The 54,498-nt window shown below is 45.7% G+C and overlaps 3 protein-coding genes across 5 annotated transcripts; 1 reads left to right on the top strand and 2 right to left on the bottom strand.

Moving 5' to 3' along the window:
* Window positions 1-7,787: 7,787 nt before the first annotated feature.
* abhd5a (abhydrolase domain containing 5a) lies at window positions 7,788-13,819 on the bottom strand. The gene is made up of 8 exons (XM_034529233.1): window positions 13,711-13,819; window positions 13,393-13,473; window positions 12,602-12,687; window positions 12,005-12,380; window positions 10,019-10,173; window positions 9,532-9,643; window positions 9,252-9,438; window positions 7,788-8,641 (listed from the first exon to the last, which is right to left on the bottom strand). Exons 1-8 carry the CDS (start codon window positions 13,743-13,745, stop codon window positions 8,552-8,554), a joined length of 1,122 nt encoding a protein of 373 aa, XP_034385124.1. The 5' UTR covers window positions 13,746-13,819; the 3' UTR covers window positions 7,788-8,551.
* A 124-nt stretch (window positions 13,820-13,943) lies between these two features.
* Window positions 13,944-29,114, top strand: ano10a (anoctamin 10a). Of its 3 annotated transcripts, XM_034529108.1 has the most exons (16): window positions 13,977-14,014; window positions 14,646-14,669; window positions 15,213-15,351; window positions 15,783-15,989; window positions 16,879-17,013; window positions 18,692-18,811; window positions 18,935-19,119; window positions 19,273-19,657; window positions 20,542-20,597; window positions 20,669-20,743; window positions 20,887-21,075; window positions 21,179-21,370; window positions 21,460-21,588; window positions 24,781-24,897; window positions 26,414-26,430; window positions 28,283-29,114. In XM_034529108.1, exons 3-16 carry the CDS (start codon window positions 15,234-15,236, stop codon window positions 28,377-28,379), a joined length of 2,022 nt encoding a protein of 673 aa, XP_034384999.1. In that variant the 5' UTR covers window positions 13,977-14,014; window positions 14,646-14,669; window positions 15,213-15,233; the 3' UTR covers window positions 28,380-29,114. The 3 variants fall into 3 exon arrangements, with proteins under 3 accessions (XP_034384998.1, XP_034384999.1, XP_034384997.1); XM_034529107.1 differs by lacking the exon at window positions 26,414-26,430 and having other exon boundaries at window positions 13,944-14,014; window positions 15,216-15,351; XM_034529106.1 differs by lacking the exon at window positions 26,414-26,430.
* Window positions 29,115-29,360: 246 nt separating this feature from the next.
* Window positions 29,361-50,866, bottom strand: snrka (SNF related kinase a). Its single transcript, XM_034528759.1, has 8 exons — window positions 50,492-50,866; window positions 49,358-50,053; window positions 40,340-40,481; window positions 35,135-35,347; window positions 34,195-34,329; window positions 32,764-32,965; window positions 32,586-32,692; window positions 29,361-32,290 (listed from the first exon to the last, which is right to left on the bottom strand). Exons 2-8 carry the CDS (start codon window positions 50,016-50,018, stop codon window positions 31,144-31,146), a joined length of 2,607 nt encoding a protein of 868 aa, XP_034384650.1. The 5' UTR covers window positions 50,019-50,053; window positions 50,492-50,866; the 3' UTR covers window positions 29,361-31,143.
* Between the last annotated feature and the right edge of the window lie 3,632 nt (window positions 50,867-54,498).

Here is a 54,498-nt window from a genome sequence, read left to right as displayed (position 1 = left end):
TGTGGAGGGGTGAGGGTGGATGTGGAGGGATGGGGTGGATGTGGAGGGGTGAGGATGGATGTGGAGGGTTGGGGGTGAGGGTGGATGTGGAGGGGTGAGGGTGAGGGTGGATGTGGAGGGGTGAGGATGGATGTGGAGGGTTGGGGTGGATGTGGAGGGGTGAGGGTGAGGGTGGAGGGGTGAGGATGGATGTGGAGGGGTGAGGATGGATGTGGAGTGGTGAGGATGGATGTGGAGGTGTGGGGATGGATGTGGAGGGTTGGGGGTGAGGGTGGATGTGGAGTGGTGAGGGTGGATGTGGAGGGGTGAGGGTGGATGTGGAGGGGTGAGGATGGATGTGGAGGGTTGGGGGTGAGGGTGGATGTGGAGTGGTGAGGGTGGATGTGGAGGGGTGAGGGTGGATGTGGAGGGATGGGGGTGGATGTGGAGGGGTGAGGATGGATGTGGAGGGGTGAGGGTGGATGTGGAGGGATGGGGTGGATGTGGAGGGGTGAGGATGGATGTGGAGGGTTGGGGGTGAGGGTGGATGTGGAGGGGTGAGGGTGAGGGTGGATGTGGAGGGGTGAGGATGGATGTGGAGGGTTGGGGGTGGATGTGGAGGGGTGAGGGTGAGGGTGGAGGGGTGAGGATGGATGTGGAGGGGTGAGGATGGATGTGGAGGGGTGAGGATGGATGTGGAGTGGTGAGGATGGATGTGGAGGTGTGGGGGTGGATGTGGAGTGGTGAGGGTGGATGTGGAGTGGTGAGGGTGGATGTGGAGTGGTGAGGGTGAGGGTGGAGGGGTGAGGATGGATGTGGAGTGGTGAGGATGGATGTGGAGGGGTGAGGATGGATGTGGAGTGGTGAGGGTGAGGGTGGATGTGGAGGGGTGAGGATGGATGTGGAGGGTTGGGGGTGAGGGTGGAGGGGTGAGGATGGATGTGGAGGGTTGGGGGTGGATGTGGAGTGGTGAGGTTGGATGTGGAGGGGTGAGGATGGATGTGGAGGGGTGAGGGTGGATGTGGAGTGGTGAGGGTGGATGCGGAGTGGTGGGGGTGGATGTGGAGGGGTGAGGATGGATGTGGAGGGGTGGGGGTGGATGTGGAGTGGTGAGGGTGGATGTGGAGTGGTGAGGATGGATGTGGAGGGTTGGGGGTGGATGTGGAGTGGTGAGGATGGATGTGGAGGGTTGGGGGTGGATGTGGAGTGGTGAGGGTGGATGTGGAGGGGTGAGGGTGGATGTGGAGTGGTGAGGGTGAGGGTGGAGGGGTGAGGATGGATGTGGAGGGTTGGGGGTGGATGTGGAGGGTTGGGGGTGGATGGCAGAGAGGAAAAGATAAGACAGGGAAAAGGAGATGGAGACAGAAAGCGAGTGGGTTAAAAATACATCTCTGTTTCAGAAGCTTCCAATGCCTCTCTGCATACTTGGCTGTTTGTGCTGTGTGCTTTGAGGCGTCTGTCGTGCTTTTCAAACTGTAAAATCCAAGATGGCCTCTGGATGATTCAGTCTCCTTTTCATGCTGCAGAAGACCACAGCTGTGTTGATATGTATGTTGGAGATACAGGAAAAGAACCATCCAGAAACTCTTCACACTGAAAGAAAGAGTCTTTGAGGATATACCTTAGATTGTTTTGTCATTGCTGTTTTGTGGCAGTATGTTACCCCTTAGTGTCACTTTTTAACAAACTGGTGTCTGACCACAAAACTATTTTGCTAGGTTAAGTAAAAGATAGTAGTTTGGGTTAAAATAAGTATTTATCACAATCAGCCAGCAATCTCCAATTCTGAAAGGTGAAGCCAATGCAGAAGTGTGTTAAAGCTTCATTCTCTATACTGACCAGCAGGGGGCGACTCCTTTAATTGATATAGAAGTCTATGCTTCATGTGTTAAAGCTGCGTTCTCTCTACTGACCACCAGGGGGCGACTCCTCTGGTTGTATAGAAGTCTATGCTTCATGTGTTAAAGCTGCGTTCTCTCTACTGACCACCAGGGGGCGACTCCTCTGGTTCTATAGAAGTCTATGCTTCATGTGTTAAAGCTGCATTCTCTCTACTGACCACCAAGGAGCTGGTATATGACTTATGTCTATCCAAATTATGGGAGGTAATTTGAATAAATAAAGCAGGATTTTGATTTGGTCAAATTGTGTACATGACAGATCTGCAGGGGATCAAGACCAAAGATGACAAATTCAGAATGAGAAATGAATCAATCCAAAACTAATGCATATACCTGTGTGTATATATATATATAGGCACGCTGCGGGCGGTTGATAAAGATAATTTGCACATATACCTATAAATATACCTATATATATATATATATATATAGGTATATTTATAGGTATATATGGAAATTATCTTTATCAACCTTCTTAAGCACCACGTGTATTGTTGCATACCGGGCTGGGAAGCGATGCTGTGTGACAGTCAGGCAGCGACAGCACACACCATACACATCCGTGTGTGTGTGTGTGTGTGTGTGTGTGTGTGTGTGTGTGTGTGTGTGTGTGTGTGTGTGTGTGTGCGTGTGCCAGTGATTCATTCAGCCAACCCATTAATCTGGTTGACAGTTCTCTGTGCAGTCGGTGGAGATGAATTATGAATTTCAATGAGACTGACCAGGCCCTGATGCTCTCCTCGTCCCCGGCACCGTTAAAGGCTTCCGGAACGGCAAGATTGTGTTCTGGAGGAAGCAAAGAAAGATAAACTTTAAACTACGAAGTCAAGAATACGAGAGAGACAAAGCAACAGATTGAACAAATCTTAATTCAGTCAATGAGAAATAGGAAAACAAATGTTACAATGATATTTTTGTCTGCTCTCATCTGAATTTCCCCCTTCAAGGGGCCAGTGTGTCAGATTCTGAGGATATACTGACATCCATGGAATGAAATTATCATGTTTACACGAGCGTGTCGGTAGCCCGTCATAGACAGAAGGTCCTCGTCCTAGAGTCCGCCATGTTTCTACAGTAGCCCTTAAGGGACAAACCAAACAATGGCTCAAAACCACCGCCCTCTGGACTTCGTTGCTCCTCTAGGAGGCGAGGCGAAGGTCCTGAAAGACTTGCTGATTCACGCGACCACAGCGTTGGAAAGATGCCATCGCAGAGCACTTTAAAGTACTAAGAAGTATTAGTTTGTGTTTAGTTTCACAGGAGCAACCCAAATGTTTCAGATCAGCCTTAATAGACAATAACACTGTGCGACAAATCTGTGACACCTGTTTGGCCAAAGAAAGGATGAATGCAGCTTTAAAGTTGTATCCAAGAATTTAATTATATTACTTTTGTTTTATTTTTTTTAAAATACAATTTCGCTCAGTATTTTCTTGGGCAATGTGTTTGCCTTCTGCATATGCTCCTCTGTATATTAGTGCTCAGTGCCACTTTCTTGTCAGGACTCATATTGCAAACCCACGTTACCAAGGGATTTTACAAACAATAACAAAATGTCATCTTTATTCCTCTTTATTAAAACAATATGATGTGATGATTTTTGTGTTCCCCTGCCCCGTCCTGCTTGTAAAAGCAAATACACACACACACACACACACACACACACACACACACACACATACACACACACACACGCACACACACACACACACATACACACAGATAAAAGCACACACGCTGAAACTACTTCATCTTCTTATTTAAATTTCGCTCAAGCCTTCGGTTCCCTGGGGGCATTCCAGCAGTGGGTGGGTATTATTTCTCTTTTTCCTCACCCTCTGATATTGTGTCATGCACAGGAGCACCTCAGGGTGCTGATGATTCAGAGATCAGAGCAGGGGTGGGATGAGACGGGGAAGGGGACAGCTAAAGATTCTGGTTTAACAAGCGTTTTAATGGCCTTTTATTCCTGAGTGTTTGATGCTTTGACGCTTCACAGCCAGCAGCAGCACCTCCAGGGCGACCTGCCTCCCCCCCCCCCAAGTTTGCTGTGTCACCATGGCTGACAAAATAGTGTCAGAGGCCCATTAACGTGTGGCAGTGCCACTGATCTCACTCTGCCTGAGGTCACGATGGACTCCACCCTTGATGGTGAGAAGAACCACGTTTCCCAGGAGGCAGCTGTCTCCTTCCTGGCAGCGGGATGTGGAGGGTAAACGGGGCTCCTGTCTACTGTGAGGTGCCTGGTACATCTTCTTCATTTGTAGGACTGTAGATTCCAATTATAATGTGCACACAGCCCCAGATGTGTGTGTGTGTGTGTGTGTGTGTGTGTGTGTGTGTGTGTGTGTGTGTGTGTGTGTGTGTGTGTGTGTGTGAGCTCAACATTGAGCATGAACTGAGAGTGGCTTTTCTGCTGTTGCCCTTCAAAACAAAAGCTCAACATTGAGAATGAACTGAGAGTGGCTTTTCTGCTGTTGCCCTTCAAAACAAAAGCTCAACATTGAGAATGAACTGAGAGTGGCTTTTCTGCTGTTGCCCTTCAAAACAAAAGATCAGCATTGAGCATGAACTGAGAGTGGCTTTTCAGCTGTTGCCCTTCAAAACAAAAGCTCAACATTGAGAATGAACTGAGAGTGGCTTTTCAGCTGTTGCCCTTCAAAACAAAAGATCAACATTGAGCATGAATTGAGAGTGGCCGTATCAATCGTGCAACCCCGTTTTAAAAAGATTTGTAGTGGAAAGTCTGCTCATTGCAGCCATTAAAAAGTGATGGCTCATATCTGCATTCATTTTGTTTTGTTTTGCAGCAGGTGCGCATTATTGTTGTTTTGAAAAGATGTGCAGTGTAAAACTCTTTATTGACAAATATTTGAACTAGTTTTGTTTATTTTTTCACGGGTTGCACTCTATTGTTATTATCTTTAAGATATCTAGTGCAAAACAGCCACAATAAGCAATTTATTTGCGAAATATTAGTGATTTTTTCCACATACAGACCTTAATTTGCATTGTTCTACCAAATTGATTGCACATTTTCTTTGTTTTTCTCTGATGGAGCGATCTGGTTTACTTGAAAGTGATTGCAATTTTATTTATTCTATTAATTGAAAAAGAAGATTGAGGAGTCACAAAAAATTATTTCAATAAAAAGCCGTGCACATTTATTTCATTCCTTCAACCACCGCAGAACCAAAAACCTGTGATTTCTGTCAGTATCTCAATATGTACAGTGCAGATTGTGAACTTTTGGTAAATATGGATATGAACATTACCGACAACTTCTTCTCTGTACGTTATAGGCACCTAACATATGCTAAGTGGTCTGAATGTTTTGTGCCGACAGAAGCCATTGTTTACCTTAAAGTTATGATGGACAACTTTTCACTGGTTATTAGACGGCGCCAATGTTCAACTGATGCCTCTCCCTGGGAAGGGAAGGAGATGGTTTATAGTTATTCTTAACGCTTGTCATCTTGTCACTGGGTCCAGTGGTTCGTCAGCAACTCCTTCAGCTCAGACTCCGGCGGACCCCCCCTCCCCCCCAGAATCCACAGACCCAGATCCGGCTTCACTCAGAGCTGAGGTGGAGAGCGGCACCAGCTCCTCCGGGCCCCCGCTAAGGGAGAACCAGAACCAGAACCAGGACTGAGCGGAACAGACTGTCAGGAAAAGCAACTCCTGGAGAACAAATGGATTATTCTTTTCATGCTTCAACACTATTCCGTGGCAGAGGCCCTCTGAAGCATTCCCCACATATGCCTCCTCCTTTATCGATCACCCTGGACGCGAATGATCATTGATCAGGTTGAAGATGGCCATGTTGAATAATTCAGGCAGCGAGCAGAGCAGAGTGCCTCTTAGTGAGCGGCGGCTCATACATCAGCATTTATGAATCTAGACTCCCAGCAACAAAGCCAGACAAAGTCACAGTCTAAATGGTAATGCAGTTTTCTGTGTGTGTGTGTGTGTGTGTGTGTGTGTGTGTGTGTGTGTTTGTGTGTTTTGTGCGCTTGGTAAGTCACAGAAGGTCTGGCCTGCCTGAGGGCGGTACTCACAGTGTGAAAGATACGGGGGTGGCACTGCCGCACAGCCCGAGAGGATACGCTGTCTGAGGTCTGAGATGGAGGGAGGATGGTGAGATATATATATATATATATATATATATATATACATGCAGCTGGAGAAAGAGAGAGAGAGGGGAAGGAAGGGAGGAGATAAGCGCCTTAGAGGGTGGAAAGATAACGGCAGATAGGGAAAAGCAGCACGGCAGCCGAGAGCGAGCGAGACAGACACAGGAAGAGAGAGAGGAGCGATACAGAGGAGGCGAGAGGCGGAATTTAATAAATTAGATCAGGCGCCTCGCCGGTTTCCTAGCAACCCATACGAGACGAGCCTGGTCTGGCCGGGTCTGTGCTCCAGAGTAAAGGTCTCTCTCCTCCTCCTCTTCCTCCTCCTCTTCCTCCTCCACTCACTCAGCACTTGGCATAAGTGTCCAGTCGTTGTTAATGACAAATATATTTAAAGAGAGATTCATGTTCAGAAGTAAAAGGGAGTCAATACTTTGGTGTTTTCAAAAGTAAAAATACCATGAGTGTTAATTATGAGTACTTTATATACTTTGATCTCCAACAACCACTTTGCCTTTCTTTTTTTGTGCATTAATTTGCACTGCAATGTAATTTTCCTTAACTATGACCCGTGACTACTTTGCGTTAAAAAACTAAAGTACGGTTTTGGCTCAAAACCACGAAGTTAGATAAAAAACATCACGTCCGTTGGCATTATTTTCATCCCGAGGGAACGCAAAACCAATAGATTCCATATTTGACCAATTTGACTATTTCGTGACCTGCCGTGACACCGCGGCTGCAATAGAGGTGACGATTAATCAGATGGGGACATAATATCGTTGATGAACAATGATATGTCTTACACATGTCACACACTGCACAACAATGAGGTGCTTTGGACACCTGAATTGAAGTATTTGTCAGTCTTTGTGTGCCCAATACCCTCGTGTGGCAGAGCCGATAGGTGTAATGCCACAGTTTGGCCACTATGACCTTACGGTCGATGTCCGTGTTAATGTTGCCTTTGGATCCGAGGGATGGAAACGGAACTGTGTGCATCCTCGTATCCTCAGTCCCTTTACTTGTGTCCTTCCTTCCTCCCTTTTGGTGATTATCAATGTGGAAAACAAACCTCATGTTACTTTCGGACGGTTCTCTTTCGCTCCTAATGAGATAAAAACAATAAACGAGAGGAGGCTGTGACGCAATCTCCACATCTCCTCGTTGACCAATGAGCGCTCTCTAGTGGCCGTGAGGGGAAAGTACAAACGCTCGGGGCTCATCTCGCAGAACAAGAAATGATGATGGATAAAATATGGATTCAATGAGACCTTCCTTCTTCACATTTACATTTAGCAATAGGGACTTTTTTTCTCTCGATATATATAATTTGTGCAATTTTATTTGTACGATTGTTTCCGCAACTAATTCTAGAGTCACAGACATATTTCCCCGTGACAGCTGATGACATGCTGTGCTGACATGATGTCACAGCAGATCCCTTCGGCCTCTAAAGAGGCTGAGCACACTTTAAAAGCTTTAATAATTTGTTCATGACATTTGAAACTTTGCAGTTATGATTGTTGCACTTTTATTAAATTAGGTGACTTGAGAAGTGGGGAAAACCAATGCAGCAGAGGTCAAGAATCCTGAATATCCTGAAAATGACTGCGTCTTACATTTCCCATAATGTAGTTGTAGTTGTGTTAAAGGAGCCCAGTCTAGTACTTAGGCTCCTGAGGTGTTTGTCCCTGATCTGGCTGACGCGCTCTTGTTCAACCTCCACCTGCGCGTCCCTTTCGCTTCGCTGACATCACCCACGGACACATTTGATTATGTATAAATATAATGTGTTTATTGTGTGGTCAGTAGAGAGAATGCAGCTTTAAGACATGAAGCCTAGGCTTCTATACAACCAAAGGAGTCACCCCCTGGTGGACAGTAGAGAGAATGCAGTAGGAGAATGGGTAGGATGGCCTGCTTTGGCCACCCATAGGCGCTGTCATTGGTACATCTTCATTTATAAGGCAATCCTTGGTCTACTCCCAAACTACCTGTGTGTCCTCATCATGAAGAACAGTGTGCGACAATATAGTTCTGATACTTCCTGATGCTCACTGTCCCAAAAACAAGAGAGGAAGATGGGAAAAAAGAAAAAAGGGCTTTTGTGTACTCTGCACCCTCATCCTGGAATATGTTGCAGAATACTTTAAAAATCAAAGAACTGATTCCACTTACTGGTTTTAAATATAAAATGAAAGAAATGGAGGCAGGTTCCCAAAAATGTCACTGTTTCTTAAATTAACTCGGTTATGTCTCTTAACTTTTAGTTTCTTTCAACTTGTCTTGTTCTGTGTTTTCTTTGGTTTGTAACTATGTGTTTATTATGCTGCTGCCTGTCTTGGCCAGGTCACCCTCGAAAAAGAGATTTTTAATCTCAATGGGATTCACCTGGTTAAATAAAGGTTTAAATAAAAAAAACAAAAAAAGAATATTCCTGCTTTGAGGAAATGGAATCATGCATTTCCTGCTGAAGGGAATTCTGTTTTTGGCGCTCCTCTTTTCTCCAGTGTTCAGAAACCGAGGCTCGTCTCCGCTTCAGTCCAATTTGTCACACGCTTTCAGGACTCTGTGGTTGAAGTCCTCCGGCTGGTCAGCGTACACGTAGTGTCCGGCTCCTCGGATCGTCTAATTAAAAGACGGGAGGAAATAGACAAGCCATCAGGAACAGGACGTCAATAATAGAACCTTCAGTAATAACTCCACTATGATTTCAACATGTCTCAACCTACGGGGTCAGATCAGTCTCAATAATTGCAAATGCACACAGAGAGACTCACAAATGCAAAACACAAAGATTCACAAATGTGCACAGAACAATTCACAAATATGTTCGATTTACAAATGCACACAGAAGGATTTACGAATAAATTAGACTCGCAAATGCACGCAGAACGATTCACAAATACCTTTCGAATGCACACATAAATAAATTAGGATTTATATAAATATAAAAGATTTTCTAGCATTTCTATGTGTATTCTTCTATTTGTTTGTGGATTTGTATGTATTCACACAAATCAAAATGAGGGCGATATCTGATTGGCTACAGATGGGAGTCTCATAAACCCCCCCCCCCCCCCCCCACACACACACACACACACACGTGGAGCAATCCACAAACAAATGCAGTGCGATCGACAAATAAATACATACAAATACATAAATATGCTGAATAAAAAACAAAAAACAAAGTAAAAGGGCATGAATTCAATGCCCCCCTTCCCTCTGAACTTACGATGCTCTCCACATGAGAGTGTGGCCTCATCTCCTTGAGGGTGCTGCCTGAGTTGCTGTCGATGCTGGATCGGGATCCGTAGATAATGGTGATGGGGATATTGGGCTGAAGCTGGTCCATCCTCTGCATCATCGGCCTCACAGCCCAGCCGTAGTTAACGGTCATATTATTAAAGGCCGTCTCTCCACTGTGACAAAAGAAGAAGAAAAACACGTTGAACCTCATGAACACATTGCTTTCATCACAGCTATGAAGAAAAGCAGCCGCGGTGAGGACCGACCTGGGGCTTTGCACGTTCAGGTGGTAGATGTACTGAGTCACTGTGTTGTCATCGAACATGGAGGAGAACTTCTTCTTGAAGTCGGGCCTCAGAGTCTGGACCAAGGTGGGCCCTGCAGGAACAAAATATTAGGAACAAAATATGTAAGAAATACTCAAAGTTGCTCAAAGTGACAATAATTTTAGCAAGCTATATTAACAAAGCCCTCTTTTGGCTTTTGCCTCAATTCAACCGTATGATCCCATTATTATTCATTCATCTCATGCATTCGTACTGCATATATTTTCATATTTCCTCTCTGTATGCTACAGATGCTCTGCTACTCTCTGATAAACCCTGCACTCATATTCTTCTACTTTTCATATTTATTAGGCAGCTCCATTATGCTCTACTCTCGCTTGTCGATGCCAACTTTTGTTCCCAGTTTCCAGTTTGTTCTGCAGCCACTGCAGATCATTAAGGGTTCTGTCTAATCTCACAGATTTACCAATTGGTCCAACCAGCCTCAGGCCAGCAAGCGGGTTGAAGGGACTGAACATGGACCCGAGGGCTTTGATCCACACCGGGATGGGGCGGTCTGCCTCCGCTGTGTCCGGGTTCTCGGGGAAACCCCAGGGCTCCACCAGCACGATGTGCTTCACTCTGTCGGCCGGAGACAAAGACATTAAAAAACACACTTTCACCTGCTGTTTGGGTTCATTTCATCTTTTGTGTTTACAGAGCCACATATACATATCCTAAGATGACTGACTGCCATAAAATTACATTTTAGTGTTATTTTCCACTCTCAAGGAGTAAGGACGCCGTAGCGAAGTTGCCATGCTCCTAAATCTGAGCAATTACTTTGGTGAATACAATGCTATCAAAACCAAAAGCTATGAAAATAAGTTGGAATAAACCAGAAATATAATTAATTAATGAGCAGTTATGCACATTCTCACCATCCATCTCACATGCACTGGCTGCAAAGGAACATTATGGACACACCAGGCGGCAACAAGAGTGAACTAGCAAAAGTGCCTTAAACTTGCATTTTGTCTATTGGTCATCAGGGGGCGACTCCTCTGGTTGTATAGAAGTCTATGCTTCATGTGTTAAAGCTGCATTCTCTCTACTGACCACCAGGGGGCGACTCTTGTATAGAAGTCTATGCTTCATGTGTTAAAGCTGCATTCTCTCTACTGACCACCAGGGGGCGACTCTTGTATAGAAGTCTATGCTTCATGAGTTAAAGCTGCATTCTCTCTACTGACCACCAGGGGGTGAGTTTCTTGATTTATTCTCTCAGTAAACATTGTAAACATGAGTTTATAGTCTCAATTTCTAGTTTCAAGTCTTCTTCAATACAGCGTGATGTTCATTTAGTAAATTATGCTCATTTAGAGTCAAACAGACCATAAAGCAGGGGATGCTTTAGGGGTGTTTTTAGTCCATGAAAGTTCATCGTCAACAGTTTTGGTCGCCTAAAAATGTATTTTTCAGGGTTGTACTTTCGTTTCACTTCTGGTTGCAAGGAGACAACATGGCAACGGCCAAAGTGATGAACACGAGGCTTCAAAACCACAAACCGATGGCGACGTCACTACGTCCACTTCTTTTATACAGTCTATGGGACACACTGCCCATTCATCGGAAACAATCCAAAATCCATGGCAACTGCACCACATGATCTAACAATACACACAGTACATATTATCTGTGGGCCCTCAGTTTGTTGCTGTTTGCCTAGAGGACAACCTGGTAGCTTACACTGTATTTCGGCTGTAATAGGGACACACGGCATGTACCCGGTTGAACGTAAACTATTTGGAACACTGAGGTAACAGTAAGGAAGGAGCATTACTGATGAAGGAGGCGATAAGAGATTGAGGACATTTTATCAGACGTCCCTAGAGAGCCAGGGCACCTGCTGGAAGCTGAGAGCTGGAGATGCAAAGTCTGATTCTTTGTTCTTCAAGTCACGATTATAAAAGGAGGATTCGGCTTTATCGTGTCTTTGGTCAAACCAATCTCCTCTCAAGGTGCACTCGCCCACTTATCGTCTTCTTTAATCCGGTCGAGCCTGCTATTAGCAACACCTTTTATTTTGTCACATGCTCTGTGCATGTTCATACTTTCTATTATATTCATTGTGTCTCCATCACAACGTCCATGCATCTAACAATTCATTTCAGGAGCAACAATTCAAATAGTCCTATACACTGTCATCATCCTCTCACCTGTAAGATGAATCTAAGAAAACAGCCTAGCTCCAAGTTCCTGTGGAGATTCTGATGATGCCTCAAAATATTACAAAAACCTGCCGTCCTCCACCACTCAGTGTTGGTCATGAATGTTTCAAAGTGAATCACAAAGGTGCTTTGCCCTCGATATATAACTCTTATCACACCAAATGCGCCTCATATCAACCAAAGATCCCTTTTCAATGAGAAACAACTAAACCCAACGTTACACTATGAGAATCTGCACCCACCTGCCAGGGTATTTGATAGAGTATGACACAGCCAGGAATCCTCCCAGGTTGTGGCCCAGCAGTATCATGGACTCCAGACCCACTTTGGCCCTCCACTGCTCTATAGACTCCACAAACTGGTCCTCTGCCTCTCGGGCGTCCGCGGAGAACCGGGGCCTGCTGCTCCGTCCGAAGCCAAGCAGGTCCACGGCGAAGACGGGCCAATGCTGGGAGAGAGCGTCCAGGTTCTGAGCCCAAAGGCCCACGCCACCTCCGAACCCGTGGAGCAGGACCAAGGGCGTTTTGCCTTTGACGCGGTCGCCGCTGAAGGTCAGGGTCCACAGCTGATTGCCGTTGGAGATGGGGACATGCTGTTTGGAGAAAGGTCTTTCTACACCTGAAAACAAAGCAAAGGGAAAGAGAGAGAGAGATGTAGAGCTCAAATGGGACGCCAAAAGGTTCTGCTAGGTGTGCCACGCCCTCGTCTTCACCGAAACAATTCTCGCGGTATGTGTAAAAACAGTCGACCGTAAATTAAGCTCTATCGTGCAATCATTACTCCTTCAATGCGTTGACGGGCACATGTGGAAACTAAAAGCCAGAGAAGCTGATCCTTACACCGCAGCATCATGTCCTCTGCAGTCTGCAGCTGGATCTGAGAGGTGGGACACCATGACGGCAGCCAGTTGGGGATCCACCACCACCTACACGGGCAGAGACACACTCAACTTCAATCATCAGACTGGTGACCATGCTTAAAGGATTCAGACCCAAGCCGAGATATAGAACATCATAAGATAAAAGTTCAAAAGTGTATTAATAAGAGCATCCACGAGGACTGAATGTCAGCATTTATTGTGCTTAAGAGCGATCTGCTCTGGTCCGCTGTGTCGGATCATCTCAGCATCAGCTGCTCGGGGGGGGGGGGGGGGGGGGGGGGGGGGGGGGGGGGGGGGGGGGGGGGGGAACATACCTAATTTCATAGGCAGGCTCAATTGACGCAGTGTGGTTTACATTAGAGAAGCTGATTGTTATCTATTTCACGAAGTCAAAGAAAACACAAGCTACAGAGTGTAGAAACCCCTCTGAGACAACGTCGGGGGTGTCAAAATAAAGTCACAATTAAAGAAAATAGCAGCTACATTACAATTGTAGCTATTATATTGTAATGTTTTGCCAATTGCCGTAAAGTTCATAAGACTAATTACGTGATAAACCAGCTTGTTCATTACAACATTGTAAGAGTGGAAACACAGCCATGGCTTTAGACATATGTTTACATGGAATAAAACTTTGTGTCTGGTATATTTAACAAGAAGAAGAAAAAAAAAACACAAAGCTGCATCCTAAGCAGTGACGTCAGAGCCCCCCCCCCCCCCCCCCCCCCCCCCCCCCCCCCACACACTCACTTGATTGTGCTGTCCACGTAGCCCCACGCGCTGCTCACCAGACCCTGGGCTCCCACGACGGACAGCATCCTGTGGACCACCCTGAGGAGGAAGGGAAGCAGACAGACGTGACGTCACTCAAAAGGGGTACACGTGTGACGTCACTGGTGCCTCCGAGTCAAACCTGTCCGCTGGGACAAGCTCCGCGTGCGTTTACCTGCTGCGTGACAACAGGTGTTCCACAGACTCGCTTACGACGTATCAAAGAGGACTTATTGATTATTGATCATCATATTTATTGGCTGACTTATTGATGTATATGTGTGTGTAAACACTCACCCGCTGCTCGTTGCTGTCGCCGCTTGCTCGGCCATACTGTAACTCTCAGGAGTCACACGGCGCCTTGTGACGTAGCCTCGAAATGAGTCGACCCGCTTGCTTCGTAGGTCGAGACAGCTCCGCCGGGCGGTGCTTCCACAGCTCAATTCCACGAGGTTCACGGCGCGCCCGTCTCCGCCCGTCGCGGCGCTTCTTTTCTCGCGCTGTAACACAAAGCGAGCGCACCCCTCGTCAGCGCGTGAGGCGGCGGAAGTGTTTCCTCAACATTTCCTAAACGCTGCTGCTCCGCGCAGGAGAGGAGTTGGTGAGTTGGAGCTAAACGCGAACACACACATAAAGTCAGTGTTTAGTGTGCGCTGACAGCGCGTTCAAAACCAGTAATGAGAGGGAACCTTTGTGGAGAACCACTGTGGAGAAAGAACCGGTGTAGAGAAATAACTACTGTGGAGAACCATTGTAGAGAACGATTGTGGAGAACCATTGTAGAGAAATAACTACTGTGGGGAACCACTGTAGAGAAATAACCACTGTGGAGAACCATTGTAGAGAAATAACTACTGTGGAGAACCATTGTAGAGAACCACTGTAGAGAACGATTGTGGAGAACCATTGTAACTGGAACCACTGTAGAGAACCACTGTAGAGAAATAACCACTGTGGAGAACCATTATTAAGAACCACTGTAGAGAATCATTGCAGAGAACCATTGCAGATAACTACTGTAAAGAACCATTGCAGAGAACCATTGCAACAAACCATTGCAGAAAATCACTGCAGAGAACCATTGCAGAGAACCATTGCCGAGAACCACTGTCGAGAACCACTGTAGAGAACCATTGCAGGACAGGTTCCTCCAGTCCACGGCAGCAGCCTTCACACGGCTGCAAGAGGAGAACACTATGTTTTGTTTCTAAATGTAATCTGACTGTTCACAGATCCGCCCAGAGAGACAAATCCGGGTGAGTACCTTTTAGCTCCACACACACTCACACATACACATACACACACATACACACACACACACACACACACATACACATACACATACACATACACACACACACACACACACACACACACACACACACACACACACACACACACACACACACACACACCAGCCCCGCCCTCAGTCTCTGCTTCAGCTGTCTCTGCTTCAGCTGTTTGTGTCAGTGAGTCTGGGAGTGGACCACATGAGTAGTGCTCTCTGTGTAATCTACAGGTGAGTCTGTTTGTGGTCTCCTGGTCACCTCGGACACGAAGGTGGAAATGTGGGACCACGTTTGGAGATTTAGTTTCTCAGGTTTTTAAGGATCTTGAGCAACACTTTCTAGAATTTAGCTTGCACAATGTTTTATTATATGTTTGATTAAGATAATAAATCACAGTTTTTCTCTGGAAATAAATCAAAATGAGATATATGTGTGTGTGTGTGTGTGTGTGTGTGTATATATATATATATAAATAAATAAATAAATAAATAAAATATGACTTTGCCCCAGTAGTCCTGGGAGAAGGGTAAGATGTCAGCAGACGGCTCCAGGTTCGATCCTCTGGTGGTGGTGGAGCTGACCTCGGACACCAAGGAGGAGGCCATCTCCTGGTTGCTGAGCCGGATCCGGGACACACAGCAAAATGGAGGTAGGCCCATCGCACGGTGATTCACTTCTTTCACTTACCTTTTCCTAAATAGATGTAAAGTCATAGGTGACATCACCCCTTCTGACCCCCCCCACATCCTTCCAAGGTCAACATGCATACGTAGACTGTACTTGCAAATCAAAATAACAGAAAATTGAGAAATAAATGTGCAAGATGTGAACATAAAGAGTGAAAGAAACAAATGACTCTCTATACACTTGTGCCAAATATGTATTTAATATTTATTTAAATGCAATTTTTGTCCATTTAATTTATCGTTTTGATTATGTGGTTTTATTTAATTTATATTCATGGCATGGAAGGGTCTTAAAATGACAATATTGTTTATCACATCTCAGAAGAAGTGATCGCTGCGGGCCCAAATGGAGGTGAAGTGGTCCCCTGTGATAACCCCGCCCCTTTTGTCCCAGGCGCTGAGCTGCAGGTGGAGCAGCTGGAGCAGCTGGGCCCCGGGGTCAGCGCTCAGGAGAAGGAAAACCCCAACCTGTTCCTGGTGGGGGCCACACGGCAGAGGCTGCTGTCCGGAGCTGAGGACTTGGGCCTCTTCAAGGAGTTCCACGATGGATCCATGAGAGGCTTCACCTGCGCCAACAAACACAACTTCAAAGACTTTCAAGGTAAAGGACGCGGCTGTCGTCGTGTTTCTGCTCTGGAAGAAAGTCTTACTTTATATTTTGTATCATAAAAGTGTAGTAAACCGGCTAAATTGTGTCCAAATAGTGTCAGGGGCAGTCGGCTATAGAGTCTCTCTCACTAGCACGAGTCTTTACACTTTAACCGGCTCACTTCACTTCACACTGCAGCTATGCTACTCTTATGCGTGTCAACAACACTGGGATGGAGACGCCAAGTTTGAAACACATTTACAGGAAAATACAACATTATACAAAAAAAGAAGAATTTGCACCAAACATCGGAACATGTCTCTAAATGTCTCAATAGATTCTGGCCGCGTTGAAACCGTTAGTTTTCATTTTGAAAGCTCAACGGCTAATGGGGCAACATCAGAAGTGTAAACTCATCACTCACTCAGTGACAGACGTTTGTGGTTTAGAGGCTCGGGGCCAGACGACAATAATGTGACAATGTAAAAAGAGTTCTGTGTTTTATTCAGTTGACAAAAGGGAATGAAAACAAGCATGTTCAGTTGCAACAGCACAAGGCCAATGCAGCGTACGTCCAGTAGAGCTGCAATTATTGGTTGTATTTCTCGAAATTTAGATAATCCATTATTTGATTCAATCATTATTTTCCCTCGCAATAACTTTATGGTTTCATCATCTCCTACATGACATTTTTTGGGGATATTCTCTGTTTAAAAGATAGTGAACTGACTTTTTTTTTTTCTTGTTCTTTAAAATACTGATGACATTGCAAATAACCGAGAAATCAATAATGCGGATAAATGTCAGTGTCAGCCCTAAACTAGTGAAGGTAAAGGCTGTTTGACATTACAGTATTATTGCTGCTTTTTAACTGCTGTTTAAATCCACGGCCTCTCCCCAGGAGACGGAGACTCCTTCCTCAGCATGGCGGAGTGTCAGTACATCATCAAACACGAGCTGGACACCTTACGGGCCAGAGACGAGACTCATGTACCGGGACACCAGCAGGTCAAGCTCTACCCCGGGAAATCCATCAGTGAGTGTCCATCCACCTGTCACCCTGTCACTTTGAAATTCAGAGCAGCTGATTGGACGAGACGAACCGTTTAAATGAGCTCCGGATACCACGATTTGAGATTTCATCCTTATTGTTCGCCTCCAGTCGGTTAGTACATTTGGTAATCAATTAACCCCGTGATGTTTCCCTCAACATGAATTCATCTAAATAAATTGTGAAAGTGTTAAAAGTATTCAAACATTATGATTGAAGTATCTGATGGCGCGCGTCTATTTTTGGGTTCATACCATTTGTGACATGTGGTGCAAATCTTTTTTTTACCAACCATAGAATTGATAGAAATGATCAAACATCCTCCAAAATACCACATTAAGCCACCAAGACCCTGAGGAACACCGTAGGAAAAGCCATGCTGGGATCTGTTATCTTGAAGTTATTTAGAACTTTGGAGATTTCTGCAAGAATTCCATTTTTCGGGTTTTGGATGATGAGTCTTGTCTTGAGCTGTGGTTAAACCTAGAGGTCATACCAGGTCATTTTATACAGTGATGTCAAGTTTCCAAAAGAATGGTCTCACAATGTTAAATGGAGTTTCTTAGTAGAGAAAATGTCAAAGTTACAAGAAAAGCAGGCAGCACGACTCGGCCTCCACCCCTCCTGTTAGAGCAGTCTGCCTGTCTGTCTGCCTGTCTGTCTGTCTCTTTCTGTCTGCCTGTCTGTCTGCCTGTCTGCCTGCCTTTCTACCTGTCTGTCTGCCTGTCTGTCTCTGCCTGCCTGTCTGTCTCTCTCTCATTGTCTGTCTGTCTCACTCTCTCACCCTGTCTCACCCTCTCTCTCTCTCTTTCTCTCTCTGTCTCTCTCCCTCTCTCTTCCTTTCTCTCTCTTCTCTCTCTCTTCTCGCCCTGTCTCTTGTCTCTCTCTCTCTCTCTCTCTGTCTCTTTCTGTCTCTCTCGCTCTTCCTGCGACTGCAGTATGGAAACAATAAATATGCAAATGCTGTGAAATATCCCAAAGCGAGATAAGGAAGCAATGAGCTTGCAGGGGAGATAGAGTTCCTCTATTCAGCGCCTTGTATTCGACAAATGTTGTTAAAGCAGAATGTAATCATTCTCCACAAATGATGCACTCAAGATGGCCCGATAGAGCTTTCATGTGCTCGTATGTAGTCGCTCTGTATGAGACGATGGAAATGATTGGTATAGGCGGTGCATTGTGCACACTCGGCTGGCTCACAGCCATTGTTGGCCTGTCGTTGTTTTAGAAGATGAAGCTGCATGTTTATGTGGTTGGCAAAGTGAGTTCTGACAAACAAGTCGGGGATAAAAAATGCAGCGAGGCTGTTTTCATGTCACTCAGTCAGTGAAACTTCCTCCAAAGAATTCAAACTTTGAGCAAATAAAGACTCGACCACCTCTACACGTAACATTTCCATTTACCACGGTGAGTGTGGTAGGATGCTGGCTAAGCCCGTCACCATTTTAATGCCACTGACATGACGACAACTTGATAGCTTAATAATGCAAGTTCACCCTTTTTTCTTTTTTTTTTTTAAAGGAGCAATTCACTTTTCTTAATTCTTAAGAATATTCAATTGGAGTGCGAGGAACATTTGTGAATATAGTGGACATGTGGAGCAACTAAGCTAACTCGTGGACATTATCAGTGTGAGCCAACTGTTTTGTCGTTGGCTTCCTAGTCCGCAGACTGCTGTCCAAGGGGATCCTGATCCAGGTCTTTCCTCTCCACCAAAAGGAGGAACTGAAGAGGCTGTCGTTCTCTTGGTACCAAAAGGTGAAGCTGTCCTTTCAGCCTCTCGGTGAGTAGTCGAGAGCCGGTCGCTCTACATGACGACGACTTTGCCTTGTTGTTCTCAACCTTTTCGGATGTTTTGTTCCTCTTTTCATATCACATATTTTTCCATATGTCCATTCTACCCCAGATGACATCCGACACTACTATGGCGAGGGTCAGGCCCTGTACTTTGGCTTCCTGGAGTACTTCACCTTCGCCCTGGTGCCCATGGCTCTCATCGGGGTGCCTTACTACCTGTTTGACTGGGAGGACTACGACAAATATGTCCTCTTGGCTGCGTTCAACTTGGTCTGGTGCACCGTTATCCTGGAGGTACGGACGGTGACTGCGTCTACTTACAAGTTACTTGAAGTGGAATTAACTATTAAAGAAATGAATGAAAGGAGTGTGATACATTGTAGCTTGAATGAATAACAATCCAGTGAAAGCTGAGTAACCGAAGAGTCCGAACCTCCCCCCCACCAGTTGTGGAAGCGTTGCAGCGCCTCGCTAGCCTACCGCTGGGGCACGCTGAGCAGGAAGAAAGCCTTCGAGGAGCCTCGGCCCGGCTTCCACGGCGTCCTGGGGTTCAACCCTGTGACGGGCCGCGAGGAGCCGCTCTACCCCAACACCAAGAGGCAGCTGCGCGTCTACCTCGTGTCCCTGCCCTTCGTCCTGCTCTGCCTCTACCTGTCCCTCTACATCATGATGATCTACTTCCTGATGGAGGGCTGGGTGCTGTCGGTCCACGACGAGGAGCCCACCTTCTGGACCGGAATACTGTGTTTCATCCCCAGTGTCATCTACGCGGTGGTCATCGAGGTCATGAACCTCATCTACAGATATGCTGCGGAGTTCCTCACGGAGTGGGGTGAGTAGTCCTGGTTGTTTGAAGCAAATGTAAGGAAACTTAACACAACTTAATTGTTATATTCCTAGATTTAAAGTAGTAGTAGTAGTCTGATTTTACAGTGATATTATTTGTCAAATAGTTATTCAGCACAATCAACATCTATTTGAATAATTAACAATCATCATTCTGCCTTCTACTACACCCATTTTTGAGTCCGAAAATATTAGTAGACATGAACAACTCTCCCAAATACAATACTTAATATGCCAAAACTCAAATGGGTGATAAGTGAGGAGCTGCTCTATAGACAATGAATTAGAAGATGTTATAGATGAGGACTTCCTGAGTATAAACTACATTCACTGTTTTGCCACTGAGAACGCTACAATAGAATAAAGCTCATCTGACATATTGAGTTCTTTTTTTAAGTATATTTATAAATATATTTATTGGTAACAAAGGAGGAGGATGTAAATATGCACCCTCAACACAGAACACATTCTGCATATTCCTCCACAGACAGCAGTCCGTCAGAAAGGATACCAGGTAGAAAAGAGAGAGGCACAAGCTCCCACCTCACCGCTAGAAGCAACTTTACTAAAGTATTTATTTATCTACTCGCCTGCACGTCGGGGTCACCAGCGACATTTTAAAGATGCCCCTTCATGGTACCGTTCAGGTAGGGGCGACCTGTCTGGTGGTCGTGTACTTAGTTTGGTTGGACCTGATTGGGCGGTCAGAGACACAGGGAGAACTCTGCATCCCCAGGGTCACCTGCATTTCAGTTATTGGACACCTTCAGAAGGAAACATTTCCATAAAGGTGTCCCGTTGGTTGACATGCAGATGGGAGCTTTCTGCACCTGCTTTGTGTCACTCACATGCTCCCATTTGTGCTTTTAGAAAACCACCGGCTGGAGTCCTCCTATCAGAATCACTTGGTCCTCAAAGTATTAGTGGTGAGTATCAATCGCACACATCCACCAAGAGTGCAGCTTCTTCTTGTCAACACCGACTCTTTTCTCCGCAGTTCAACTTCTTCAACTGTTTCGCCTCCCTGTTCTACATCGCCTTCGTCATGCACGACATGGTGATGCTCAGACAGGTAGCTCCCTTCCTCCTCTTCCTCTGCTTTAAGGTTTCTTTGTATTATTATTATTATTGCTGTTTTATTTACCTTCCTATTCCATCCCCTTACTCTCCCTGTCCCCCCCTCCACCTGGTTTTCATGTTCACGTCTGTCTCCAGAGTCTGGCCACGTTGTTGATCACCAGTCAGATCTTGAATCAGTTCATGGAGGCCTTCCTGCCCTTCTGGCTCCAGAGGAGACGCAACAAGAAGATGATCCGCAAAGTCCAGATTAGAAAAACCCTGGAGGACAAAGAGCTTCCTCTGGCCGATCAAGTCCGGCTGGAGGCCGACATGAGCACCTACTTGGTAGGTCCATGCGGACTGTGAAAGCCTTCACATGATGTTGTCCATTAATGTGGGTGTGCGTAGGTCAATATGCCCGCCTGGGCCTCCGCTCCCTCTCTCCTAGGGAACCTTCGACGACTACCTGGAGCTCTTCCTGCTGTTTGGCTACGTCAGTCTGTTCTCCTGCGTCTACCCTCTGGCTGCCGTCCTGGTGGTGCTGAACAACATCACGGAGGTGTACTCCGACGCCTTCAAGATGTGTCGGGTGTTCAAACGACCCTTCTCGGACCCGGCGGCGAACATCGGAGTCTGGCAGGTGAGACGCACGGCTGTGAATCATCTTTGGAAAATGAAAACACATAACTTGATGTTCTATTATGTTAATCCCTCTCCGTCTATGTCCAGCTCGCCTTCGAGGCCATGAGTGTGATCGCTGTTGTCACCAACTGTTCGCTGATAGGCATGTCTCCACAAGTCAAGGCTTACTTCCCCGAATCAGACATGCAGCTCATACTGTGGACGGTGGCTGTTGAGGTACGCACGCACGCACGCACGCACGCACGCACGCACGCACGCACGCACGCACGCACGCACGCACAAAGACTCCGGGAGGAAGTACAGTTAGTAATGTGCAATGGAGAGATGTAAATTCATCCATAAGGAGAGAGGGAGAGAGGAGCTCAGTGTATCCTAAAACGTCCCCCAGCAGCCTATAAGCCTATAGGAGCATATCAAGGGGCTGGACCAGGACAAACCTGATTCAGCCCTAACTATATAAGTGCTATTAAAGAGGAAAGTCTTAAGTCTATTCTTAAATGAGGTGACTGTGTGTGCCCCCCAGACTGAAAGTGGAAGCTGGTTCCATAAAAGAGGAGCTTGATAACTGAAGACTCTGGCTCTACACATGTAACCCTGTATATATCGAAGGGAAACGTGGAGGGACAGCCTTGCTCTGTGCCTGTAAATATCTTCAGCTAGGTTGAGTTGATGGAGCTTTTTGCTCACTAGATGGAGCCAGAGTCCAAACTCGATCCACTGAGAGACTGAGAGAGATTTAACGTGCATTCAGTGTGTGGCTGTGGTCGAATAGTCCTTTTTGCTCAGGAAGGTTCCTAACGGAGTGAAATGACCCGGAAGTATCTAAGTGGCCGCCATGATAAGAGACCACCTTCTCGAATAAATGAGAAAAACCTATCTTGAAAAAATGTAGGCTGCAGCCTAAATATGTTATGCCCCTATCAGCTAATGACCAAAAATAAACTTCTGCTCACCCTCGTCCATCACTCCAATTTAGTTTAATTTGTTTCACTGTGGAGTAGCATGTGATTGGTTGGGTCATTTTGAAACTCTCCAGCCCACTAGATGGCTCCCTGAAGCCAACCAGCTGGCAGCCCACAGTGTGAGAAAGCTCCATGTTTATCAGGGTTATGCATGCAAGGTCAATTTATACCCATATAAACTCCTCAGGAGGACAGCTAGGTGGAATTCCGTATATTTTTTTGTGTGTGAAATGACCCCCATGCTGTCTCGGGCCGTTTCTGTGCATGACAAAAAAATCCCGTAAGAACTGCGTAGCATTAGCCATACATAGCGTTAGCTATGCTGGCTGCTCTGTACGGCTGTGCAAAGTCATAGTGGTGCTTGAAGCTAATTAAGCAACTTTAACAACATAACCATAGTGACTTAATGGGTCACTTTGGTATTTTCAACCTACGTTCCCTTGTTTTTTTGTCAAACTGACTAATGTAACATTGTTTTGTAATTGGTTACATTACAGCCGCTAAACGGGCAACATTATGGAGAGCTCCATACAGAGAAATTAAGCCTTTGTCTTTGCCCTTTCCCTGATCCGTCTATCTGTTGTTGTCTCGTGAGGAGAAATCTCGTCTGGAAACCTCGTCGGGATCTTTCCATGTCGTCTGACACTTATAGTAACAATCTGAGGCTGTCGGTGACAAAACCCAAAGACAAGCACTTGTAGTGGACGTACACCGACGGAAGAGTTTGTGTGTGTGTGTGTGTGTGTGTGTGTGTGTCTTCTACTGCCAGTTAGCACTCTGCATGCATACGTCCTCTCTCTAGTATACAGGTGGAAGGAGTGATATAGAGCAAATGAAGCAGGCGGAGATGGAGAAGCAGTCAGGGCGGAGATGAGATATGATCCAAGGGGGGGAGGAGCACGTGTGTTTCTGATGAACCCGACCCAGCGGCTGATTGTACGTCCGAGCACGTTCCTCGACTGTCGCCATCCAGCGCACCTGCAAGCACCTCTTAACGAGATGGGGGCGACAAGCGTCGCGACAGCGAGGCTGTACGGTTGTGTAACGTTGAGTGTTCCTTACAGGCAGACGCCGCTTATTGACACAACATGTATGTATTGCCACGAGAGGGACTGGAACAGGCCAGAGGGTGCAGTTTATCTTTATCTTTGAACCTCCTTTTCTCTTCAGACCTTCTTATCTTGGTTCTAAGTTGAGGGGCTGGCGCCTCGTCTCTTCCCGGCAGCGGTGCCGTGATACCTGAGTAATTACTACACATGGCTCACACGCATCAGTGAGCAGTAACCAAGCAACCGGCCAGCCAGCTGCAGAAACAGACTTGGATCTGTCTGTTCACACACAATGACAGTTCTATTGGGGGGGGGGGGGGGGGGGGGGGGTAATATTCATTCGTCAGGCAAAACAGAATTTATTGTCAGACCTTGAAAAGAACAACATTTCAGAAGTCACGTTCTCTTCCTGGTCTGAGCCGGCGTCCTCTCAGTCTCAGCTTAACCTTGTGCTGCTGAATCACTCAGAAATATAAATTAGCCTGGAATACCATTAGCAATAAACTAAGAGCCGGCGTGTTTATTGTGCACTTTCAATCATTGTCGGAGCTTCTTTAAACCGGAAATGTAAAAAACGGCTCAGGACAGACCGTTATGCATTCAGGGCTCACAATTGCCATTTCTGTCTAACTGTGTGTGTGTGTGTGTGTGTGTGTGTGTGTGTGTGTGTGTGTGTCTGTCTGTCTGTCTGTCTGTCTGTCTCGGGAAACGACAGGAGAGAATTTAATTCAGTCTGGCATCCACTTGAACTTAACACATTGTGCTAGTTGGAGGCCAAAGTCACTAGTCTTGAATAGACTGTGGGTATAAGCTTGCCATTGGCTCCTCCACATACCCGCTGTCTGTTTGAGGCTCGGGCACCATCCTCCTAGACGATTGTGATCGTTTTTATGACGTACAAATCACCAGAATGATTTATGACGACGTCACACAAATGTCTACGAGGATAAAAAAGGTGAACTTTCAGACAAACATGGATGTAAACTGCGACTTGACTGGTTGGCAGGTGCATAGAACCTCAAGAGGCCTGTTAAGGTAATTTAAATTTGATTAGCTTTAGTAGATATTGGATGCACAGTTTACATAAGAGTCTTTTTTACACATTGCTTCAACAAGATAAGACTGAATACAAAAGCCTCTCATACAGGCAAGAAGCTAAGGTGGCCATAGTTCAGACACATAATCACAAGCAGACAGTCACTGACATTGACCACATATTGAACAAAGCCAACACCGACTGTCCTGTTGTCTCCTGTGGTCCTCTCGGATTAAACGGCACATTATCCCATAGAAAACATAATCAAGTTATATCGATTTTTATTTTATTGTATTTCTTTTAAAGGTCTAAAGTGTTTTTTTATACTGCCATGTGAAGTGTCATTATTTTGTGTTTTCAGCATGGGCTGCTGGCCTTCAAGTTCATCCTGACCTTCCTCATCCCAGATGTTCCCAAACACATCCAGATCAACCTGTCCCGCCTGGAGTTTGAGTCCCTGGAGGCCCTCAAGAAAAAGGTAAAACCTGGTCGCTTCAACCAAAGCCGCTCAACATTAACAGTTAACCGTGCAAACAGCAGCAGCAACGAATAAAAGAAACATGGAGCAAAATGTAACTGTTGTAGGCTTCCAATGTTTAGAATGACAAAGTCCATTCAAATATTGTAATGATGGAACAAGCCTGTCAAATTGCGACTCCTCTGGTTGTATAGAAGTCTATGCTTCATGTGTTAAAGCTGCATTCTCTCTACTGACCACCAGGGGGCGACTCCTCTGGTTGTATAGAAGTCTATATAAAATGACTACTTCTCTCTTGATTTATTCCCTCAGTAAACATTGTAAACATGAGTTTATGGTCTCAGTCTCTAGTTTCTAGTCTTCAATACAGCATGATGTTCATTTAGTAAATTATGTTCAATTTAGAGTCAAACAGACCACAAAACAGGGTATGCTTTAGGGCGGGGCTATAAGGTGATGGACAGGTATCGTCGTCACTCCTCAGTCCACATAGTGGGCGACTGTGACTCAGTGGTGTGCAGGGTCGTCCTTCAATCAGAGGATCGGCGGTTCGATCCCCGGCCCCGCCAGCCTCTATCGATGTGTCCTCGGGCAAAGACACTTAACCCCACAATGTCTCCCGTAGCTGTTCTACGGTGTGTGTGAATGTGTGAATGTCAGTTAGTCCTGATGGGCTGGCGGAACCTTAGCTCCTCCCATCCGTGTGTGAATGGGTGAATGATGTCACGTAGTGTTAAAGGCGAAGGACTCGAGGCTTCATAACATCAGTCCACAAACGGGTGACGTCTACTGCTTATTTACAGTCTGTGTGTAAGAAGTTTTTTTATTTGTTCAGATATAACTATGGCATATGCATACATTGCAACGTTATTGCTAATAGAATGTCTCGTCTTGTCCAGCATCCAGTGTATCTTCTCGATCAGGTCTTGATCATGTGGTTATTTTCTCACACACATGTTGATGCTGCAGTAGCTCCATGTCCACTGAGCATTACCTACACGCTCTGGATGCCTGTCCCAGAGCACTTTGCTGAAGACAGATGGCGTGCCCTATGTTAATAGTATTGACACGGCTCCACAGTGCAGCATTAGCCCGCTCGGCTCCGCAGCCATTTGTTTGATGTGGGCTGACGGAGGCTGAGTGCTTCTCTGATGAGCTGTTTGGCTCTCGGTTCATCATTTCTCTCATGTCTTTTTTATTCTGTCATACTTCTGCTGCGTTACATTTACACATTTGACTCTTTAAATACAGTTTATATATATATATATATATATATATATATATATATATATATATATATATATATATATATATATATATATATATATATATATATAATTACAATTCAATTACTTCTAATACAGACTGCACACAGATGTGAGGTGATTCCTTCCTGCTGAAAGGCCACCGTTCACATTGTTCCATTATGCTGCTGCTTCCTGTTGTGCAGAGGCTGCAGTCATGGTGTGTTCTCTAGTCTTTACCCGTGTTGCTCTGTGGTGTTTTGGCTCTGCAGAGACCGCTCCGTGGAGGGTGAGTAGCTCTGGCTGTGTGGGTTTGGATGATGTTGGTTTGTAGACTGGAGTGACATTCATTCATAAATGGGTGTTGTGTGTTCACTGTTGAGCACTTGGATGCTCATCTAATATCCTAACTCCACTGGTTTGTTTGGGAATCTTTGATTTTTAACATGACTGAGTCATAAATCAGCATGGCATCCTACTTAACCTCATCACAGTTCCTTTACTCAAATGTATGTCCCGGTGCATACATGTTCCCTCCCCCCTCCGAGCTTGCTGAAGAACCATTTCTGACTGCACTAGAGCGACGAGAAGGTAGTTAGACGGCTACATGATGCAAACATTACAGTATATTGACTGAAGCAGACAGAAATCCAGTGGAGATGATCGGGGAACAATCAGTTATGTAGCATAAACATCGATATTTGGGTTTTGATCATGTAATGTACTTGTAGTGGCGTAGAAACTAGTCCAGCCAGAGTTGGTGCTCACATAATAGAGGAGTTATGGTCTGTTTGACTCTAAATGGACCATATTTAACTAAATGAACATCATGCTGCATTGAAGAAGACTTGAAACTAGAGATTTATACCATAAACTCGTGTTTACAATGTTTACTGAGGGAATAAATCAAGTAGTCATTTTCTATCGACTTCTATACAACCAGAGGAGGTGCCCCCTGGTGGTCGGTAGAGAGAATGCAGCTTTAACACATGACGCATAGACTTCTATACAACCAGAGGAGGTGCCCCCTGGTGGTCGGTAGAGAGAATGCAGCTTTAACACATGACGCATAGACTTCTATACAACCAGAGTTACCACCCCCTGGTGGTCAGTAGAAAGAATGCAGCCTTAACTTATGAAGCATAGACTTCTATACAACCAGATGTTTGACTTAATCCAAATTCAAATTTAAATGTGATGCCAGAAATGAACTAAAATAATATTCTGTTCCCCATATTATCATATTCGCTTGGAGAATCTTTTTAGACTTTATGATTTGTCTCAGCACATCAACTTCTTCAGATCAGGAGCTCCTACTGCAGCTCTTTGGCACAGTCACAGGAGGGCATGTCGGATACAGATCTCACATTCCCACTGGAGACACTTGATCAGATGGACAAGTGACTTTCTTGGCTGCACTTCGTCACCTTCCTCTGCGCCGCCATCTGAGCAGATCAATCACCGCCTTCATACCTTCACCCTGACTTTATTACACGGGGCAGATACAGCGGAGAACTTTCCATGTGATGTCACCCCCGTGAAAACCTCAATGGTCCGGCCTCCTTTGCGATGCCTCCTGCCTGGTGGGCCGGCCTCCTGCCTCCATGGCCCGGCCTCCTGCCTCCATGGCCCGGCCTCCTGCCTGGTGGCCCTGCCTCCTGCCTCCATGGCCCGGCCTCCTGCCTCCTTGGCCCGGCCTCCTGCCTGGTGGCCCGGCCTCCTGCCCCCATGGCCCGGCCTCCTGCCCCCATGGCCCGGCCTCCTGCCTGGTGGGCCGGCCTCCTGCCTCCATGGCCCTGCTGTCAACTGCTGTAACTGATCTGTGTAGTGGAGTATGTCGAGCTTAAACAATTAGCAAATGAATCGTTAGTCGATGGACGACAAGTGGCCACGATTGTGATGATCGATTCCGTGTTTGAGGAACAATACAATTCTATCGGCGTCAAGGAGGGAGAACAACTTGCCCCCGTCATGCTACATGTGTGACAGTGCTATAATCCCAATGAATACCCGGCCACATATGTATATGTATATATAAACATTGAGAAAAGATGATTGTATTTTGACATAACTTGACCTACATTAAGATATATTGTTAACAGGGGGAAACAAATGCTCATGAACCTGTTGCTGTGTTTCAGAAAATGCTCGAAGCCACGGAGCTCAGCAAGGCGATCCAGTGAGGAGGAGAGGAGGAGCTCCAGACCCCGACTCTCTACAGCTCTTCTTACGCAGTGACGTGCTGCTTATCTGCAATATCTTCACATTATAAACGCTTGTAGAGCCAAGCTGATTTTATGACTGTTATATTTATATACACGTGTTCTGTTCTTTGGGTTGAGTTGAATAAATCCTGACGTTTGGGATTTTGCAGATGTTAAAGTTTGTCCTAGAATTAAGCTGAAGAGCACTGAACTCCCAGTTAACCAAAGACACCAGTCAGGGTCCTGGTGAACTCCCAGTTAGACATAATGTTTGGCTTTGAAAAACATCTTTATGATCAAAAATGTAATTTTTTTTTTATATAACAAATTCCAAAAGAAACTTAAATTGTCTGAAAGAAATCAAATGTTCCGTTACCAAAATCAGAATTAGAAATTCAAACTTGAATGTGTGGCTGAAATGTTGAATGCATTACATTTTGTGCTATTTATACTTCAATATTTAGTATCCAGCTCATCGGATTGAAATAATCGGGCTTTCTTTTTTTTCTTCCACAGACGAGCGGTCACGAGTTAGTCTGATGTTGGCATGCAGCTTATGGGTTATGGGTAATCATATCAGTTAATATCTGTTCATTCAGTGTCGAGGAGGACTTGAAGTTAAACGATGCACTCCTCTCACCCCTGGTGCCTTCAAATGCAATCTGAATATGTTGTTTCTATGCTCTAGTATTTACATTTCCTAATGTATTGAAACTGATGTAGAGAATAAATTAAATTAAAAAGGGGGAAATTAAACTTGTCCTGTTGTCTTGTCCAACATCTGAATATGAGGTTTTGTTTTTTACATCGACTGTTGTGGAGGGCTAAGAAGATTCAAACCTTATTGAACTGAATCTCGCCACTTACTTCCTGTTTGAGGCCAGATCTCTGAAGGACAGCTGGTCTGGTACCTCAACACCTCACAGCCTTGGCCTCCTCAGGAGCTGGAGGAGACCTTCCATATCAGCTTTATAACAAAACTAATAAAGGAACCGACCAAGAAAGACTCAGAAGACAGTATTCCACATTTTATTTCTTGATATTACAATAGCTATATGTAACTTCTGACGACAGGTATCAACTACAGAATTATACACTGAATATTTCTGTCCGGTCCAATTTTTCTTTCTTTTTTTAGTTATTTTCTTCTTTCCTGCTGCTTTTTGGTCCAGTAACATGTCTGTCACCCCCCATTTAAACACATGCACGTCACCTGGAGAGCACCTGACAGTTTGAGACAGTCTACTAATTATCATAAGGCTAGATGACTGACAGCTGTGCACCAAAGGGTTCACGCCGCTGTTCTAGATCATATTTACAACTCTATTTACATTTGGTTTTAAAAAGACAAACAGAGAGACATATTTCAAACATTTCAAAGCTTTTCCTTTTCAGTCCAACGTGGTTGTTGTGAGGCTGCACAAGTTTGGAATATAACTAATAAAATGTTTCTGTACAGATAGCTGCAACACACGTTGAGCTTATTGCCAGCTCCTCTTAAAGCTGCACAAGCTTCTTAAACTTTTTGTTTCCCCTCATTCTAACCAATGAGACTCTCTCCTCTTCCTCCCCCCCCCCCCCCCCCCCCCCACCCACACACACACACACACACACACACTTTTCCAAACAGCAGATTGCACCGAACAAAAATGTACAAGTTTTTAAAAAATAAAATTTACTTTTTAACATACTTTATATATACATACTCCGCGGGACAGAAGCCAACAGGGGGGAGGGGGGCGGGGCAGACTCATTTTCTTTATCAGTGACACATTTAAAATGTAAGGTCAGCAGTAATATGATCTCTCTCCACGATAAGTTTCTCCTGCTGACTCACTGAACAAGAGCCTCTTAAAATGAAGAGACACTGTCCCTTTAAATGAAGAGACACTGCACCTTTAAATAAAGAGACACTGTCCCTTTAAATGAAGAGACACGGCACCTTTAAATAAAGAGACACGGCACCTTTAAATAAAGAGACACTGTCCCTTTAAATGAAGAGACACTGCACCTTTAAATAAAGAGACACTGTCCAAACGTAATGGTGGTTTGACGGATGAGCTGAATTCATTCTAGTGGAAATCATTTTATTTAATTTTTTTCAAACAACACAAAACGGATTGTCTGAGTGCAATATGGAGTCCAGACTGGAGTTAAAAAATGTAAAACGTCTAACGTCTCTCTTCCTGCAAGGATTCATAGAAATGGGGGGGGTGGGTTCTGATGGTACAACACCTGTGGTACAGTTACAGTACCACAGAGTATTAGGTCTACAAGAAGGAACACAAATTAATAAAATGTAATTATTTAGAGAGAGAAAACAGTGTTTTGGGAATAAAGTTGTAATTATAAATGTAAGAAATATAAGAAAAATTAGTGGAATTAAGTCAGAACTTTTCAAGAAAGTCACAATATTATGAGAATAAGTTTGTGTCTGACTTTATTCTTGAAATATTGAAACTTTCCTGAGAAGTAACAACTTTATCAAAAGTATGACTTTTTAAAAATGAAATTAAGGCTTTCTAAATATTTAAAAAGTTTGGTTCAATGACTAAATTATTACAACTTTTGTAAAATTACGACTTATGATATTGACCTTTTCTCCAAATGATTCATAACCTCAGTTACAGCTAAAAGATGTGCACATTCAATCAGATTAGATATGTCCAGTTACCAACATGTTCTAAAACCATCAGACTTGTGACATCCTGTTGTCTGGTGGGCCGTTGGGGACCAAAAGAACCGGGTCCTAAACACACGAACAGAGGTTAAAAACAAGAGGGGGGGGGGGTCCAGCTTCAGATGACCTGGCAGCAGCTGGCCGGAGCTGAGGTACAGAGGAGGCCGTCCCTGGAGCCCCCGCCCCGCTGGATGTTGACGGAAATGGTCTTCTCACATAGAGGTAGTTGAAGCACGCCGTTTTTCAGAGCGCTCAGGTTGCTGTGAGCGTCCCTGCCGTGCGGCGCCGTTTTGCGGTGGTGGTGGTGGTGGTGGTGGTGGTGCGTGGCGTGGGTGCGCGGCAGGGCGGCAGTGGTGGGGAGGGTGATGGTGTCCAGGCTCCCGGTGGAGCCGATGCACATCCTCCAGGCCGATTTCTCCTGGGTTTTCACGCGCCCTCCTGAGAGGCCGAGAGGGTCTATGATGAACTTCCCTCCTCCTCGCCCCCCCCGACCCCCGCGGTGATGCTGCAGCTGGGAGCTGAGGCACAGGCTCATCAGCTTCAGGCTCTCCACCAGCTCAGTGCTGCGGTTCGCCGTGCGGGTCAGAGCGCTGGGGGAGGGGCTAGTGGTGCTACTGTTGTTACAACAACTGGAGGGGCTGTCTTGTCCTTTGCTGCCGCCGCCTCCTCCTCCGTTTCCTCCTGCTCCTCCTCCTCCACCTCCACCTCCACCTCCACCTCCTCCAGTTTCGCCACCACCACCTGGAGGACTCTCCTTGTCTGGACCAGAGGTTCCCCCTCCCTCTCCGGGAGGTTTGCTGCCTCCCCCGTTGCCCCCCGAGCTGCCGGGCGGCCCCTCGCTGCTGTCCCTCCTGTTCCAGCCGTAACCGAAGCCCGAGTCTTTATCCAGACGCCGCCGGTGGCTCTCCGAGTCGTCGTCGCTCGTCTCGGAGCTGGAGCACGACGAGCCACGCCCCTGGCTCTTGCGCCGGTGGTAGCGCTTCTGCGTGGACCCCGGGGACGAGGAGGAGGCGGCTCCCGAGCCCACGGCGGCCGCGCTCCCGGCCATATTCATCTTGAGGCGACTGAGCTTGGGCGGCAGGCCCTCGTCCATGTCGAAGTCATCGTCTGACTCCCCTTCCTCCTCGAAGATCTGGTTGAGCACGGGGGCGCTCTTCCTGGAGGTGAGGCGGTTGGTGATGGAGGGGGGCTTGCGCCTCAGGACCACCTGAGCCGGGAGGCGGGTTGGGTCCCGCTCTTCCTCCTCCTCTTCGTCCTCCTCCACCCTGAAAACGGACAAGACTTGTGACTTTTTCTAAACACAAAGCAACGCCATGCCAGACAATTATGAAATTATAAAACGATTATTGACACCATCAAATAATAGTCCGTTAGAACGGATTGACCGGTCTATAGAGAAAACAATGATTTACCATCAGATTTAAAGAATCCACAGTCCAAAAATATAGAAATATTCAGAAGACTTCTAAAATCATGACTGATTATTATCAAATAAAAATAACCTATGATTCCTAACTAACAAATGGACATATAAACACCACCACTGAAACTGAATCCCACCTAAACAGGCAGATCCGCTGCTTGGCTGTGGCTGGGCTGAACGGAGTGGGGGCCCTGGTGGAACCAGAACCAGATCCAGGAGTGGGGCCTGAGGCAGCACAGGCTCCCTGGAATGAGATGGAGATTTAAAACCAATACTCCCAACTGAGCGTGATGGGGACAGTGGGGACGGGGGTACCTGTGCTGAATGTCCCGGGGAGTCGGTCACCGTCTCCTCGCCGCGGCGGCCCAGCTCCATCAGCCCTTTGGAGCGGTGTCCGTTGAGCAGATTCTCTGCGCTGCGGGCCGGGGACTGGGGGCCGCCGGCGTGGGAGATGGAGGACGCCGCCAGGCTGTCCTCTATGTCCTGGTGCATGTCCACTCTGGTGGGCCACGACTGCCTGGGGAGGTATGACAGCAGGGGGCCACGATGAGACTCATATTTCAGACGGCATTAAAAATGAATGGCGAATGTAAAGATTCAAACACATTATTCTTAGACTTGTTTCACTTCTGTCCCGCTGAAGCCTCCTCACTCCTCTCTTCCTTATTTGTTTCTGTTTATAACCGTATGCCATCCAGCTTCCTTTTAAGAGGAACAACGTTTGGCAGGAAGCAAAGAGTGGAAGCCAAAGTTATGAACTTGGATGTGCCACTTCACAGTGAACGGGAAGACTTCTATACAACCAGAGGAGTCGCCCCCTGGTGGTCAGTAGAGAGAATGCAGCTTTAAGACATGAAACATAGACTTCTATACAACAGAGGAGTCGCCCCCTGGTGGTCAGTAGAGAGAATGCAGCTTTAAGACATGAAGCATAGACTTCTATACAACAGAGGAGTCGCCCCCTGGTGGTCAGTAGAGAGAATGCAGCTTTAAGACATGAAGCATAGACTTCTATACAACAGAGGAGTCGCCCCCTGGTGGTTAGGAGAGAGAATGCAGCTTTAAGATATGGAGCATAGACTTCTATACAACCAGAGGAGTCGCCCCCTGGTGGTTAGGAGAGAGAATGCAGCTTTAAGACACTTCCACATTGGCTTCACTCCTCAGAACCGGAGGTTGCTGCCTGGTTATAAAACCCACTGCCTCGTCACAGAAACGTAGCACCAAGCCCTCTGGTTCCATCCATCCCTTTACTTTCCTCTAACCGGGGCCAGGTAAAGGCGAACACAGATCTGTAGTAGTTGTTAGCGCTGTTAGCATGGTTAGCTGTGAGCTCAGCCATCGCCATGTTGAGAGCAGCGTGGAGGCAATAAACTTGATCTTTTGATTTGTCACCTTTAAGTCTGGATGTGATGGAACATCAAGTGTTATGAGTATGTGTTGACTATTTTCTCTCCTACTTCTTCGACTCCCTCTCCTCAGCCCAGCAGGTGCAGGCCGAGTGAACCCAGAAATGGAAATGAAACCTTTGGAGATCTAACCTTATAAGCAAATGTGGCAGGGCTCTGCTGAGGCGAGCCAGACAGTGGAGTGAGACAGGTCAACTACTCTCTTCACGGCTTGTACCGTGACTCACATATTCGTTATGATGATGATGAGCAGTGATCTTTTTGCTTCAATAAAAAAAAAAAACTAAACTGGAGTGTTGCACACAGCATGAGGTGAAATGTGAGCTTGTTCCTGTACCTGAAGTGGGCCTTGATGTTGCTGGGGCTGGAAGAGCGAGTCTGGACCTCCTTCTCCTGCTTCTCCCTCAGGATCCTCTCCGCTAGCAGGTAGTATGTGGCTGTGATATGGTTGTACTTGTTGGTCTCCAGGGCTCTGAAACAACAGTCACATAGTGTCAACTATTACAAACAGGACGTGGGCGGAGGGATGAACAGAGCCAAGGACAATAGGAAGAAGAAATACACGCGTGTTGGAGACAATTAAAAATAATCAATCGTATGATATTCTGTGTTCTCCAGGGCATTCACCTTTTAAATGTCACAATAATTAATACCTTCAACACCACGGCACAAAATAAATGTGGCTGAATTCGCAGATTTCTACATATTTCTAGTGCTGCAAAGACTATTTTTGTCATTGATTAATCGGAAGATTGTTTTGTTAATTAATCGACTGTTTTGTCTATATATTATATAATCTTTTAATCAATATTTAATCTTTTAATCATCATGACACAAACACGACTGAGGTCACACCCAGCTTTCCCTCTCAGTTTATGTTCTGTATTACAATAAATGTCTGATATCGGTTGTCTATTTGTCCGTTCCCTTAATTGTCATGACCCACGACATGATATGAAGTAATGACATAAATTAAGTTTATTAAACCATGTCCAATAAATCGCTGTGTGTTTTGACCTTAAAGCTCATCATCAGCAGAACATGCACCACCACCCGCTCATCTCCTCCGTTGCTATTGAAAGTCGTTGTGTTCATTTTTAATCAGCAAATTAAATTGTGTTCATGAGCAGGTTCGACTGGCCAAGAAAACAGCTGCAGCTGGTTTGCGCTCGTCACATTTGAATAAACTTGGCAAGTGGCCAAGGAAAGGCGTGACCTAAGACTAGTTCCAGAGCTTTGCCAACGTCACCACAGGGAAAAGATATCGCACAACTTACTCCACGATGGCCTCGCGGTCGGCGATGTCTCCGAGCACCATGCGCTGGATGATGCTGTTGTGCTCCTCCTCCGACAGGCTCTTGTGGGAGACCAGGGGAGTGTTGTACTTGGTGGCCGGGGACGGGTCGACCCCCTGCAGCCAGGCGTGGCTCTCGATCTCCTCCAGGGAGGCCCGTCGCTTGGGATCCCTCTGAAGCATGCGGTCTATCAGACTGGAGCCGCGAGGAGAGGCATAGGAAGAGAGGGAGGATAAAAGAGATGAGCACACAATTAAAAAGTTTTTTTTACACCCCATCATATTTATGTGGTCTCCATCATACCAACTGGACATTCTGCTCTGGTTGACTATTGTTTTTCCAACCCACTTTAGATTAAACCGCACCCACCCACTGTTTATCAGACCGCAATTGATGCAAGAACTAGCGAGCTAGCACACCTAGCGCTCGCTCGCTTTTGATTGACTAGAAGAATAGAGGCTCCTGGGTCTTGAGGGCCCCAGGTGCATGCTCGTGAAGTACCCGTGCTTACTGACTGCTTTACCAGGTCGCCACCTGCTCCGCTGGCTGTCTCTTCCGCCTGAGGGAGGAGACCCATCAGGACCGTGCTGTCAGACCGACTGACGACTGACTGCTGTGATTCCAGCGCTCTGCTCTCTCATATCGGCAGCGGACATGAACCATTTTAACGCAGGTAAAATGGAGCAAGTTCTGAGTCCAAACTATTAATTTAGTGCACTTAAAATTGGCGACACGGTATGAAGGAGAATGAAGTGGGAGAATGCGACTCCTGAAACTGACAAGACGCAATCCACTAGAGAGAAGATGTATCACTCCCTTGGGAGTTGTGGAAACCACAGGGAACCCCTCTCGGCTGAAGACCTTTTCAAACATGACAACGTCCTCTGTGGGTTTCTTTAATGCAGTGGCTGACAGGAAGTAAACTATTTACATGCCATTATACAGGGAAGGCTTTGAGATGCCTTAGAAACAGGACTGCTTACACATCTAAATATGTTGCAGCCAAATCAAATAGTTTAGGACATTCAACCCTTGTTTCTTTGTTGTGCATTTAATACTTGACTTGTTTCTGTACAGGGCTTGTATAAGGACAATAAGAGTATCCCATGAATATGAGATATGAGTTTACAGAGAACTACAATCCCTCCTCGCCAAAGTGGAGGTTTGTTTATGGCTTTATGCCGGTACACCTCTAGTTTATGCGTCTCTGGCCCCTAAAGGACGCCCTCTGGTGTTTTGGAGAATAATGCATGGCAAACGCCTGCGATCATGCTTCTCACCACCTGACAACTCGTCGTTAGGACCTCACAGGTGAACTAAACTCAACCCAGTGATGGAAAGCAGGCAATTCACTTTCCATCTGTTGCCACATTTGTATCATTGGCTTTAAATTCCCTTGATTGTAGAATCTAATGATGATGCTAAATGATCCTCAGGCTCTGCTGGTCGCAGTTATGCAACACGTCTGCTGAAGTTCTGTCTTGGCCACACACCGTATGTGGAGGAAGAGCAGATGAGGCTATAATGTACTGTGTGAGACACTGGCTCAGAGCTGGGAGCTTAAATCCAACACAAATGACACTGTTGACATCTGAAATAGCAATTTAATAGGATTAGATGGGATATGGAAATGAAAATCTAGTGGGGAGACTAATATTAATATAGTGGAGAAAATACCCATCATGCATCCAGAGGTAAGCCATCTTTATCATCTGCCTAATGAGGCAGATGGCTAGGCAGACGACAGACTGACAGGGAAGGGGAAAGATAACTATAAAAGGTTAACGAGGGGATTTAACATGTACCAATCTGTACTGAGGAGTATCATGTGGACTGCATGACCCACAATACTGCAGGTCGGTACATGATTTTAGCCTCAAGGGGCGTGGAACAGAAGAAGCTAACAAACCCATCGCCCTTCACACACAAAGCTGAGAAACCCAGACTCATTTGGGCTCGACTGAATCCATTTTTGTAAATTTCTTTTGCCTACTTTATCCAAGTGTGTTTGTGCTCCATGGGATGGAGGCGAGAGGATCCCAGACCCGGCAGAGCGGCGCTCCGCCGTCAGTCATGCTGGGGATTAGTCGGAGCCGGGCTCCCTGAAGGGGGGGAGATAGAGGCGGGGCCACTGCCTGCAGTACTACCAAGTTGTCTCAATGACGTGTATAGAGATTCACTGGAGAATACGTGAGCATGGACATGTATTGAGACAAATTAAAGACGAGTGATGAGTGACGCCTTTTATCTTATTGGTCGGTTGGGTCGATGCTCATCAGCTTGAGTTGGACTAGAAAGCTCATTTTGATTGGTCATCTCTGGCTGGAGGTTTAAAAAAAGAAGAAAAAAAGGCACCCTGAAAAATAGATACAACAAATATAATAGGCTAAAGTTTAACAATGCAACACTAAAAAAACCTAATGAATAAGTTAAAATAAGCACATGTGGATGTGTGAGCTAAATAAAAAATATCATTATCAACAATCCCCTTGAACACTACGGTGGTTTTCTTCTAACCTGCGTGGCCAGTGAAGCGCCACATTCACTCAAACTGAGCCATCGAATTCAGAAGTGGTCCAAAAAATTTAATATGCAAAGCAAACTGCCAAAAGTACCCAGAGCGGCCCCCGCGGCCACAGAATGTTTGTTCAACGCCACGGCGTGAACTCCGGAGTGTTTATGTGCACTCCCGTGCGGCGTTTACAGTGATGCGAGGAAACGAAGGAACATCGTGTTCCGTTTGGATCGCCTGCACAATTACTTGTTTAAAAGAAAAAAATTATTTATATAGAGTCTAATCCCCAGAGATTAAAATCAAGGATGACAAAAAAAAATAACAGCGCTGGGATGGTGTGGAGCCGGCGAATAACTCATTGAATGAGGTGCGTGAATGCCTTTTGGTGAGACGACGGGGACTGAAGAGCAGAGACATCCGCTCACATACACACTGGGAACAGGAATGTGGACCCTCATGGGAATCCTTATTTAGAGGACACGTGCGTCACAAAAAGAAAACCAAACTCGACCTTAATGACGCTGCCGTCTAAAACTCGTCCCTCTAACCTGGTAACTTCAGTCCCTGAACTGGTGCAGGACACTGCCCTGTGCTCCACGTGGCAAAGACAATAACAAGTGCCACTACCAAATGAAAGTGACCCACACTAGGGATGCCCCCCCGAAAACCCAGTTCCAAATGGGGACCAGCACTAAATGAATAAAACGTGGAGTATTGATAAAGGTCCGGAGTTAATGGTTCTGCTGTCGGCACTTTAAAAGTTATGTATGAATGTATTTTAAATAATCTTTTTTCAAGAAATATACAAGAATAATAAAGCAAATGTCAATTATTTTCCTAATTTATTGTCTTTTCCCCCACAAAATAATGAAAAAGAACCAATGGGCAGTTTCGTTTGGAGTAGGCGTCCCGAACAAAGAGCGGGTTGAAGTGCCGTCTACGCATTACATCCTTGGATGAGTCTTTGCTTCTTATTGACTGGACTGTGGTGGATGAACTCCACAAACGATTGATTAGGCCTGATTGACACCATTAAGAGAACGAAGCCTTAGAAGCACTGCAGCATCAGCAGAGTCTGGCTGGAGAACCCAAACCTGGCACGGATAATTCACCCGTTGAGTGACGTGGCAAGAAAAAAAGCCTAAAGCTCCGGACACAGCATGCGACCAACAGCGCTTCTGCTCTGAAGCCAAAGCCCATCGAATTGATCGCAGCTGCTTCGGCTTAGCACTTCATATCTAGTCGCATCTCTCCTTGGACTCGGAGGAGATGAGCGTTTATTTCCTGTGTCTAAAAATACTCGGTGTGGAAAACAAGAACTTGCCTTCACAACATGCTGAGCACACGGGCTCGGATGCCTTGGCTGCTGCCCATGACATCCACTCATGAGCACATTGCGTCGATGGATGGTAACAGCAGCTCCCCACGTCTGTTTGGGTGTGTGCGTCTCTCTACAAGCAGTCCTGCAGCAGGCCTCCGAGCCACTGATTGACATGTTGGAATCCCAAGTAAGGTATAAATAAGCTCCATAGTGGATGCACAAGGGTCTGGTCTCCGATTGTGAATAATTTCTTGATTAATTCTGGCTACACAAAAAAAATCCCGGCCGTGTATCTGGAGAGAATTAATTAGTACTAAATTAGAATTTTAAAAACGCAAATGGTGAATTACGCAACTGCTAATTTATCTGCCTGACTGAATGAGCGGGCTGCACGGTGGTGTAGTGGCTAGCACTGTCGCCTCACAGCAAGAGGGCCGCGGGTTCGATTCCCAGTCGGAGCGGTCCTTCTGTGTGGAGTTTGCATGTTCTCCCCGTGGCAGCGTGGGTTCTCTCCGGGCTCTCCGGCTTCCTCCCACAGTCCAAAGACATGCTGCAGGTTAATTGATCTCTAAATTGCCCATAGGTGTGAATGTGAGAGTGAATGGTTGTATGTCCCTACATGTGCCCTCGATGGACTGGCGGCCTGTCCAGGGTGTCCCCTGCCTTCGCCCTATGTCAGCTGGTATAGGCTCCAGCGCCCCCGCGACCCTAATGAGGATAAGCGGTATTGAAAATGGATGGATGGATGGATGACTGAATGAGCGTGGAACGTGCGTGTGTGTGTGTGTGTGTGTGTGTGTGCGCGTGTGTGTAGGCCACTGGAGCAACATTGGTCTGCAGGGTTTCGGAAAAAACGAGCAAGCTACTGTGGCGAGCCGGTGGCGGTCCAGCTCCACAAAACTACTAATAGAGTTGAAATTGTGTTCCGACGCTGACTGAGATTCAAACTTTTTCAAATGCTGAGGCTATTACAGTATTTATCTGTGCATGAAGCGTCGGCTTCACTTTTTAAAGTCAGAGGTTGCAGTGTGAACTAGTGTGTAGTAATGTATTAAAACAATGAAGGTTGCTCATGGAAAACACAATTACTGTACTAATATTCAATATTTGTCCCGCTGTGTGCAGGTTGAGTCTTCACCTAAAAAGGGCCAAACAGAGTGAGATCAGGAGAGCCAGCTACACTCAGTGCAGCCTGGTGACACTCAACAGGCCACGCCAACTGAATGTGATGTGATTACGGTGTAGGCCTGACACGGAGAGATGTATTCCCAATGCAACCCGTGAGAAACAGAGTAGACTGAGCACGGCGCGCGAGTGCACGTGTGTGTGTGTGTGTGTGTGTGTTACTCACTCTTTGCAGGCGCTGGAGACGTGGGCCGGCACAGTGTATTTACAGTCCATGATCATGGTGAGAGTCTCGCTGTCGTTGGCTTCCTGGAAGGGCGGCTGGCCACATACCAACATGAACAGGATCACACCCAGACTCCAGATATCTGAGGCACAAGGGAACCAAACAGAAGTGCAACCTGAATCCATGTGTACTGCTGGCTTTACAGCATATAGAATCAAACCGTACACACAATATTACAAACATGTCTGGATGGATGGAATAGCAAGTTCTTTCTTTACGACATGGAATCTACAAAAGAAGCCATGAATATCGTACTGTTAACAGCCAACTGGACAAAATTCTGATGAAATACACTGAATCTTCACAAAGTCTAAATGGGGATTTCATTCTGAATTAACATTTTATTTAAGTGGGAAGTAATCTCTATAAGCAGATGACGGATTCATATGTAGAATCTGTGGGCAAAAGGGTGAGATTTTAGTGCTGGAAGCTCTGGTTTCTGTTCGTAGTCCAAACAAAGTATTGTTGTCAATCACAATAGAGCAGGCTTTGGTGGAACGCAGCTCCAACAGTCCGGTGTGCAGAGCCATCTGAAGAGATGCAGTCTACACCAGGTGTTCCTGAGTTATTGCGGTCCCGACAACCCGTCTGTATCTCAATGTTTGGTCCTAATTATCTTTTTTTCCAAATGGCATCATGTGGTGGACCAGGAAGTTGTAATTCTATGGTTTGGCCACTATGTCAATGCCCGGCGCTCTAACCGATGGGTGGGAGGTAATATTAGTGACTTTGGGCTGTGGATTATATCATCTGTTCAGAAATAAACCCCAAGGCACCAACCAATAAGATAAAGCCCACCGACAGCCGACATGTTTTCCCTCCGTACCCCTTCCTTCTCTCAAGGTGACTTCGATGGAAAAGACGCCGCTGAATGGAAGCGAGGAGATCATTAAGGGGAAGTGGGATGTGCAATTAGAGTCTGGTGCACCGCAGAGATGGAGGAAGTGTGAGAGTCTGACAAGTGAACCCCGGGGCGCTTAAACCAATCCCATGCCCTCGCAGCTGGAACAAAGAAGGGGTTGTGAGCACATTCGGTCAATTTCATCGAAACCCAAAACCTAAGCTCTCATGCACAATGTTGTCATGCCAACGTGGGTCATGGATGTCAAATCAATTCCCCTGCGCTTATTCAAGTGTGCGTATACCCAGGGCTAGTTTAACCACACACACACACAGGTTAGACCTGCTGCAGCTCCTACACTACTTATAATATGACACACACACACACACACACACACACACACACACACACACACACACACACACACACACACACACACACACACACACACACACACACACACACACACACACACACACACACACACACACACACACACACACACACACACACACACACACACACACACACACACACACACACACACACACACCTTCTAAACCAACAGCCCAAGTAGAAGTACTTAGATACTCATACGATCACATACAAACATCTGTGAATTCATGTCCCCTTGTTCAGCAGCCAAGCAGAGCCACATCACTCTGGCTGGGAGAAAAACAGACATCATTATTGGCAGCTCTAATGACCATGATGAGGATTCAACACTAATGGGGTTGGCAGAATTGGGTTAAAATAAGAAAAACAAAAACATAAAAGAGATGAAATGCTTCCATTCACAAGGTCACCTCCTCCTAAAATGCACAGGCACGCATGCAAATACAGCTCTGGGATTGTCAGCATGTGACAGTGTCCTTCTCCAGCCTACATCCGGAACTTTATTCCCTGTGTCTCGTTGTGCCGTTAGCCACTGGCGGCACCTAAAGTGATCGGTAGTAAAATGGACCAAAGTGATCAGAAACCGTTAAGGACACTGGGAGATAATCCACAGATGTTGTGACCCCGAGCCGAAACCAAGCTCTGCCCACCGGCCAGACCCAACTCAGCTAAACGGCAACTAAAACGTGTTTCTGAAAACATTTGAAACATGAATCTTGATCCATATTTGATCGGCGTTCCCGAGCTGCTGTGACTCCGTTACCGACTCCGATTGGTCGTTTGCCTTCAGGCTCGGTGGAATCTTCTCATCCGTCTCATGTCAGGAAAATATAGTGACGTTTCAACAAATATGACAAAACAGGTATTTTTGACTCAAGTTACCAGCTGCAGCTTTTTAAGTACCGCTTACATGTTAATGCATCAATAACGATGACCTAATAATATAAAAAAGGTCATTCTGCCAGGATGTGTGCAGCTAATGCCATGGTTGTTCATCCAATAGTTGAGGTATTTCATAGACAAGTGTTTTTTTTAGCATGGCAAAAAGAAAATCAAGAGAAAAAAAACACAAATTTGGATATAAACTTCCATTAATCCATCATTTCTCTTTTGCACATTTAATTACCCAGAACAGCACATAATTACCCAGACGTTGGCCTTGAGTCCTATCTGACAGCAGGAAGACCAACATGACAGTTACACAAATGTCTGACGAGCTCCATTTTATTCTCGTGGGCGTTCAGTTACGAAACGGATGATTTGTGGTTCATGCTCTGGCTCCAGTTTCCCCGTAACCATCAGCGCTCTGCTCTTATGAACATGTTTCAACATGTTTTTTTTCTTCTGGGTTTTTTTGGAGAGTTTTTCTTGGATGTCGTATGTGTACAGAGCACTCTGAGGATAATTTATAATTTTGGGCTATACAAAATAAACTGAATTGAAAAAAAGTCTCACCTCGACACAGGAGTGTCCTGCCGCTTGTACACACAAGCACGGCTAAGAGCCCAAGGGACGGCATCACAGCCGCTGGTTCATTTGTGTGTTTTAAATCAAGACATATTGAATTAAATGTTTAGGAGAAAAAAACAACAATATTTCACTTTAACTTTGGTATCCGCTCACTTCTCTGAGGGACTGCAATTCCTAAATTCTACACTGGAGTTTTTTCTCAATCAAAAACCACAACATCACTGTCCAGTTTGGCTAAAGTTGGCGGCGACTCCAAGCAGCAGCGAGACAACATTGTTGAGCATCTTTAAAGAAAGACGGCGGCGGCCCTGAAACACAGCAGGCCGAACATCAGCAGGAACCATTCTCCTCACTGCGTACATGTTGCAGTGGGGTTGGAACAGAACAGAACACCCAGCTCAGGCTCCGTTGTTCCTCTGAAGCTGGTTTAGGAGCAGCAACAGATTCAGACCCATGGACCAAGTACCTGTGAAGGGTTGTACTGTGGCTACAGTAGCAGGTCCTCCGTATGCTTGGCGTTTGTCAGTACCCATGGCAATATGACGGGAAAAAAAAAAATGTTATTGCTTATTTTGATGGGGTTTTCTTGGTGCGACCACCCCGATCACGTGCACACACGTGCATGTGTACCTAGGCCTGTGTTTGACAACCAGAACATGACCACAAATACTGACTAACACTAGTTTATTTTCCTTCTTTTAGGAAAATCTAAAATGTTCTAATGTATCTTGTTTCATTTACTTCATGTACATTATTTACTTTGGTAGTAGTGCATGTGTAATCTTCTCATATGAATGCTTTGCCATGAACTAATATCACATTTTATAATGTTGCTGCACAAACTTCCCACAGACAGCAGCGGTGCTTGAGACTCTGTTAGACTTGGACCTGGACTCAAAACCAGATGACCAGCATTCTCAGAGTCAAGCTAACCCTAAACTGACATGTTGAAGATAATCCTGACTTTAGTAATGCAGATATGTTGCCCATCACAATCACTAATAGCATAAAGGGCCTTTTCCACCCACACATGTTAATGACTTTGAAGTGCACGCTAAGCTTTCCATGCCGGTGCTGAAAGAGGGTTTAAAGCAATTTAGAGTGCAGCGGCTACAGAGGACGGAGTGCAGGCAAAAAAAAAAGAAAAAAAGAAGATGGCATTGCATATGCACTGTAAATCGGCTCCAGAACAAAACGAGAGCAGGGAGGTCCAACCTGTCCATGTGTCAGTGGAAAGCAACCGTCAAACCTGTCTCTCAAAACCTGAACGCTCAATTTGGTGGAACGGACAATTAAGGATGATGTTACACACATTGGGATCGTTCGGGTTCAGACTGATACAGAAGAATACGTCAGCAGAAATATAGTGAATATAACACACAGCAAAAACGCAAACGCCTTTTAGTCCAATTCGTGAACTGTTGTGACTAATTGGGCTGTTAGCAATGTGGGCTCTCATCCTGAAAATCAAGTCCAGCAGCTTTGAGCGCGTCGTCGTGTCTCCAGGCCGATTGCAGTTAGCTCCCGACCGTCGCCACCTGTCACCCCGTTTGAACGAGTCTCTGGAACACGGCGAGCTTTGACTAATCCAACAAACTGACAGCTGACCATTTGCTCTCTCAGCCGCCACGCCTAAGTAGGCTCAATCCTCCCTTGGCTCTAACACACACACACACACACACACACACACACACACACACACACACACACACACGGGGTTAGATCTGCTACTGCGCCACGTGCCATCGGTTTGCCTGAAATCAAACCGGTTTAAGATTGTGCACCGGAGCAGAAGCAAATGGGAAACGAGCCAACTCAGCCTGCCAACTCATTTTCATTCGCAACACCGGTTTTGATGGATGTAGAATGTGACGTAGGCAACGTGTTCTGGCATTCCCACGTCCTCGAGGCCTTTCGATCCAGCATATATATATATATATATATATATTTTTTTTTTATTAGGGTGTTTTAACACATAACGTGGAGGAACGTTGTGAGCGAAAGCCTCCCCAAGCGGGCTCTCGTGTGAGGGGAAAGGCAGAAGACTTGGCTGCGAGTGAGTAAATAGCGAAGCGGTCTGTTTCATTACTTTATACTCAAGTGACAATTGTACAAATCAATTTGATGGTCATCTGCATTAAGAAATACTTTTAAAAAAAAGGTTATTATATTCATCCGCTAATCGTGATCGCTAGAAGTGGGTTCCACTGTGCAAATAAAAAAAACGCTTGTGACGCAATGCATCTGCCAGTGAGCAGGATTAGCTTGCGGTGTAGCTCGGATAAAAACCTACTGAACCGTGAACCCGAAACAGAGGTACATACCAGAGTGAATCGTGTGTACTGTTACAGCCCTAGCTTGAGCTAATAAAAGCTAAACAATAATGATTGGCCAATTACTTGAAAGACAGCAGCAAATGCCTTTTTCAAAGAAGACATTTTTGACATTTCAAGGTAAGAAAAGCAAATGGTGCAAGGGATGAAAATGAATGACGGCTGAATTGCATAAGGTTGCTTTTGTGCACACTGGTTTACCGTCAGTGGGACACAACAGAGCCGTCGTTAAATCTTTTTTAAATCCTGAAGGACCTGTTTGTCTGCGCACAATTCCTGCAAACTTTCAGTGACACTGTGTGCGTGTGCGAGTGTGTGTCAGTGTGTGTCAGTGTATGTGGGTGTCCTGGTCGGCCGTAAACAAATAACCTCGTACACCGAGCAAAATGCAGCTCAAAGATAAATGAAGGTGTGGGAGCGTCGATGCGTTGCACTCACAATCCAACCTGCAAATCCTCAGGGAGGAACCAGCTCTTCATCCTGCGTCAAAGAGTCTCTACTCAGAGGTTGTCCTGAACCGGTAGCTGCGTATTACTATTATACACCAGGGTTCACTTTAAACACTCTGCGGTGAAACGCTGAGCCAGATAACATCAACACCAGTGTTGTGTCTGTTTTGGTTCCCATTGGATATCCTGTCATAGCAGCGAAACAAGCAGGGCCATACAAGGCATTCTGTGACCCTGACCACACACCAGAGTCAACAGGACCTGAGGGACCCCAGAAACCAGGACAGAGGGGTTGTGATGGACATTGTTCCACACATTATGGGATGCACAAACAGAGTGCAGACCAGCGACAATGACTAAATAAGCAACAGTAAACTCTAAGATACTGATGTCATTATATTGTAATTAATGTCATTATCGTATTGGGAGAAGGTACATTATAACGCTATCATGATGTATTCAAATGTCATCTTGTAAAAATACAGTTATGGGAGAGAAACTTGAATAAAAGGAATTATGACCTGACCAACTTCCTAACACTGACGTTCGCTCCAAGAAGCTTAACATACATCATTTAACTGCTAATGCCAAGAATCTTTTTTCAGAAAAGTAAATATTTAAATAAAAGTAAAATCTCCTATTTTCTAAGTTAACGCTGACTTTAGGATGGTGGTGAAAGAATTGTCGATTCTAGTTCTTCGAAAGAAAAATTGGAATCAGAAAAAAATGTATTACAAAAACTGAATCAACGGGGCAGATTGGTAAAAAATAATTTAAAAAAAAAAACACAAAATGTCTCAAGACACGAAAGTTACTCATTTAATTCTGTGTGATCCAAGACAACACACAATAACCTAGTGAGCCATCATGCAAACTAGTATTACCATTCCAGTGAAATCATTCAACAACAGTTGGTTTATGGTAGAAAGAAGGTCCAGACAATGAGGGGGCTGGTCTTCGCCCAGCGGTGGGAACCAGATGAATGGGTTCCAATCAAAGCGAGCCAGACTGTGTCAACACAGTCCTGGCCAGTCCAAACAATAGCCTGGATTAACTGTTCTACCCATCTTATTGGCAGCAACACACATATACACAAACATATACGTGTTATGCACTTGATGTTGTGTCAACTTCTTCCTGTGGTATCGAAAAAAATCTATATTTTTCAAGGCATTGTGTGTTGTGTGTTGTGACAACACGAGTGCACACAATAAGCCCCTTCATCTCATTACAGTCATTTTTCAGAGCCAAAGACACACAAGGCTAATGGCTCGGACCACAGCATCACAGGCACAACAGAACTAAACTGAGCACAGACAGCATCGTACCAGAGAGTGGCCATCAGCGGCTCCAAGTACTCTCAACCCTACAACCACTGCAGAGGGCTGTGGCTGGATAGTACAGCCAGGAGTAGAACCTCAGTGCATAGCATACACAACAGCTACCTGGCAGACGAACAGCCCATAAACCGCACGGCTCAGCACATTAAAATACAGCGAGCTGCAAACATCCAGTGACTATCAATAACACCGAGCAGTGCGGTGGCACGCTACACATGTGGAATGAAAGAAGGCGTATGACAGCGACCCGACCCTGACGTACAGCTCGATCAATGGGGAGGATGGTGCACGATAAATGATGACCTCAACAGTTGGGCAAACCATGTGATCAAGAACTAAGAGACTGGAGTTCTCTTTCACAACCCTTCAGAAGGCTTGATATCAAAACAGAGGAGACGTGAAGATGGGCCTCTTTTGAAGAACATGTCATTAACCTACATCGTCCCCAGAGAGCAGCAGAGACTTTGAGTGCCTTCACGATCAACTCATCTTGTTCACAGCCTGCGGTGATCAAATATCAAACAAGGTGTTGTTGATAATAAAAGGGTGGTCACATAAGAGGTAGCAAATTGGTTTCATTTTGGATAAAGAAAAAAAAATACTTAAATATGGCAAATATCTGTGTTATTTCTTCATCAAAGTAAATATAAGTCTTTGCCGGAATGTTTCGCCTTCCTGGACTTCATTAAAAATATGTTTTGGTTTTTCAGGTTTATCTGGTTTGTGTCAGATAAATCAAATTTGCAGAGTGCAAATTGATTTTGGGAGGAGTCGACGGCTAGTCAAACTTTTTACTCCAGAATCAAAACGTCTTCAGTTGCTTTGCCCATTGTCCCCGTTACGGATGTCTGGTTCAGGTTCCGACCCCAACAGCGATATTTAAATAGCCCTAAAGCAACACATATAAACCTGGCATTCTCAGCGGGCTGCTCATTCAGACCGGCTTCATGGTTCCCGAATAATCCATCGAAGAGCTTGCGAGACTTCTTCGGGTCGCTGTGGAGGACTTCCTCTGTGAACAATTGCTCACAGAGCATATACCTCCCTTCACTGGGTCAAACATGCCATATCAATGTTATTGTAGGATGAGTGAGTATGTGTGTTTAAAGGTCAATGAGAAAAGTAACCACAGGTTCCTCATAGCCCGTGGCGCACCCATTAATTTGGTGAGAACCGTGACCGAAACAAGGGAAACAAATGATGCCTAGTGGACTACCTCAAAGCATTTTATACGTGCACAAACGCACCATGAGACTGATTTCAGACTCCCTTCAGGATTAACACGACATGAGCAACCACACCGGCCAAACAACAAGCTTAAGTGGACACATCTCGTTATCCAATTCACAAGCTGGACTTAGTCCTGTGTTCTTGCCGTCGTTCAAGCTACTCGATGTGAGAGATATCATATCAGTAAATGGACGGACACGCGATCTGTTTGTCTGCGCGCTGTCAAGCCTCGTAGAAAATCAATGAGCCAGTTAATTCGGTGCAATGAGACACCCATCGACATCAGTGTTAATAGAGCTGACCTTGTCACACATGGCCCTCGGCGGCCTGCAGAATGATCAACGTCAAGTACTGTAAGCAGCATATTGCTAATGGTACACACAGTCTTCGAAAAACAAGTCCAACTGGGATTATTCCGTTGCACGGAGCCCTGGCATAGGCTCCGTGCGATCTAAATGCAAATGGTGCCGTGCTAGCGCTTTGTGAGCAAACCAACAGACATGGTGTGACAGCAAGGTGTGACAATAAAAACGTGTGAAACAGGTGTCAGCCACACTTCCAACCTCATTACACCACTATGCTGAAAGCTGTGTCTTAATAGGACTTTGACAAAGACATCCTGTGTAGTTTGATGCCAGAAGCCTGTCTTTTGACACTGGGATGTTCTTTTTCGGGAGGTGAGGGACTAAATAGGTGGACTGGACACTGAGTTAGTGCCACGGGGAACCAGCCCAGTACAGTCAACTTAAACCAATCAATGGAGCAAGAAGGCACCAGACCTTCAGAAAGTGGATGAATCAAAAAGCTGCTGCGCTGTTTCTCTCTGCCATTTTCTCAATTAACAGTGTGACTCATTTCATCGCATTAGCATCATTCATCCGCCCACATGTTTTTCATACCTACGGCTGGAGCATCATACTCATCACCCAGCAGGATTTCCGGTGCAGAGTACGCCAGAGATCCACAACTGGTCGTCAGCTTTTTCCCTGGCTGAAACTTGTTGCTGAATCCAAAGTCGGTGAGCTTGACAAGCCCTTGCTTCTCAAAGAACACCACGTTCTCTGGCTTGAGGTCCCTGTGCACCACATGCAGCCGGTGGCAGTAGGAGATGGCGTGGACGATTTGGGCGAAATATTTCTTCGCCAGCTCCTCGTTCAGGCCTTCCTCATGTTTCATGATGTAGTCAAACATATCCCCTCCATCGCCAAGCTCCAGGATGAGGTAAAGCTTGGTCTGGGTGTCTATCACTTCATAAAGGCGCACAATGTTGGGGTGCTGGACCAGCTTCATGCAGCGAACCTCCTGGAACAGGTGGCCCGTGGCTACGGTGTCGAGCTTGGTCTTGTCGATCACCTTTACCGCCACTTTCTCCCCAGTGAAGACGTGGCGTGCCAGCTTGACCACGGCAAAGTGGCCGCGTCCCAGCGTCTTGTCCAGGTCGTACAGGCCGGCGATCTTGCCATCGTAGCCCCGCTTGAAGCCCGCCATAGCTGGAGAGGGGGGAGACGGGGAGAAGGGCGGCTTGGCTGAATTGTGCGGGTCCAGCGTAGTTGAGTTCATCGAAGGCTGAGGGAGAAACCCATGGCTCCAGCTTCCTAGATGACAGGAAGCACACACACAGGTCAATAAACAAAGATAACGTCACACAGAACACAACCATGAACCTGACCCTATCTGAACACAATGCCAAACAAGAGTCAGGTTCATCTCAGTGTAAAGTCTGAATCACACATGTGAACGTGCATCACAGAGGCTCTCTAGGTTCGTGTTGACAGGATGCCGACCCCCCATGGCTAGCTAACTGCCTCGTGCTGCAGCAGTAACCCGGTCTCCAGACCTGTGATAAACAGCTTTCTTGAGCTGGACGCACAGGCAGCCGTTTGACAGACTCCTGCAGAAGTTAGCTGCATAACGGGCCCTGAATAACTACCATTAGCCTCCCGTAACCGGGGCTAGCCTCTCGTTTCCGGGGCTAGCCTCCCGTTACCGGGGCTAGCTCATCGTTCAGTGATTCATATGCGGTCGCTGCTCACCGGCTGACTGGCGTGAACCGCTTCTGTTGCTCCGCGTGAAACCGTCTCCGGGAGATCTACGAACCGCGCTCAGCAAGAACCCGTGAACAGACCCATGTAGCGGCTTCCGACGGTCCGGACGGGCACACACGGCTAGCTGAGGTTAGCTTGTTGAGCTAAAGTTACTCTCCGGTAAACATAAAGACCCGAGCCCGGTGCCTCCGCTCTCTACTGAAGCGTATCGCAAACTGCCAGGGACTCGGAGGGCGCGTGTGGGTGCCTCTGGGTGCCTATGCCCGGGGTTCTTCTTTGAGAAGAGGCATCGCGTCGCTGGAAGCCGAGTCCGAGTCGCCGTTTCCTCCCAGCCGCGGCAGTGGCGCTGCTGTGCTGCCTTCAGGTACCGGAACACAGCGTCGGTTTTTAATTAACTGTGGGGGGAGTCGTCGTACGCTTGCGCAGAAAATGTGTCCACTGTTATGCATCTTGTTCGATTGTGACATCGAACAAGATGTTGTTGTCATATCTCTTTTACACTATTGTTGTTATCATTGTTCGTTTTCCTGCGGGACAAGTTTGACAAGTTGCATGCTCTATTTGGAAGCTCCGAGTTCGGTCCTTCCGAGGACCACCGAAAGGCAGCACAAGAGCATCGCCAACCGCATTGAGCTCTGACGTCAAACGCAGTCTTTTGATTGGGAACGGTGGCTGAAACATTGTTCTGTTGACACAACGACGAATCTGCAGCCCATTGATAAAGGCATGGCAGTCGGGCCCCACAGAAAGGGATGAGTTCAATTGGTCCAATATGTCGCCTGAACAGCGTGTCATTTAATACCAGGCGACTACACTTGATGTAGTGATTATAGAGTATATGTGTATCATAGTACATGGTTTATATAGCCCACGTTTCTGAGCAACGGATTAATTACCTGTCCGTGTGTTCGTGGTCCTCCAATAGATGGCGTGCAGGGACATCTAGTGGCGGACATGAATACCATGCATTCATCAACTTCCACACATCCAATGAAGCCATAATAAGGATGTGTAGGTGCTTCCATCCAGTCGTGCTGCATGATGCAATTAAGGTGCAACACTACAAGCGAAAACATTTTGTTTCATGCAGGAGTCAATTTTTAGATATTTTGGCTGTTTTCTGCTTCCATTTCATGTCTTCTTTAAGACTTGGAAAAAATAGAGATTTAGTACAGAAATTAGTTTTTGTATTTTGACTATTCGGGTCTGTAGATTTACCCTGAATCCATCAAAAGTCAGCACTGGATAATGTCTCATTTGTATATTTAAACAACATTTCCAAAAGCTAGTAATAGTAAAAAAAAAAAAAAGAAAAGAGGATTGTCTTAATATAAGCAATCAACTGGGAAAGTGTCATGGTGATATATACATATATATATATATATATATATATATATATATATATATATATATATACTAGATTAAAATCCATATCCTACTCACCTGTAGTGTCTCTTTGACATCGTTGTAAATGCTGAGCAAGTTCAAATAAGGAGCGTCCAAACATAAGTAATATGGTCAGATGTCAGCATGAGGAAAGGGTCATGTTAAATTAGGACTTCCCATGATGTAGCATTCTCTGATCTACTGGGAACAATGGTGTTCATCCCTCCAGTAGTTTTCAGAGACTTGCACTGAAGCCGTCCGGCAGCATGTAATACCTTATTAACATCATCTGGAGGTACTTTGGGTTTTAACCATAAGACAAGCACAATGTGACCTGAGCTGTCAGTCAAATAGGCCATGCCTTAAATATATATTGTTTTTAATGTATCTATTTAATATAATATTAATTTACCACTGACTATATGTCTAAGTATCTAATGATTTGGTTATGATTTTATACTTGCAGCAATAAAAACAATACTGGCAGTGTTGCTTTCTAAACTCCAGGTGGGAGTGTCGCCTTGTATGTGTCACAGCATGATGGCCACCGACAATGTTCTCAAAATATCAGTTCTTCGCTTAAAGCTGTTGTAATGAACCTACATGTCATAGTGTATGTAGTGAAGTACTATGACACCATCGATTCACAGTCTTCTTCAAATTCTAATTATCGTATATCCGCTAACTGAGTTAGCCATCCTGAGTCCACCCTGGTGAGCAAAGCTAAAAAACAATGTTTTTTCTATATTGAATTCCATTCAGTTTATTTTGTACAGCCCAGAATCACAAATTACAAACTCCCCTCAGAGGGTTTTACAATCTGTACACATACCACATCCCTGACCTTTGACCTCACATCGGATCAGGAAAAACTCTCAAAAAAGTGAAGAAACCTTCAGGAGAGCAACAGAGGAGGATCCCTCTCCCCGGATGGACAGTAATAGATGTCATGTGTACAGATGAACAGCGTTACAGAGTTACAACACATTCAATGAATACGACAGAATGTATGAATAATTAGTAGTAGGCATGGACCACGATCCAGACTTCCACAATCCATGAAACAGAAGAGAGGATGGGGGAGGTATCGAAAGATGTTGAACATCGACAATAGATCAACCTTCAACCTTTAACTTCTGGATTGAAACTAAATCTCCACTTATTAAATAAAACAATAATACCCATTTCCTCCTCTGCTCCAAAAGCTCTATATCCCAGGCGTTAGAGACAGCCTTCTCTCAGCTACTGCTGCACACGTTCGACAGAAACTCCCAGAAATCTCCTTGCTGCATCTATAATCATGTCATTATGTTTTCTCTGATTTTCCTTCCGCTCCAGCAGAACAGTTCATTACCATTGCCGCAAGGCCAACAACTTTACTCATAAAAAACAAAATTCCTCATGCTTCCTGGCTTGTCCTCCTTGGCTTCCTGTCCCATGCTGCATGATTCCCAATGCAAAGAGGGCACTCTGGTTCTTTCTCACAGTCTCCTTCAAGTTTCTCCCCTCATTTACCACATGTGGCAAAAATATGGGCTGGCTGTGGCTTAGTAGAGTGGGTTGACCTTTGACCACAAGGTTGGTGGTTTGATCAGAGTATGACACGTGGTATAAGTACACCAACAAAATGGCCCTCATGCGCCCAGTTCAAGCTGACTTTAGGCCCCTTTGACCAACCTGGATCTTGTTGATAGCTCTCTCCCTGCAGGAAGGGACGGGGCCCAAGGCTCGCGGTGACGGTGGACCGGTGCCAACTGCTTTATAGAATTATTAGAATGATATAGAATGATAATGGAGTTTACCTACATCCACTGTGCGTTAGACTCCATCCTCGACACATGAAGCTATAGAATAAGTTCAGAAGACCACACTCTTGCATGCCTAAGCCCCTCATTTATTTATCATACATCTGCCAATCACTTCTCACGCATGCTCACTCATGATTTACTTGCCGTCATTTCTCGGGGCCGTCAATCATGACACCAGCTGGCCTCCCCTATCCAATAAGCACAAGGAAACAATGACATGGTTAGCCTCTCATCTTGCTGCTGTTTCATTTCAATATGACTGTCTCTCCCCCTTCAGTTCATTCACGTTGCTGTTACTCACCCTTCCACCTCCCCATCTCCACCCAGTCTTCATTAGGTCCATCAGCTTCATCAACTCATCATTCTATCAGCCTCATCAGCACCAGCACCATGAAGGGCTGGACTCCACGGGGGGATTTATCTTGTCTCTGATCAGGGCAGACGGCCCTCCATTACAATCTCCCTGTGGAGTCCAAGAGCCGAAGACTCTGTCAAGACGTTATCATCACATTTTAATGTCACTTTCTTGCTGAGAGGAAAACACGCCACTGTGCACATATGCATCCCATCCTCCCCCCAACATTTAGATTTTCAGAACTTTTTCCGACTTGCACTCGACGACAATACATTGATCAGTTTAACTTCTCCCTCTTCCTTCTCAAGCCATCTTCCCACAGTGGGCCTCTCCTGACAAAGCTCCACATCCACCCCCGAGTCTTCATTCCAACCATGTAGGTTTCTTTCTCCTCTTCACTCTCGCATTTACTCCATGAATCCACTTAATTTTGTTCTTGCTCTTCT

This window comes from Cyclopterus lumpus, chromosome 25 (genome assembly GCF_009769545.1).
Source record: "Cyclopterus lumpus isolate fCycLum1 chromosome 25, fCycLum1.pri, whole genome shotgun sequence".
NCBI lineage: Eukaryota > Metazoa > Chordata > Actinopteri > Perciformes > Cyclopteridae > Cyclopterus > Cyclopterus lumpus.
Note: the sequence above shows the minus strand (reverse complement) of the source record. Positions and strands in the feature narration are given on the sequence as shown.

What these genes read in the sequence shown, in the direction of transcription:
- abhd5a (XM_034529233.1), bottom strand. Translation starts at nt 13,745, where the DNA reads ATGGCCGAGCAAGCGGCGACAGCAACGAGCAGCGG. An exon ending in GAGGCTGGTTGGACCAATTG is followed by an intron (nt 9,644 to 10,018) that starts GTAAATCTGTGA and finishes TTGTTCCTGCAG; the next exon opens with GGCCCACCTTGGTCCAGACT. An exon ending in CTGAACGTGCAAAGCCCCAG is followed by an intron (nt 9,439 to 9,531) that starts GTCGGTCCTCAC and finishes CTTTTGTCACAG; the next exon opens with TGGAGAGACGGCCTTTAATA.
- snrka (XM_034528759.1), bottom strand. Translation starts at nt 50,018, where the DNA reads ATGAACTCAACTACGCTGGACCCGCACAATTCAGCCAAGCCGCCCTTC. An exon ending in GTATGATGCTCCAGCCGTAG is followed by an intron (nt 40,482 to 49,357) that starts GTATGAAAAACA and finishes CTTGTGCCTCAG; the next exon opens with ATATCTGGAGTCTGGGTGTG. An exon ending in CAGCGGATCTGCCTGTTTAG is followed by an intron (nt 32,291 to 32,585) that starts GTGGGATTCAGT and finishes GTCCGTTTTCAG; the next exon opens with GGTGGAGGAGGACGAAGAGG.
- ano10a (XM_034529108.1), top strand. Translation starts at nt 15,234, where the DNA reads ATGTCAGCAGACGGCTCCAGGTTCGATCCTCTGGTGGTGGTGGAGCTG. An exon ending in CTACCCCGGGAAATCCATCA is followed by an intron (nt 17,014 to 18,691) that starts GTGAGTGTCCAT and finishes TTGGCTTCCTAG; the next exon opens with TCCGCAGACTGCTGTCCAAG. An exon ending in TGGTCCTCAAAGTATTAGTG is followed by an intron (nt 20,598 to 20,668) that starts GTGAGTATCAAT and finishes TTTTCTCCGCAG; the next exon opens with TTCAACTTCTTCAACTGTTT.